Below are 62743 nucleotides of genomic sequence, written 5' to 3'. Positions count from 1 at the left end.
TACATGTTTAATGCTTTTTGACCTGTCCCCAAATTAATGTCATTGGTTCAGAGTTTGTTTTGATATTTTAACCTGCGTGTCGTGATCGCGTTTGGTGTGGGGGGACAAAATAAATGTATGTACGATGGCGCACGCATGCAGACGGTTTGGGTTCCGTGTAAAGAAGGCCAGTTGTATTGCTTCTTTAATCAGGACAACAGTTTTCAGCTGTGCTAAGATAATTTAAAAAGGGTTTTCTAATGATCAATTAGCCTTTTAAAATGATAAACTTGGATTAGCTAACACAACGTGCCATTGGAACACAGGAGTGATGGTTGCTGGTAATGGGCCTCTGTACACCTATGTAGATATTCCATAAAAAAATCTGCCGTTTCCAGCTACAATAGTAATTTACAACATGAACAATGTCTACACTGTATTTCTGATCAATTTGATGTTATTTTAATGGACAAAAAATGTTGCTTTTCTTTCAAAAAGAAGGACTTGTCTAAGTGACCCCAAACTTTTGAACGGCAGTCTGTATAGCCTCATCATTGTTATTTTATTGTGTTCATTAAAAAAATATATACATTTTCATGTTTTACTTTCTATTGTCTTAACTCTGTTTTCTTAAAACTGCATTGTTGGTTAAGGCCTTGTAAGTAAACATTTCAAGGTAAGGTCTGCACCTGTTGTATTCGCTGCATGTGACAAATACAATGTGATTTGATTTGAAAGAGGTCCACTCCTCTGGCACCACACTGGTCCCCTACACAAGCGTACTCTGTTGCAGGCCATCCATGCAAGTACATGACTTGAAATACGTTTCCCCGTCTTCTCTAAGGTGTAATGATTATGGAGAGGGATAGAACATTGAGAAACAAACATTCTGAGCCAGAGCTAGAGGTAGATTTGTAAGTGTTGCAAAAACGCAACATTGGTCTTAACGGGTTGCAAACTGAGACATTGGGCCCCATTCATATATTGAGAGACAAGTTAGAGAGATTGTTTCCCCTCCAAATTCTACAAATAAGGGCAATCAAATGCCCCCTCTACACATTAAAAGGACAAAAATGTATGTACAGTATGGTTTATGAGGTCAGAACAATGCCATTGACGATCATTCATTTCATGGTAAGAGGAGGTTATCCCTCCAAATTAAGCCAGAAACAACCATATAAACAACCAGATGTTTCACAAAGTAAGTTAGCTGTTCTTTTTATTTTTATTTATTTAACCTTGATTTAACCAGGTAGGCAAGATGAGAACAAGTTCTCACTTACAATTGCGACCTTCTCCGTACATACAAAATGTTATCCTTTGAAAAATATATGTTGGATTGATCAAGTTGATCAATTTGTCTATTTCAGACAAAATATGACTTAATTGCAGATGTTTTATACTATATATATATATATATATATAATATACCATTAGACAATATTTTCCATCACGTCATGCTTTTCATCAATTTTGATGTCATTGTAGTAACATATCACAGTTTTCTTACCACAAATTGTTCATGCCATTGAAGTCCAATATTGCATTACATTGGCATTACGCACGAGAGACATACTATATGCATAGTCCCACAGCAGCATATTACAGTACAGTTCAACACAGTAGCCTACCTACTACAGCACAATACAGTGCAGTAATACCAAACATCACTTAAACATATCCAAGACTTTCAGTTCAGAAAACATTGAAAAAACATTGGTCCTTGTGCTACTGTCTGACTTCACTTGACTAGCAAGTGAGCTCCTTAGGGAAACACTCTGTTCTCAACACCACCACCAACACACACACTTCACTCTTCAGAAACCGCATATCTTCTCCGAGCCCCTTTCATCTCAACACACTCCAAACCAAGACCACAAGCTAAGTAGAGACACAAGTTGAACATAAACACAAACACAGAGTTTTTTCTATCTTTCTGAGCCCATGCAGCATCCCTGATAACACACACACACACACACGGACACACAGACACACACACACTCCTCGCTTATCCTTACCTCATTCTGAGTCAGAGCTCTCCCGTCTAATAAGGGGATCACTCGATTCCATCAGCAGCCTGATCTCCCAGAAGCATCCGGGATCCCATAGGATAACACCAACTAACACCACAGATACGACGACACTAATACACAAATACTTCAGCTGGGAGTAAGTCTCATTAAAGGGATTATTTTGGGGCAATAAAGTGAACCCTAATTACTCCAAACAAACAGACAGATGAAGTAGATCAGCCGGAATTTGATTTCAATCACAAACACACACATATAAGTGCACACACACACAGGGATATTAACATACACACACACGCACATCCACTACACCCCCGTTACCAAACCCCTCTTCCATCCAAAATCCGGAGAAGCAGATGTCATGGTAACTTAATGGGATTGGGACAGTCTGTCATCCTCACAATGTGCGTCCCAAGTGGCACCCTATTCACTATGTACTGCACTACCTTTTACCAGGGCCCATAAGGCTCTGGTCAAAAGTAGTGCACTATGTAGGGGATAGGGTGCCATTTGGGACGCCGACGGGGAAGAGGTCAGAGGTAAAAGGAAATGGAGCTTGGGTTAGGAAGTGACCTCGTCCTACGGTTACACAATGGGCAGAGTCCCTATGGGGTGAAGCAGCTTCCTGACCAATGGTCAAGTTACTACGGACCCTGTCTGATCTGATGGGACAAGGCTTAGTTACTACGGACCCTGTCTGATCTGATGGGACAAGGTCTAGTTACTAATGACCCAGTCTGATCTGATGGGACAAGGTCTAGTCACTAATGGCCCTGTCTGATCTGATGGGACAAGGTCTAGTTACTAATGACCCTGTCTGTTCTGATGGGACAAGGTCTAGTTACTAATGACCATGTCTGATCTGATGGGACAAGGTCTAGTTACTAATGACCCAGTCTGATCTAATGGGACAAGGTCTAGTTACTAATGACCCAGTCTGATCTGATGGGACAAGGTCTAGTTACTAATGACCCAGTCTGTTCTGATGGGACAAGGTCTAGTTACTAATGACCATGTCTGATCTGATGGGACAAGGTCTAGTTACTAATGGCCCTGTCTATTCTGATGGGACAAGGTCTAGTTACTAATGGCCCTGTCTGATCTGATGGGACAAGGTCTAGTTACTAATGACCCTGTCTGATCTGATGGGACAAGGTCTAGTTACTAATGACCCAGTCTGATCTGATGGGACAAGTTCTAGTTACTAATGACCCAGTCTGATCTGATGGGACAAGGTCTAGTTACTAATGACCCAGTCTGATCTGATGGGACAAGGTCTAGTTACTAATGGCCCTGTCTGTTCTGATGGGACAAGGTCTAGTTACTAATGACCATGTCTGATCTGATGGGACAAGGTCTAGTTACTAATGACCATGTCTGATCTGATGGGACAAGGTCTAGTTACTAATGACCCAGTCTGATCTGATGGGACAAGGTCTAGTTACTAATGACCCTGTCTGATCTGATGGGACAAGGTCTAGTTACTAATGACCCAGTCTGTTCTGATGGGACAAGGTCTAGTTACTAATGACCCAGTCTGATCTGATGGGACAAGGTCTAGTTACTAATGACCCAGTCTGTTCTGATGGGACAAGGTCTAGTTACTAATGACCCAGTCTGATCTGATGGGACAAGGTCTAGTTACTAATGACCATGTCTGATCTGATGGGACAAGGTCTAGTTACTAATGACCATGTCTGATCTGATGGGTCAAGGTCTAGTTACTAATGACCCAGTCTGTTCTGATGGGACAAGGTCTAGTTACTAATGACCCAGTCTGATCTGATGGGACAATGTCTAGTTACTAATGACCATGTCTGATCTGATGGGACAAGGTCTAGTCACTAATGACCATGTCTGATCTGATGGGTCAAGGGGAGTTGATGGTGGTGAGCGACACCATAACCTACTATTGTTAGACTTTCAGACTGTTGAGATCAAGTTCATCTAAATCACCATAGAGAAGTCCTGTTTGTGTACTTACTATATATCAAAGTGGAACCTTTGACTAATTCATACAAATACACATTAATATTATAGTCGTCTATATACAACGTAGAACATACAGTATCTTTGCATAAAATAAGGTAAGGCCGGGATTCAAACCGATCGGGTGGTGTAGGCAATGTTCCAGTGTTCGCAGAGATTGCATTCCCAGTAAACATGGCACATGTCGGCCCATTCAGAAATTGTCGCATTGCCTACAACCCGCGATCGGATTGAATCCCAGCCTTAATTACATGTATAGTTGTAGTAGAATCATGCAAAATAAGTTTTCCAAAAAACAAAGTTTACATAAAGAAGAATCTTTATTATTTTGTATACATAGATATCTTCATATAATTGTTCTAATACCAGTCAAAAATAATAATCATTATATATATTTTATATAGAAAACTAATCCCAATAAACTACTATGTACTTTGACTTTACCTTTCTTGTATAAAACAACATGGAGAATGTATACTCACCTCCCTAGCTGGAAATATAGGTGCTCGGAAGGGAGCAAGATTTGACAAAAAAGAAAACTAGGCTAACACCGTAACACTGCATCTGGTTAGAACTACAACGTTACCCAACAAGCTAACATTGGCGGCCATTTTGTAGTTTTGTAATAAGACACAGCATGTTGGTGGTGGAGGGTAATTGCCTAGGAACTTCTAAAAAAGGGATAGTTCAGGAAAATTTGATATTTGAGAAACTGTTTTCAAGGTGAGGAAACAAATATCTAAATATGCAATTTCGCTGAACTTTCCCTTTAACACAAACGTCAGCTTTTTCACTCTGTTTAATGAAATTGGTCAACAAAAGTTTGAGATGACGACTGGGCGAGGATAGGATAATCTTATCATCTAGATTTGTGGCTGCAGACGAGAGGAGGAACATTAGATTACTAATGTCTCAGTACACAGAGGAAGAAGATGAATATCTGTGGAGGCTGCTGGAGATGGGGGGGAAGGAGGAGGGAGAGGGGGAGAAGGGGGGATGGAAGGAGAAAGGGGGTGGTGGGAGAGAGCGAGAAAGCAGGGGAGAGAGGAAAGAGAAGAAGAAAGTAGAAGTGAATGGGAAGATATAGAGATTAAGAGAGAGAGGGAAGTGGCTGAGTGAGAAAGAGGAACAGGAGAGAGAGAGAGAGAGGGAAGAGGCTGAGGGAGAAAGAGGAACAGGAGAGAGAGAGAGAGAGAGAGAGAGAGAGAGGGGGAGAGGCAGAGGGAGAAAGAGGAATAGGAGAGAGAGATAAAGAGATAATAAGAGAGAAAGGGTAGAGGCAGAGGGAGGAATAGGAGAGAGGGAGCGAGAGAGAGAGAGAGAACCCCAGACTGATGAGCTGAGAGGAGTGGTCCTCTTCTTCTCTCCTTCTTTTCACTTCTTCCCCTGCTTCTTTCACTCTCTGGGAGGTAGGCCATGTCTTGGTGGTTGGCAGGGAGCTCATATGCGGCATCCAGTCTCACTCTCATCCATTTAGCTGTGGCAGTCTTTGGGAATGCCATCCATCCGTCCTAGTAGCATTCCCAAGTTTTCCCCCAAATTGTCCCAAACTCTAGATATGAAGAAATGAAAACATAGTAGTATATGAGGACGGATGGGACAGACCATCAGGATCTTGGAGAGGGGTGTCCAGTTGTCCCATTGTCTGTTTGGGCCAGGGCAGCAGGAGTGTTGGACCCTCCTTATCCCACCGTTGAGGAGGTACGTCTCACCCCAAACGTGCCAGCTGGGGTGCAGTGTTGTCAAGAAGAGGCATCGAAGCTATAAGCGAGAAGAAGACATGTTTAAGGCATACTTTGAATGCATCAATGATATACTTACTGTTATGATGTGACTAAAGAAGCAGAGAGAACGAGAACAAGAAAGAGAAAGGGGGGAATACGAGAAAGAGGGTGAGAGGAATTCTGAGAAAGTAAAGAACAGGAAACGAGTATGTTCCATCTTTGGGCAGAATGAAACATCAAGAAGTGATTGTGTGTATGTAAGGTGGTGTGCAATCCCCCAGGAGAGAGGGGATGTCCTGTCACTAAATCATTCAATATTAAAACTGCCACCTACACACACACACACACACACACACACACACACACACACACACACACACACACACACACACACACACACACACACACACACACACACACACACACACAGAGTCATCTGCTCCCTCCCCTCTGGGCCAAGATTTAAGATGGCAAGGTCACCTCTATCTCTTCATTACTATAAACCCACTACAGTCTCACTGTCTGCCACACAGCTTGATTATTATACATCCAGATTGGCCAACTGATGTGATGTACACCTTAGTTACCACACTGGTAGCCTTGTTCCACATCTGTTTGTGGTCTCTTGTCAACTTCTGGTCATTGGCATTCCAGAGAGCACAAACAGATCTGGGACCAGGCTACCACACTGGGCGGGTGCGTTCTCTTTGACTCATAGGATGACACAGCTAGAGTTACAATTCTTCTATTCCCTCTGGCTCAGGTCTGCTTATACAGGCTTTGTAAAGTTTTGCTGAGGGCTACGTTTAAGGAAGGGATATTTTTTGAAATATTTGTATTCATTTAACTGGGCAAGTTTAAGAACTAATTCTTATTTACAATGACGGTCTACACCAGCCAAACCCGGACAATGCTTGGCCAATTGTGCGCCGCCTTATGATACAGCCTGGATTCGAACAAGGGACTGTAGTGACGCCTCTTGCACTGAGATGCAGTGCCTTGCGCCACTCGGGAGCAAAGTTGGTAGAGCATGGCACTCGCAAAGCCAGGGTTGTGGGTTCGATTCCCACGGGGGACCAGTACAGGGGTCAAAAGTATGAAAATGCATGTACTCACTACTGTAAATCGCTCTGGATTAAAGCATCTGCTAAGTTACAAAAAAGTTCAAATGTGTCTTATTGAATGATTCTTACCTGTCCCATAGTTTCACATTTCTACAGTTGGTGGTACAGCATCCAGCTGACATCAAAGCTGAGAGAGCGAGAGAGAGAGAAACAGAAGAGATGTAGCTCAGTGACAGATCATTTAGTTCTACAGTTTGGGTGTTAAATGAAACAACGTCCCTTTTGACAATGAAACAGCTGTGTCGGGGAGTAAAACAGGAGAGGGGAGGGACAATACCGCACGTGACTGTTTAGTTAATGGTGATAGATGGTACATCACAACGTTCCATTTGATCGCTCTATCGTGTGTTTGGTGTGATAACTCCACTCCAGACTGTGTGGGCACAGGCTTTGAGGCGTCCCCCCCCTCGACTGTTTCAACCCTCTGCTGCAGCGCTGCAGTTGACAGCCACCAGACAGGCCACTCTCCTGTAACGTCAGCCAGACTTCACAGGCTCAGCTAAGTAACTGTCAATTTGGATAAGTTCTGCTATAGTTTTCCACCCTATTCCCCCTGTGTGGGCGTGCACAAATGTAAAAAAGGCTTACACAATCTGATAGCCACACAGCAGTATGAAACACACGGAGAAGGCGAGGACAGTCAAATAGTAAGGAAGATGAGAGGAGAGAATGAGAGAGATATGGGGGAAAGAGGAGAGAGGTACCAATGGGTTAAGGTGTGAAAACAAACAAGGCCCTGTGGGGTTCAGTCCATTTCCTCTTGTACTCCTTCTGACAGGATGTGAGATATCTACAATACATGACATTAACACAAGGACACATCATTGTAATGTGACACGGATTCTGACAGCACACCGTAGTTCTGTCAAACACAGATGTCTCAAAACAATACAGAACTATCCCTCTTAGTTTACTCTCTCTCTCTGCTCCACTGTTGTCCTCCCCATGCGACTATAATAATGTTTGCAGCACATTCTCTCCCCCAGCTCTCTGGGCTGGCTTCTATTGCCTATTAACTATTCATAAGATCTTGTGACTGTAGACTTCTACAAAAAAAAATCCCACTGTAAGCCTCCACTACGCTAGTCCACACATTAACATCAAAGGTGCGCGCACGCACGCCTCAATTTATCTACGGGAGGGAGAAAATAGCAAAAACTGTTTGTGTGTGTGTCTGTCTGTGTGTGCGTGTGTGAGGATAGAGATCATGTATGAAAACTCCCTTCAAGTTTTGGAGGTCAGGGTGTGTGGAATGGAATTTATTTCACGACTAAGGAGCCTCGGGGCGTTATGAGTGAAGAAGGTTAGACGCTCACACACACACACACACACACGCGCACACACACACACACACATGAACACACTTCGTTTTAAGTGTATAAGCAGCTGACAGTAGTCTGACCCAGACGCTAATAGTGACATTAGAAAGGTGAGGGAGGGTAGGCAGACTGCTGATGACATTGTGTTCTGTGATAGGTGGGTCATTCTATTTGTAAGCTGACAGCTTAATGTGGAGGAGAGTGGGAACAATTAGCCTTAAACGGATTAGCCAATCCCAAGCTCCCAAGCAGAAATGCGACACAGGTCATGTGATCGTACGGTTTTAATCACGGGCTTGTGATAGGGTGATGATGTAACGTTTGGATAACGTTTGGCATCAACTGAACTGATACTGACAACATGCTGAAACCCCTTCCAGTATGAACTGACTAGAACTGATGTAATGGATTCAACTGATCACGAACTGATAGAATCACTCTCCCAATATTCACAATGACATTGGAGATATATTCAAACCTGACCGGAACAATAAGGCGAGGAACAGTTCCTCAGAACATTTAGATATTCAGAGGGTTGGGTTTTATACCGCTGACCGGAATTGGATTTGGGGTCACAGAAAGAATAGTTGACGTGATTATTCAAGAATAAAGTGGAGCTTAACTTCCCCAGAGTTTCACCTCTGTGCTCAGCGGAACGGCTCTTCATTTTTCTTTTCCTCAAAAAGATTTGTGTGATTTGCTGTGCAGAAAATCTGGTCCCACTAATACATCGCGGTTCCCGGATCTAACACTTTCCATGCAGCTCAGGACTAAGACTAATTATGACTTTACATAACTGATCGTTCTTCTAAAGTACAAAGAGAGAAAGGGCAAAACACCCTTTTGTAAAACCGAATTAGCAATAGCCAATGTGACCTTTTTTTTGAAGGAAAAACTTTGATGCTCAGGACAAGGATAGTTTCCCAGACCCAGATTAAGCCTTTAGTCGTTGACTCAAAGCATTGAAGTACACTATATTAAAAGTGTTTTTTTTATTTATTTAGGCTTAATCTGTGTTTAGAAAACTGTCCCTCAGTGTTTAGGAACTCAAGGAAGTTATCACATGTATAGATTGACCAATCCTACCCTTGGCTGCAAACTACCTGTGTATTATCAAAATGTGTAATCGAGATATAATTTATGTCTAAATCAAAGCAGAAAACACATCAACTCTTCCATGTGGACCCAGTCAACCTCTTCGGTCCTTTCTATCGCTCCAGAAATGATGCACAAGAGGCGGCAAACAAGTCAGGCTGCTCAGCCGATTGATTGGTTGACATACTGTCAATTGAGATTTTTTGGGACTAAACTATATAGGAAAGAAAATACAATACCAAATGACATAAAACACAACGGGAAAAGCCTCTGAATCTGAATGGGTGATTAATAATAAACTGGTCTTAAATACATTGTATTTCAAAACATTCTCTAAGACCTAAAACTCAACTGGAGTCGTGTATAAAGGGTGTGGCCACTGAGCAAGTAGAGGGAGTTAAACTCCTAGGTATGACACTGGACAGTCAGATATCATAGTCAAGTTGAGGGAGTTAAACTCCTAGGTATAACACTGGATGGTCAGTTATCATGGTCAAGTTGAGGAAGTTATTCTCCTAGGTATAACACCAGACAGTCAGTTATCATGGTCAAGTTGAGGAAGTTATTCTCCTAGGTATAACACCAGACAGTCAGTTATCATGGTCAAGTTGAGGAAGTTAAACTCCTTGGTATAACACCAGACAGTCAGTTATCATGGTCACGTTGAGGAAGTTAAACTCCTCTGTATAACACCAGACAGTCAGTTATCATGGTCAAGTTGAGGAAGTTAAACTCCTAGGTATGACACTGGACGGTCAGTTATCATGGTCAAGTTGAGGAAGTTAAACTCCTAGGTATAACACTGGATGGTCAGTTATCATGGTCAAGTTGAGGAAGTTAAACTCCTAGGTATAACACTGGACGGTCAGTTATCATGGTCACGTTGAGGAAGTTAAACTCCTCGGTATAACACCAGACAGTCAGTTATCATGGTCAAGTTGAGGAAGTTAAACTCCTAGGTATGACACTGGACGGTCAGTTATCATGGTCAAGTTGAGGAAGTTAAACTCCTATGTATGACACTGGACGGTCAGTTATCATGGTCAAGTTGAGGAAGTTAAACTCCTAGGTATAACACTGGATGGTCAGTTATCATGGTCAAGTTGAGGAAGTTAAACTCCTAGGTATAACACTGGACGGTCAGTTATCATGGTCACGTTGAGGAAGTTAAACTCCTAAGTATAACACCAGACAGTCAGTTGTCATGGTCAAGTTGAGGAAGTTAAACTCCTAGGTATAACACTGGACGGTCAGTTATCATGGTCACGTTGAGGAAGTTAAACTCCTCGTAAAACTGACTATCCTACCGATCCTCGACTTCTGCGATGTCATTTACAAAATAGCCCCCAACACTCTACTCAACAAAGTGGATGCAGTCTATCACAGTGCCATCCGTTTTGTCACCAAAGCCCCATATACTACCCACCACTGCAACCTGTACGCTACAAGTCGCACATGCTCCAGCAGGTATTTCTCACTGGTCATCCCCAAAGCCAACACCTCCTTTGGCCTCCTTTCCTTACAGTTCTCTGCTGCCAGTGACTGGAACGAATTACAAAAATCGCTGAAGCTGAAGACTTACATTTCCCTCACTAACTTTAAACATCAGCTATCTGAGCAGCTAACCGATCGATGCCGCTGTACATAGTCCATCTGTAAATAGCCCAATCTACCTACCTCATCCCCATAGTGTTTTTATTTACTTTGCTGCTCTTTTGCACACCAGTATCACTACTTACACACCATCATCTGCTCATTATCATCTGCTCATCTATCACTCCAGTGTTAATCTTCTAAATAGTAATTACTTTGCTACTATGGCCTATTTATTTCCATACCTCCCCAAGCCATTTGTACACACAGTATATAGACTTTATTTTTTTTCCTATTGTTTATTGACTGTACGCTTGTTTATTACATGTGTAACTCTGTGTTGTTGTTTCTGTCACACTGCTTTGCTTTACCTTGGTCAGGTCGCAGTTGTAAATGAGAACTTGTTCTCAACTAGCCTACCTGGTTAAATAAAGGTTCAATATTTTTTTTTTTTTAAAGACATGCCACCAGGGGTCTCTTCACAGTCCCTAAATCCAAAACGAATTCACGGCACATTTTATACAGAGCCATGATCACATGGAACTCCCTTCCATCTCCAACTACTCACCGGTGTGTCAATCTAAGTAACATAATACAAAAAATCTCCATCAAAATCCTTCAGTTTAAACTAGAGATATCACTTTTGCACGGGCCGCATCTCGAATACGTCTGTAGCGTCCATTCTGCTCAACGGCCCCCCACACGTGTCACGGGACTGAAGTCAGTACTGTCGATGTGCCAACTTATGTTTGTAACATCCGAAACCGATTCTCACGAACATGACAGTGTTCTCCGTTTTGCTCTACGACCCCCACAGTGTCACAGGACTGGTCTGAATGTAACCCATACCATTTGGAAGTATAGAGGTAGCTTTGTGCCTACCCCCCCCCCAAAAAAGAGGTTAAATCCCAAGCTTTCTTACATCTCCTAGATACAGGACAGACACTTCAGAATGTTGTTTCTTGTCATTCATTTTTTGACTGTCTTTTTCTGCCATTTCTGAATGTGTTAATCAATGCGTTTCTATGGGCTACAGTAGTAAAGGCCAAATTCGACATTTGATCAAATAATAATTGTATATATTTGAGTGATACCTAACAGGGTCCTAAAATTCGAAATCAAATAGCTAAATGATCCATGGTATGACCTTATTAAAACAATTCCATATGTCAGCTCAGAACTCCCCCTCCCCCCAGCGGCTTAGAATTACAGGGGTTAAACAACATCTCATGGAACTACTGGGGACCGTGAAACTGTAACGGTTTTCTGTATGTGAAGGAGAGTCGGACCAAAATGCGGCGTGTCTATTGCAATCCATGTTTAATGAAGTAACACACTAAACACAAACACTATCAAAACAATAAACTTAACGAAAACCGAAACAGCCTATACTTGTGTAACCTAACACAGACCAATGACATCAGGACACAAAGGACAATCACCCACGACAAACTCAAAGAATATGGCTGCCTAAATATGGTTCCCAATCAGAGACAACGATAAACACCTGCCTCTGATTGAGAACCACTTCAGACAGCCATAGACTTAGCTAGAACACCCCACTAGCTACAATCCCCATACATACACACCACATACAAAAACCCATGCCACACCCTGGCCTGACCAAATAAATAAAGATAAACACAAAATACTTCGACCAGGGTGTGACAGAACCCCCCCCCTAAGGTGCGGACTCCCGAACGCACCTCAAAACAATAGGGAGGGTCCGGGTGGGCGTCTGTCCATGGTGGCGGCTCCGGCGCGGGACGTGGACTCCACTCAATCAATGTCTTAGTCCCCTCTCCTCGCGTCCCTGGGTAGTCCACCCTCGCCGCCGACCATGGCCTAGTAGTCCTCACCCAGAACCCCACTGGACTGAGGAGCAGCTCGGGACTGAGGGGCAGCTCGGGACTGAGGCAGCTCGGGACTGAGGGGAAGCTCAGGAGTGAGAGGAAGCTCAGGAGTGAGAGGAAGCTCAGGAGTGAGAGGAAGCTCAGGCAGGTTGATGAATCTACCAGATCCTGGCTGACTGGCAGATCTGGAAGAGTCTGGTCGACTGGCAGATCTGGAAGAGTCTGGTCGACTGGCAGATCTGGAAGAGTCTGGTCGACTGGCAGATCTGGAAGAGTCTGGTCGACTGGCAGATCTGGAAGAGTCTGGTCGACTGGCAGATCTGGAAGAGTCTGGTCGACTGGCAGATCTGGAAGAGTCTGGTCGACTGGCAGCTCTGGCTGCTCCATGCTGACTGGCTGCTCCATGCTGACTGACAGCTCTGGCTGCTCCATGCTGACTGGCAGCTCTGGCTGCTCCATGCTGACTGGCAGCTCTGGCTGCTCCATGCTGACTGGCTGCTCCATGCTGACAGACAGCTCTGGCTGCTCCATGCTGACTGGCAGCTCCCTGCAGACTGGCAGCTCCTTGCAGACTGGCAGCTCTATGCTAACTGGCAGCTCCTTGCAAACTGGCAGCTCCTTGCAAACTGGCAGCTCCTTGCAAACTGGCAGCTCCTTGCAAACTGGCAGCTCCTTGCAAACTGGCAGCTCCTTGCAAACTGGCAGCTCCTTGCAAACTGGCAGCTCCTTGCAAACTGGCAGCTCCTTGCAAACTGGCAGTTCTGAACAGGCGAGAGACTCCGGCAGCGCTGTAGAGAAGGAAGGCTCCGACAGCGCTGGACAGGCGAGGCGCACTGTAGGCCTGATGCGTGGTGCTGGCACTGGTGGTACTGGGCCGAGGACACGCACAGGAAGCCTGGTGCGGGGAGCTGCTACCGGAGGGCTGGGGTGTGGAGGTGGCACAGGATGGGTTAGACCGTGAAGGCGTACTGGAGATCTTGAGAGCGGTGCTGGCACAGGACGTGCAAGGCTAGGGAGGTGCACAGGAGGCCTGGTACGTGAGACTGGCACCATCTTCACCAGCCGACTAACACGCACCTCAGGACGAGTATGGAGCGCTGACCCAGGTGCCATCAAATCCCCGACACGCTCCGTCGGGCGAATTCCATGTTTAAAACACCAACACAGCAACTCCCTCATTTCTCTCTCCTCCAATTTCCCCATTAACTCCTTCACAGTCTCTGTTTCGCTCACCTCCAACACCGGCTCTGGTTCTGGTCTCCTCCTTGGCTCCTCACGATAAACAGGGAGAGTTGGCTCAGGTCTGGCTCCTGACTCTGCCACACTCTCCCTGAGCCCCCCCCCAAGAAATTTTTGGGGCTGACTATGGGGCCTCCGTCCGCGCCGCCTTGCTTGCTTCGCAAACTCCATTCTCCTATATCCTTCCGCGCACTGCTCCATCGAATCCCAGGCGGGCTCCGGCACTCTCCCTGGGTCGACCGCCCACCTGTCTATCTCCTCCCAAGAAGTATAGTCCATACTGTACTCCACTTTGGGCTGTTCTTGCCTGTTGACACGCTGCTTGGTCCCTTTGTGGTGGGTGATTCTGTAACGGTTTTCTGTATGTGAAGGAGAGTCGGACCAAAATGCGGCGTGTCTATTGCAATCCATGTTTAATGAAGTAACACACTAAACACAAACACTATCAAAACAATAAACTTAACGAAAACCGAAACAGCCTATACTTGTGTAACCTAACACAGACCAATGACATCAGGACACAAAGGACAATCACCCACGACAAACTCAAAGAATATGGCTGCCTAAATATGGTTCCCAATCAGAGACAACGATAAACACCTGCCTCTGATTGAGAACCACTTCAGACAGCCATAGACTTAGCTAGAACACCCCACTAGCTACAATCCCCATACATACACACCACATACAAAAACCCATGCCACACCCTGGCCTGACCAAATAAATAAAGATAAACACAAAATACTTCGACCAGGGTGTGACAGAAACACTCTAACACACACATTGGCTGCTTCGTTATATTGACTGTAATATTTTTTGTTGTTGTATTGTTTGTATATCATTGTCTTTTAAAATCAGTGTATCAGTGTTCTGCTACTTGTCCTGTTTTGTGTTTCTTTGTGGACCCTGGGAGAGTAGCATCTGTTTCTGCAAGAGCCAATGGGGATCCAAATAAACAAGTGAACCAGATCAACGCAAGGTCATTTCTGAACCTCAGATCTCCTAAAAATTGGCTTTATTAATTATTTAGGGGCGCGGCTGAGAGGAAGGCATGTTGAGATGCACTGTAGATCAGTGACCTTCCGCTTAGCTAGCGGTCAGTCTGTCTGTCTGTCTGTCAGTCTGCCCCTTAGGCAGACACAGTTACATATAATATATAATATATATGCCAATTACTAGACGATTTAGTCATGCCTGGATACATTTTAAGTATGGGTGTTCCGGGAATCGAACCCACTACCCTGGCGCTACAAGGGTCACGCTCTACCAACTGCTGAACATTTACCATGACTAAAATGTCACTACAGCATCACTAGGCTGAATATAGGTTATAATGTAACCTTTACAGTACATGAACTGTCCAGCTACATTACCAGGGGAAAAGGAGTACGAGCTGAAAAAGAACACCGATGCCTTGGGGCATTGTATAGGAGAAATGCATCTGCAACTATGCACTCACTGCACTGCATCTATGTACTGTACTGTAGGGTACTGTATGTATTGTTCAGGGCATCCAAATGTGTTACATTTGCAGATGAGAATGAGAGAGTGATTCCAGGAAGCTAGAATTATCTCCTTTACATAACGTTGTGGAATAGCAATCCAACCCTCTCTCTCTGTCTGTCTGTCTGCCTGTCTCTCTCTCTCCCCCTCTGTCTCTGTCTCTCTCTCTCTCTCCCCCCTCTCTCTGTCTCTCTCCCCCTCTGTCTCTCTCTCTCTCTCCCCCCTCTCTGTCTCTCTCGCTCTCTCCCCTCTCTCTGTCTCTCTCCCCCTCTGTCTCTGTCTCTCTCTCTCTCTCTCCCCCCTCTCTCTGTCTCTCTCCCCCTCTGTCTCTCTCTCTCTCTCTCCCCCCTCTCTGTCTCTCTCGCTCTCTCCCCTCTCTCTGTCTCTCTCCCCCTCTGTCTCTCTGTCTCTCTCCCCCTCTGTCTCTCTCTCTCTCTCTCCCCCCTCTCTGTCTCTCTCGCTCTCTCCCCTCTCTCTGTCTCTCCCCTCTCTCTGTCTCTCTCTCTCTCCCCCCTCTCTCTATCTCTCTCCCCCTCTGTCTCTCTCTCTCTCTCTCTCCCCTCTCTCTGTCTCTCTCTCTCCCCCTCTGTCTCTGTCTCTCTCTCTCTCTCCCCCCTCTCTCTATCTCTCTCCCCCTCTGTCTCTCTCTCTCTCCCCCCTCTCTGTCTCTCTCGCTCTCTCCCCTCTCTCTGTCTCTCTCTCTCTCTCTCCCCCCTCTCTCTGTCTCTCTCTCTCTCTCTCCCCCTCTCTCTATCTCTCTCCCCTTCTGTCTCTCTCTCTCCCCCCTCTCTGTCTCTCTCTCTCTCTCCCCCCTCTCTGTCTCTCTCGCTCTCTCCCCTCTCTCTGTCTCTCTCTCTCTCTCTCCCCCCTCTCTGTCTCTCTCTCTCTCTCCCCCCTCTCTGTCTCTCTCTCTCTCTCTCCCCCCTCTCTGTCTCTCTCTCTCTCTCCCCCCTCTCTGTCTCTCTCTCTCTCTCCCCCCTCTCTGTCTCTCTCGCTCTCTCCCCCCTCTCTGTCTCTCTCTCTCTCTCCCCCTCTCTGTCTCTCTCTCTCTCTCTCCCCCCTCTCTGTCTCTCTCTCTCTCTCTCCCCCCTCTCTGTCTCTCTCTCTCTCTCCCCCCTCTCTGTCTCTCTCTCTCTCTCTCCCCTCTCTCTCTCTCCCCCTCTGTCTCTGTCTCTCTCTCTCTCTCTCCCCCCTCTCTCTGTCTCTCTCCCCCTCTGTCTCTCTCTCTCTCTCTCCCCCCTCTCTGTCTCTCTCGCTCTCTCCCCTCTCTCTGTCTCTCTCCCCCTCTGTCTCTGTCTCTCTCTCTCTCTCTCCCCCCTCTCTCTGTCTCTCTCCCCCTCTGTCTCTCTCTCTCTCTCTCCCCCCTCTCTGTCTCTCTCGCTCTCTCCCCTCTCTCTGTCTCTCTCCCCCTCTGTCTCTCTGTCTCTCTCCCCCTCTGTCTCTCTCTCTCTCTCTCCCCCCTCTCTGTCTCTCTCGCTCTCTCCCCTCTCTCTGTCTCTCTCTCTCTCTCCCCCCTCTCTGTCTCTCTCGCTCTCTCCCCTCTCTCTGTCTCTCTCTCTCTCTCCCCCCTCTCTCTATCTCTCTCCCCCTCTGTCTCTCTCTCTCTCCCCCCTCTCTGTCTCTCTCGCTCTCTCCCCTCTCTCTGTCTCTCTCTCTCTCTCTCCCCCCTCTCTCTGTCTCTCTCTCTCTCTCTCCCCCTCTCTCTATCTCTCTCCCCTTCTGTCTCTCTCTCTCCCCCCTCTCTGTCTCTCTCTCTCTCTCCCCCCTCTCTGTCTCTCTCGCTCTCTCCCCTCTCTCTGTCTCTCTCTCTCTCTCTCCCCCCTCTCTGTCTCTCTCTCTCTCTCCCCCCTCTCTGTCTCTCTCTCTCTCTCTCCCCCCTCTCTGTCTCTCTCTCTCTCTCCCCCCTCTCTGTCTCTCTCTCTCTCTCCCCCCTCTCTGTCTCTCTCTCTCTCTCTCCCCTCTCTCTCTCTCCCCCTCTGTCTCTGTCTCTCTCTCTCTCTCTCCCCCCTCTCTCTGTCTCTCTCCCCCTCTGTCTCTCTCTCTCTCTCTCCCCCCTCTCTGTCTCTCTCGCTCTCTCCCCTCTCTCTGTCTCTCTCCCCCTCTGTCTCTGTCTCTCTCTCTCTCTCTCCCCCCTCTCTCTGTCTCTCTCCCCCTCTGTCTCTCTCTCTCTCTCTCCCCCCTCTCTGTCTCTCTCGCTCTCTCCCCTCTCTCTGTCTCTCTCCCCCTCTGTCTCTCTGTCTCTCTCCCCCTCTGTCTCTCTCTCTCTCTCTCCCCCCTCTCTGTCTCTCTCGCTCTCTCCCCTCTCTCTGTCTCTCTCTCTCTCTCTCCCCCCTCTCTGTCTCTCTCGCTCTCTCCCCTCTCTCTGTCTCTCTCTCTCTCTCCCCCCTCTCTCTATCTCTCTCCCCCTCTGTCTCTCTCTCTCTCTCTCTCCCCTCTCTCTGTCTCTCTCTCTCCCCCTCTGTCTCTGTCTCTCTCTCTCTCTCCCCCCTCTCTCTATCTCTCTCCCCCTCTGTCTCTCTCTCTCCCCCCTCTCTGTCTCTCTCGCTCTCTCCCCTCTCTCTGTCTCTCTCTCTCTCTCTCCCCCCTCTCTCTATCTCTCTCCCCCTCTGTCTCTCTCTCTCTCCCCCCTCTCTGTCTCTCTCTCTCTCTCCCCCCTCTCTGTCTCTCTCGCTCTCTCCCCTCTCTCTGTCTCTCTCTCTCTCTCTCCCCCTCTCTGTCTCTCTCTCTCTCTCTCTCCCCTCTCTGTCTCTCTCTCTCTCCCCCCTCTCTGTCTCTCTCTCTCTCTCCCCCCTCTCTGTCTCTCTCTCTCTCTCCCCCCTCTCTGTCTCTCTCGCTCTCTCCCCCCTCTCTGTCTCTCTCTCTCTCTCTCCCCCTCTCTGTCTCTCTCTCTCTCTCTCCCCCCTCTCTGTCTCTCTCTCTCTCTCTCTCCCCCCTCTCTGTCTCTCTCTCTCTCCCCCCTCTCTGTCTCTCTCTCTCTCTCTCCCCCCTCTCTGTCTCTCTCTCTCTCTCCCCCCTCTCTGTCTCTCTCTATCTCTCTCCCCCCTCTCTGTCTCTCTCTCTCTCTCCCCCCTCTCTGTCTCTCTCTCTCTCTCTCCCCCCTCTCTGTCTCTCTCTCTCTCTCCCCCCTCTCTGTCTCTCTCTCTCTCTCCCCCCTCTCTGTCTCTCTCGCTCTCTCCCCCCTCTCTGTCTCTCTCTCTCTCTCCCCCTCTCTGTCTCTCTCTCTCTCTCTCCCCCCTCTCTGTCTCTCTCTCTCTCTCCCCCCTCTCTGTCTCTCTCTCTCTCTCCCCCTCTCTGTCTCTCTCTCTCTCTCTCCCCCCTCTCTGTCTCTCTCTCTCTCTCTCCCCCCTCTCTGTCTCTCTCTCTGTCTCTCTCTCTCTCTCCCCCCTCTCTGTCTCTCTCTCTCTCTCCCCCCTCTCTGTCTCTCTCGCTCTCTCCCCCCTCTGTCTCTCTCGCTCTCTCCCCCCTCTCTGTCTCTCTCTCTCTCTCTCCCCCTCTCTGTCTCTCTCTCTCTCTCTCCCCCCTCTCTGTCTCTCTCTCTCCCCCCTCTCTGTCTCTCTCTCTCTCCCCCCTCTCTGTCTCTCTCTCTCTCTCTCCCCCCTCTCTGTCTCTCTCTCTCTCTCCCCCCTCTCTGTCTCTCTCTCTCTCTCTCTCCCCCCTCTCTGTCTCTCTCTATCTCTCTCCCCCCTCTCTGTCTCTCTCTCTCTCTCCCCCCTCTCTGTCTCTCTCTCTCTCTCCCCCCTCTCTGTCTCTCTCGCTCTCTCCCCCCTCTCTGTCTCTCTCTCTCTCTCCCCCTCTCTGTCTCTCTCTCTCTCTCTCCCCCCTCTCTGTCTCTCTCTCTCTCTCTCCCCCCTCTCTGTCTCTCTCTCTCTCTCCCCCTCTCTGTCTCTCTCTCTCTCTCTCCCCCCTCTCTGTCTCTCTCTCTCTCTCTCCCCCCTCTCTGTCTCTCTCTCTCTCTCCCCCCTCTCTGTCTCTCTCTCTCTCCCCTCTCTCTGTCTCTCTCTCTCTCTCGCTCTCCAGCAGTGGTGTTGTTTCAGGTTAGTACTCATAGGATGAGGATGAGAATGCTAAACATGACATCTACTGTTCTGTATGTAATGTATATGTTAGTAATGTAAGATACTCTATTGTGTTACAGCATACAGTAAAGATGTTATCTTTACACCGTAGCACAGTTCAGTTGTGTGACAGAAGAGCTGAATGATAGTGAATTCCACAGTTTGGTTTCTTAAGGACCTGTCGGCTGTCTGCTGCTAAGCCCAGGACTCAGTATCCGACTGTACGTACACACACACACACACACACACACACACACACACACACACACACACACACACACACACACACACACACACACACACACACACAGTCTGTGCTGCGGAAGCTTGACTGTGGGTGATTGGAGCGTGGAACTCACCAGAGTGGAGCTGGCTAATGAGGTTGACCATGCCTGGAACTGTGTGTGTGTGTGTGTGTGTGTGTGTGTGTGTGTGTGTGTGTGTGTGTGTGTGTGTGTGTGTGTGTGTGTGTGTGTGTGTGTGTGTGTGTGTGTATGGTACCTGCCTCTCTTCAGTTCTGCTGCTCCTCTGATCTCAGTTCTACTTATCACTGCCTCCAATCAAGAGACAGACTGAGACACAGAGACATCAATAGACACACACACACTGACACACACACTCATGGTGCAGACGCCATATCGTGCGGATTACAGTTTAGGACCTATTTTTACAGTGATCATATGAATGTTGAATCTTTGCAGTATGCTGGGGGGGGGGGGGGGGGGGTAGTAGGGGGAAATAAACACACACAGTAAACAGTACTCTTTTCACTCCACTCGGGTGGAGAAGAACCTCTAATTTATTTGGAATAAATGAAATTGTTAAAAATATAACTAAGTGTCGGGTGTCAGAGGGAGCTCACAGATTCCAATGTAGTTGTATTACTGTCTCAGCATCAACTAATTGTGCTAATCTGTTGCCTCATTTCATGGCTTAATATAGGCTATAACCCTGTGCATTCAAAGATGGTCACTTCATGGTCACTCTGGGTTGTATTCATTAGGCACCACACGGACGAAAACAGACTAACACGGGGAGGGTCTGCTTGGACTTATAAGTAATGCTCATTAAGAATGCTCGTTAAGAATCCAATAAGAAATGCTCTTTTTTGTTTTCCGTCTCAGAACGTTTTCGTTGAGTGCCGTAAGGAATACGACCCTGTATTCAAAAATGGTCACTTCCTTCTTAGTTGTACAGGAGGCATGTTTCAGAAATGACTCTCAAAAGGCAAATTAAATATTGAAGCGTACATTTGTAAGATAAACTGCTGTTGTCCTAGTTTCGGAGACAAACACAGTAGCCCACGGTAACCTCTCATTGGTGATAAATTATAAACAAGGAAGGGACCACGTTATTGGCAACCTCTCCCCACTGTTGACGACAGTGTTACCCCAACGTTAGCCTCCGAGCATCCCACAATGCACCACTCTACCACTGTTTATTCTAGTGCCCAGGGTCTAAATTTAATGAGTTTCTCTCCACAAATCACGCACACACACACACACACACACACACACACACGCTGTAACGGTCGTCGTATGAAGAAGGATGAGACCAAGGCGCAGCGTTCCTTGAGTTCCACATAATATTTATTACTGAAGTGAAACTTTAGACAAAACAAAACAATAACGAAAACAACGACCGAACTGCTTCCTTGTGCAAACTATCTGCACACAAACGAAGAACAAGTTCCCACACAGAAAAAACAAGTTCCCACACAGGGAAAAAAAGCTACCTAAGTATGATTCCCAATTAGAGACAACGATAGACAGCTGTCCCTGATTGAGAACCATACCTGGCCGAACACAAAGAAATAGAAAACATAGAAACATGAACATAGAATGCCCACCCAAATCACACCCTGACCAAACCAAAAATAGAGACATAAAAAGCTCTCTACGGTCAGGGCGTGACACACGCAGTCTCAACTCAATACCTTGGTTATCCACTTCCTAAGGAGTTAAATTGTTTACACTCTTATTTTGCCCTCTCTATCTCATGCAGTTCTTCAGTAGCTGTTGCATCGCTGTATTTCCCTTCAATCTAAAGCTTTTGTTCTATTTCATATGGGAATAGTAGGCAATCACAGCTAGACCGATAATGATTTTTCAACGCCGATACTGATACCGATTATTGGAGGACCAAAAAAAAAAAACCCGACACCGATTAATCGTCCGATTTTAAAAAATTTGTTTGTAATAATGACAATTACAACAATACTGAATGAACACTTATTTTAGCTTAATATAATACATCAATAAAATCAATGTAGCCTCAAATAAATAATGAAACATGTTCAATTTGGTTTAAATAATGCAAAAACAAAGTGTTGGAGAAGAAAGTAAAAGTGCAATATGTGCCATGTAAGAAAGCTAACGTTTAAGTTCCTTGCTCAGAACATGAGAACATATGAAAGCTGGTGGTTCCTTTTAACATGAATCTTCAATATTCCCAGGTAAGACGTTTTAGGTTGTAGTTAATATAGGAATTATAGGAATATTTCTCTCTATACCATTTGTATTTCGTTAACCTTTGACTATTGGATGTTCTTATAGGCACTTTAGTATTGCCAGTGTAACAGTATAGCTTCCGTACCTCTCCTCGCGGGGCTCGAACCAGGAACACAACGACAACAGCCACCCTCGAAGCAGCGTTAACCATGCAGAGCAAGGGGAAGAACCACTCCAAGTCTCAGAGCGAGTGACGTTTGAAACGCTATTAGTGCGCACCCCACTAACTAGCTAACCATTTCACATCGGTTACACCAGCCTCATCTCGGGAGTTGATAGGCTTGAAGTCATAAATAGCGCAATGCTTGACGCACAACGAAGAGCTGCTGGCAAAACGCACGATAGTGCTGTTTGAATGAATGCTTACGAGCCTGCTGCTGCCTACCACCGCTCAGTCAGATACTTGTATGCTTGAACGCTCAGTCAGATTATATGCAACGCAGGACACGCTAGATAAACTAGTAATATCATCAACCACGTGTAGTTAACTAGTGATTATGATTGATTGATTGTTTTTTACAAGATAAGTTTAATGCTAGCTAGCAACTTACCTTGGCTTACTGCATTCGCATAACAGGCAGTCTCCTTGTGGAGTGCAATAAGAGACAGGTGGTTATAGCGTTGGACTAGTTAACTGTAAGGTTGCAATATTGGATCCCCCGAGCTGACAAGGTGAAAATCTGTCGTTCTGCCCCTGAACGAGGCAGTTAAGCCACCATTCCTGTGTTCTTGAATGTGTTCTTAACTGATTTGCATAGTTAAACAAAGATTAAATAAAGGTGTAAAAAAAATATATATATATATTTTTTTAAATCGGCCAAATCGGTGTCCAAAAATACAGATTTCCGATTGTTATGGAAACTTGAAATCGTCCCTAATTAATCGGCCATTCCGATTAATCAGGCGACCTCTAATCACAGCAATGGTCTAAAGCTGGGGTCTAAAGGGCCAGTTTTGTGTAATCTACCAAAGAAACGCTTTAAAGACAGAAAACACTTACCGTAATTGCTGGACTATAAGCCGCTACTTTATTCCCACTCTTTGAACCTGGCGGTTTATACAATGACGCGGCTAATTTATGGATTTTTCCCGCTTTCACAAGATTCATGCCGCCAAAAAACTGAGCACCGTCACATAATGTGACGTAAATCGAGCGCGCTCAAACTTCCCATCATTCTGAATACAGTAGTCATTTTGTCACCCTCATCATGGCAAAGACACGGAGAAATGCATATGATGCAGCTTTCAAGTTGAAGGCGATCGATCTGGCTGTTGGAAAAGGAAATAGAGCTGCTGCATGGGAGCTTGGCCTTAATGAGTCGATGATAAGACGTTGGAAACAGCAGCGTGAGGAACTGACTCAGTGCAGAAAGACAACAAAAGCTTTCAGAGGGAAGAAAAGCAGATGGCCCAAAGTATTTGCAGCCACTCGACATCAGTGTAAATCGTGCATTTAAGGTGGCGCTCCGTGTTCAGTGGGAGGCTTGGATGACAAGTGGGGACAAATCCTTCACTAAAACGGTCCGCATGCGAAGAGCAACTTATGGTCAAGTCTGCCAGTGGGTCGACAGCGTGGAGCATTGTCAAAAAATCCACTATCATCAACGGGTTTCGAAAGGCTGGACTGCTGCGTGTTGAAGGGGCAGCATGAGCATGAATTTGCCTCTGGATGAAAGTGACGAGAGCGACAATGAAAACGATCCAACATCGGATGAAGCAATTCTGAGGCTATTCAACTCCGACACCGAAGGAGATGACTTCAGTGGTTTCAGTGCACAGGAGGAGGCAGATATTGACCAATGACTTTCTTGGTAGGCTACTGTTTACTGCTATTTTTTTAATTTTTGTTACAAGCCGTGTTTCGTTAAAGCCTATTTATTTTTGTTACAAGCCGTGTTTCGTTTAAAGGCTGTGTAAAGTTAATTTGTTTCAATGTACCGGTGCGGCTTATAGACATGTGCGGCTTATTTATGTATAAAATACATATGTTTTAATAATTCAGTGGGTGCGGTTTATATTCAGGTGTGCTTAATAGTCCAGAAATTACAGTAATTGAAAAAAAAACTAAGACATTCTTCTGATGAACACAATGCAGACAGATGTGGTGATGATGTCATAACGGCAACATCTATACCGTTAGTAGATACAGAAGATATCTCCTTCCCGTATAACATCTATGTCTTTCAGAGATAGCACCTCGTCTCTGTCTTTCCCATAGCATCTCATTCTCACTGTGATCAACGAGGGCTCTTCTAACACGGTGCAGCCGAGGTGAGATTCACACTCCTATCTCAGCGCTTGGAGAAGAGGCAGGAGGGGGATTACACAACTCAACTAGGGAGTACTCTTGATGAATGCCAGTTCAACACACATGGACAGACGAAGACACACACACTTGCATGTGCACATGCGCACACGCTTCTTGACAAACGCCAGTTGAACAACAGCACTGCAGCAAATCCCTCAACCTCAGCACCAAGGTCATGTATCCATGACCTCCCCTTGGAAAGACAGACCAATCAGAGCCTCAGAAGTCACGCCAGCATTTTCTTGACTAAAAGTCGAGCAAGAAACACTCACAATTATATGTTTCACCTGCAGCGAACGTTCCTCTTAGAGCCAAGACCAAAACCGTAATGAAATGTTATTTGGCTGTAACTGTGCAGAGGAGAGGAAAATAGCGAGTTGGACTCTAGCAATCGGGGGTAATGAGATACCGTAGCCATTATCTGCAGGCTGCTGCTCGTAATGGTGTCCTATCAAGAGGAAGAAATCTCTCTACAGTACAGAGAAGCAGACAGTATGCTACAGCTAGACACGGGAAATCAGGCGTATGACCTTGATGCAAATCATTCCGATGTCAAGTTTAAATAAAAAAACGTGATTTTCCAGTGAAAATGTACATAATTATTATGCTTACAGGCATTTGGCTCAGACACATCACAGATCCATCCCGATCAAATGATGAGCACATACAGTTGAAGTCGGAAGTTTACATACACTTACGTTGGACTCATTAAAACTTGTTTTTCAACCACTCCACAAATTTCTTGTTAACAAACTATAGTTTTGGCAAGTCGGTTAGGACATCTACTTTGTGCATGACACAATTAATTTTCCCAACAATTGTTTACAGACAGATTATTTAATTTATAATTCACTGTATCACAATTCCAGTGGGTCAGAAGTTCACATACACTAAGTTGACTGTGCCTTTAAACAGCTTGGAAAATTCCAGAAAATTATGTCTTGGCTTTAGAAGCTTCTGATAGGCTAATTGACACCATTTGAGTCAATTGGAGGTGTACCTGTGGATGTATTTCAAGGCCTACCTTCAAACTCAGTGCCTCTTTGCCTGACATCATGGAAAATCAAAAGAAATCAGACAAGAAATCCGAAAAAAATTGTAGACCTCCACAAGTCTGGTTCATACAGTGCCTTGCGAAAGTATTCGGCCCCCTTGAACTTTGCGACCTTTTGCCACATTTCAGGCTTCAAACATAAAGATATAAAACTGTATTTTTTTGTGAAGAATCAACAGCAAGTGGGACACAATCATGAAGTGGAACGACATTTATTGGATATTTCAAACTTTTTTAACAAATCAAAAACTGTAAAATTGGGCGTGCAAAATTATTCAGCCCCCTTAAGTTAATACTTTGTAGCGCCACCTTTTGCTGCGATTACAGCTGTAAGTCGCTTGGGGTATGTCTCTATCAGTTTTGCACATTGAGAGACTGACATTTCTTCCCATTCCTCCTTGCAAAACAGCTCGAGCTCAGTGAGGTTGGATGGAGAGCATTTGTGAACAGCAGTTTTCAGTTCTTTCCACAGATTCTCGATTGGATTCAGGTCTGGACTTTGACTTGGCCATTCTAACACCTGGATATGTTTATTTTTGAACCATTCCATTGTAGATTTTGCTTTATGTTTTGGATCATTGTCTTGTTGGAAGACAAATCTCCGTCCCAGTCTCAGGTCTTTTGCAGACTCCATCAGGTTTTCTTCCAGAATGGTCCTGTATTTGGCTCCATCCATCTTCCCCATCAATTTTAACCATCTTCCCTGTCCCTGCTGAAGAAAAGCAGGCCCAAACCATGATGCTGCCACCACCATGTTTGACAGTGGGGATGGTGTGTTCAGCTGTGTTGCTTTTACGCCAAACATAACGTTTTGCATTGTTGCCAAAAAGTTCAATTTTGGTTTCATCTGACCAGAGCACCTTCTTCCACATGTTTGGTGTGTCTCCCAGGTGGCTTGTGGCAAACTTTAAACGACACTTTTTATGGATATCTTTAAGAAATGGCTTTCTTCTTGCCACTCTTCCATAAAGGCCAGATTTGTGCAATATACGACTGATTGTTGTCCTATGGACAGAGTCTCCCACCTCAGCTGTAGATCTCTGTAGTTCATCCAGAGTGATCATGGGCCTCTTGGCTGCATCTCTGATCAGTCTTCTCCTTGTATGAGCTGAAAGTTTAGAGGGACGGCCAGGTCTTGGTAGATTTGCAGTGGTCTGATACTCCTTCCATTTCAATATTATCGCTTGCACAGTGCACCTTGGGATGTTTAAAGCTTGGGAAATCTTTTTGTATCCAAATCCGGCTTTAAACTTCTTCACAACAGTATCTCGGACCTGCCTGGTGTGTTCCTTGTTCTTCATGATGCTCTCTGCGCTTTTGACGGACCTCTGAGACTATCACAGTGCAGGTGCATTTATACGGAGACTTGATTACACACAGGCTGATTGTATTTATCATCATTAGTCATTTAGGCCAACATTGGATCATTCAGAGATCCTCACTGAACTTCTAGAGAGAGTTTGCTGCACTGAAAGTAAAGGGGCTGAATAATTTTGCACGCACAGTTTTTCAGTTTTTGATTTGTTAAAAAAGTTTGAAATATCCAATAAATGTCGTTCCACTTCATGATTGTGTCCCACTTGTTGTTGATTCTTCACAAAAAAATACAGTTTTATATCTTTATGTTTGAAGCCTGAAATGTGGCAAAAGGTCGCAAAGTTCAAGGGGGCCGAATACTTTCGCAAGGCACTGTACTTGGGAGCAATTTCCAAATGCCTGAAGGTACCACGTTCATCTGTACAAACAATAGTACGCAAGTATAAACACCATGGGACCACACAGCCATCATACCGCTCAGGAAGGTGACGTGTTCTGTCTCCTAGAGATGAACGTACTTTGGTGTGGAAAGTGCAAATCAATCCCAGAACAACAGCAAAGGACCTTGTGAAGATGCTGGAGGAAACAGGTACAAAAGTATCTATATCCACAGTAAAACAAGTCCTATATCGACATAACCTGAAAGGCCGCTCAGGAAGGAAGAAACCACTGCTCCAAAACCTCCATAAAAAAGCCAGACTATGGTTTGCAACTGCACATGGGGACAAAGATTGTACTTGTTGGAGAAATGTCCTCTGTAGTATCCATGCTAACCATGTGTACCATGTGTATGTGACAAATAAAATTTGATTTGATTTGATTTGGTCTGATGAAACAACAATAGAACTGTTTGGCCATAATGACCATCGTTATGTTTGGAGGAAAAAGAGGGAGGCTTGCAAGCCGAAGAACACCATCCCAACCGTGAAGCACGACGGTGGCAGCCTCATGTTGTGGGGATGCTTTGCTGCAGGAGGGACTGGTGCACTTCACAAAATAGAGGGCATCATGTGGGAGGGAAATTATGTGGATATATTGAAGAAACATCTCAAGACATCAGTCAGGAAGTTAAATGGACAATTGGACAATGATACAAGCATACTTCCAAAGTTGTGACAAAATGGCTTAAGGATAACAAAGTCAAGGTATTGGAGTGGCCATCACAAAGCCCTGACCTCAATCCCATAGAACATTTGTGGGCAGAACTGAAAAAGCGTGTGCGAGCAAAGAGGCCAACAAACCTGACTCAGTTACACCAGCTCTGTCAAGAGGAATGGGTCAAAATTCACCAAACTTAAGCTTGTGGAAGGCTACCTGAAATGTTTGACCCAAGATAAACAATTTAAAGGCAATGCTACCAAATACTAATTGAGTGAATGTAAACTTTTGACCCACTGGGAATGTGATGAAAGAAATAAAAGCTGAAATAAATCATTCTCTCTACTATTATTCTGAAATTTCACAATCTTAAAGTGGTGATCCTAACTGACCTAAGACAGGGAATTGTTAGTAGGATTAAATGTCAGGAATTGTGAAAAACTGAGTTTAAGTGTATTTGGCTAAAGTGGATGTAAACTTCCGACATCAACTGTACATACCATCTTGTCTGAAACATAGAACGCATTAAAACAAACAGATAATGAACGCCCCAGGCACTGAAAAGATTAGAAACTACATTGAGGGGATGTGATAAAAATGTATAATAATGTGGTCGGTGCTTAGCTTTGACATCCTACGTTATCTTAAAGCTACATTCTGGGATTTTAAAAAACAACAAAACGGCAGCCCTTAATTGAACTGAGGAACAGATTCCCAGATCCCATTCTGTACCTTTAATGATGTGTTATCTCTCTTCCCGTCCCTGTTATGTTGTGATAGGTGGTATCTGACTTTGGTGAGACCAGATAGATGTTGTTACTGGAGACAATATAACTCTGGGAGGTGTCCCTTGATCATTGATCAAACTGTTAGATAACATACTGATGCTCGTCAAGATAGCATTGTTAACAGCAGCGGAAGCCAGTTGGCAAGCAACAGAGAATGTGAAAGCAAGGTGAGTTCAGACACTCGTTGTGAACGTCTCTTCCAAGATGAATGACATTCAGGTTGACATTAATTCAACTACTTCTTGCCCACCAGGAATGACACAAACTGTCACAACCTGGTAATAACATCCAAGATGAGCAATGCTGAAGAAAAAACTACTTCTCTAAAACATCAAGTCAAGGGCCTCCCGGGTGGCGCAGTGGTTAAGGGCGCTGTACTGCAGCGCCAGCTGTGCCATCAGAGTCCTGGGTTCGCGCCCAGGCTCTGTCGTAACCGGCCGCGACCGGGAGGTCCGTGGGGCGACGCACAATTGGCCTAGCGTCGCCCGGGTTAGGGAGGGTTTGGTCGGTACGGGTGTCCTTGACTCATCGCGGGCTGGGCGCAGTGTACGCTAGCCAAGGTGGCCAGGTGCACGGTGTTTCCTCCGCATTGGTGCGGCTGGCTTCCGGGTTGGATGTGCGCTGTGTTAAAGAAGCAGCGGCTTGGTTGGTTGTGTATCGGAGGACGCATGACTTTCAACCTTCGTCTCTCCCGAGCCCGTACGGGAGTTGTAGCGATGAGACAAGATAGTAGCTACTACAACAATTGGATACTACGAAATTGGGGAGAAAAAGGGGTAAAAATTCAAAAAAATAAAAATAAATAAAAAATAAACATAAACAAACAAGTCAAGGTCACCTCCAGGTCTTCAAATTATGAAAAAATTGAAAAATTCCTCCAGGTTATTTCTCCCCTCTCTTCAACCTCTCTCCCCTCTCTCTTCAACCTCTCTCCCCTCTCTCTTCAACCTCTCTCCCCTCTCTCAACCCCCCCTCCCCTGTCTCCCTCCTCTCTCCCCTCTCTCCATCCTCTCTCCCCTATCTCCATCCTCTCTCCCCTCTCTCCATCCTCTCTCCCCTATCTCCATCCTCTCTCCCCTATCTCCATCTTCTCTCTCCCTCCTCTATCCACTCTCTCCCTCCTCTCTTCCCTCTCTCCCTCTTCTCTCCCTCATCTCTCCCCTCTCTCCCTCTTCTCTCACCTCTCTTCAGCCTCTCTCCCCTTTCTCCCTCCTCTCTCCCCTCTCTCCCTCCTCTCTACCCTTTCTTCAACTTCTCTCCCCTCTCTCAACCCCCCCCCTCTCCCCTCTCTCCCTCCTCTCTCCACTCTCTCCCTCCTCTCTACCCTCTCTTCAACCTCTCTCCCCTCTCTCAACCCCCCCTCTCCTCTCTCCCTCCTCTCTCCCCTGTCCCTGCTCTCTCCCCTCTCTTCAACCTCTCTCCCCTCTCTCCCTCCTCTCTACCCTCTCTTATACCTCTCTCCCCTTTCTCAACCCCCTCTATCCCTCCTCTCTCCATCCTCTCTCCCCTTTCTCCCTCCTCTCCCTCCTCTCTCCCCTCTCTCCTCTTTCTCCCTCCTCTCCCTCCTCTCTCCCCTCTCTCTTCAACCTCTCTTCTATCTCTCTACCCTCTCTTCAACCTCTCTCCCCTCTCTCAACCCCCCCCTCCCCTCTCTCCATCCTCTCTCCCCTCTCTCCATCCTCTCTCCCTCCCCACTCCCCTCTCTTCAACCTCTCTCCCCTCGCTCCATCCTCTCTCCCCTCTCTTCAACCTCTCTTCCTCCTCTCTCCCCTCTCTCCCTCCTCTCTCCCCTCTCTTCAACCTCTCTCCCCTCTCTCAAACCCCCCCCCCCTCTCTGTCATGTCTGCCGGTTTAGATCTGATTTGTCTCTGCCCACTGGTCCATCTCTCATTGGCACGCCACACCGGGGGAGAGAGAAGACCAGGGGGGGACACTGACAGTCTATTCTCTCTGTTGCTGGAATGAGATTGCGTGTCAACGGCCCAGGCCTGACTCTGGAACAGTTATCACATATCTCAGGAGCTTGCGATGAGATCTGGGAGCAAATGCTTGGAGTTGGTCCCCTCCACTACTGACCACAGGGCAGGGGTGTAAAGGTGACAGTTGAGGCCTTTAACTAAGAAAAGCCTGGTTTTAATCTGTAAAGATCACGATATCTGGACTTACTCTTCAATATAGTTTAGCTACAATTCAACTCTCCATGTCATTTTCACACTGAAGTGCCGTAATAAAATGTTTATGAAGTGCCTCAACTCAAAAAGTGGAAACCTTTTATCTGTGAGAACGACACCTAAAATCTTTTTTTTTAGTTTGACATTAATAGTCATCTGCTAAACATCTCTGTGTTAAACACACACACACACATTGCCATGAACGCATGCATGCGCGCACACACAGTTGTCCAAAAGGGAGCAGACATTAAGGTATTGAGGGTTATCAGCAAAATGTTTAATAACACTCTTGCTATAATGTGTGCTCCGAAGGTTGTTGTTATAAGGTGTCCTCGACGTGAACGCAAACAAATAGAAAATGAAAGACCGTAATTCAAACCCGGTCTCCTGGGTACCATGAGATTATGTTGGTCCTCTGATGTTAGCCTTCTGAGTCTTCAGGTCTTAGGCAAGGTTACTCAGCACACGAGTGTGCGTAGTTCCAAACCAGCTCTGTTAAATAGCTACATCTCCGAAGTGCAAGAGGTAAGGTAAGGTATATGTTAAGAAAATCTAATACTTTCTGATTATACTAATCCATGTGACAAATGTCTGCCAAACACTCCCATATCTCCAAACAAATAATCAGTGACTAAATGTTGGATTTCCTGTAGCTTAAACTATCAGCTACGAATTTGTTCACACATGAACGTAGCTTGTGAGTGTGACATCTTTTGGCAGACTTGTGAGGAAGAAGAGGAGAGAGGAAGAGTGACAACACACTCTCTCTCTCTAATCCACTCTGTGTGTGTGTGTGTGTGTGTGTGTGTGTGTGTGTGTGTGTGTGTGTGTGTGTGTGTGTGTGTGTGTGTGTGTGTGTGTGTGTGTGTGTGTTCTGAAACAAGGCTTTGTGATGGTGCTACTCCTCAGACAGGTGATTCAACACTTTCGACCAATTAGGAAGAGGGAGAAACATCCTGGTACTTTTCCCTGACAGACTGAGCGTGGAGACTAGAGAGAGAGGAGCACACAGACGCACGCACACACACACACACACACACACACACACACACACACACACACACACACACACACACACACACACATACATCAGAGCAGAGGCCAGACTACAGTAATTGTTCTGTCACTATAGACATTCTAGGGCAGCAATATGACTTCAATCTAATGGATGCTTTCTCTACAACCAATACAGTATTGTACAGATTGTAAAATAGTTGTCTCAATATGCACAAAAAAATAGGTTCCATCAGCCAGTCAGTCAGTACTGTATATCTTTTCAATAAAGTAGAAGCTCACCTTGGACCCCCAAAATACAATAAGAGCATCCATAAATAAAGCAATACTCTAGAGAAAGTAATATCATGGGAAAAATTGATCAGAAACTAAAATCTCAATTTAGATCAATTCAATTTCAGAGAGACAATTCAGCATTCAACAATGATTGACAGCTAGATGGGACGTTGAAATTAGTTTATTTCTGGAATGCGTGTGTGTGCGCAGATGTGTGTGCGTGTAGGTGTGTGTGTGTTTGAACGCTTGCACACAGGTGTGAGGGTGGCAGGTAGCCTAGCGGTTAAGAGCGTTGGGCCAGTAACCGAAAGGTCACTGGTTTCGAATCCCAGAGCCGACTAGGTGAAAAATCTGTTGATGTTCCCTTGAGCAAGGCACTTAACCCTAATTTCTCCTGTAAGTCACTCTGGATAAGAGCATCTGCTAAATGAATGAAATGTGTGTGTGTCTGAATGCAGGGGAAAGGTATCGGGGTAAACAGGAGGGAAGGTATTGGTCTGCTGCTATATTTAGAGCTCAAGTCAAAGGGGAGTATATCCCAAGGTCACAAAGAGAGAGAGAGAGAGGCTGTTGAACCACAGGCTTCCCCTTTGCACGGGAGGGTGAAGGAAGAGAGAGGGAGAGAGGGAAAGAGAGGAGACGGAAGTGAAAAATGCTTTTCACACTTAGAGTATTGTCAGAAAACCTCCACTCAACCTAATAAACCCTGTCCCTCTGTGACTACTGCCAGACAGTCTGCATTACCACTGAGGCTTCACGCACTCGCTGTGTCCCAAATGGCACACTATTCCCTTTGTAGTGCATCCACTGACAAGCAAGATGGCGCCGGAGGGTAGGGCTGCCGTCTTATCAGCTCTTAACCAACCATGCTTATTTTGTTTGTTTTTTCGCGTTCGTAAGTTGTTCGGTACATACTGTTTCTGCTACCGTCTCTTACGACCAAAAAGAGCTTCTGGACATCAGAACTGAGATTACTCACCTCAAATTGGATGAGGAGTTCTTCAATTAGTTGGACACGAGGGATATACTAGAGACACCCGACCAGATCCCCGTGATTCGCTGGAAAAGGAAAAGTACACTACCGTTCAAAAGTTTGGGGTCACTTAGAAATGTCCTTATTTTTGAAAGAAAAGCACATTTTTTTGTCCATTAAAATAACATCAAATTGATCAGAAATACAGTGTAGACATTGTTAATGTTGTAAATAACTATTGTAGCTGGAAACGGCACATTTTTTTATGGAATATCTACATACAGGCCCAGTATCAGCAACCATCACTCCTGTGTTCATCCCGGAGTCGCCGGAGTTGCATCTTCACTGTTGACGTTGAGACTGGTGTTTTGCGGGTACTATTTAATGAAGCTGCCAGTTGAGGACTTGTGAGGTGTCTGTTTCTCAAACTAGACACTCTAATGTACTTGTCCCCTTGATCAGTTGTGCACCGGGGCCTCCCACTCCTCTTTCTATTCTGGTTAGAGACAGTTTGCGCTGTTCTGTGAAGGGAGTAGTGCACAGCGTTGTACGAGATCTTCAGTTTCTTGGCAATTTCTCGCATGAAATTGCCTTCATTTCTCAAAACAAGAAAAAACTGACGAGTTTCAGAAGAAAGTTCTTTGTTTCTGGCCATTTTGAGCCTGTAATCGAACCCACAAATACTGATGCTCCAGATACTCAACTTGTCTAAAGAAGGCCAGTTTTATTGCTTCTTTAATCAGCACAACAGTTTTCAGCTGTGCTAACATAATTGCAAAAGGGCTTTCTAATGATCAATTAGCATTTTAAAATGATAAACTTGGATTAGCTAACACAGTGTGCCATTGGAACACAGGAGTGATGGTTGCTGATAATGGGCCTCTGTACGCCTATATAGATATTCCATAAAAATCTGCCGTTTCCAGCTACAATAGTCATTTACAACATTAACAATGTCTACACTGTATTTCTGATCAATTTTATTTTATTTTAATGAACAAAATTGTTTTTGTTTTTTCTAAAACAAGGACATTTCTAAGTAACCCCAAACTTTTAAACGGTAGTGTAGGTTTCGCGGCAAGAGATCAGGATGCCTTGTGAGGAACAGGAGACGAGTGGCTAATCTGCCCTTGCCATCCATTCGGCTAGCTAACGTTCATTCGCTGGAAAATAAATGGGACAAAGTGAAAGCACGTATATCCTACCAACCATCCTACCAAACTGCAATATCTTATGTTTCACCGAGTCTTGGCTCAACGATGACAATAAGAACATACAGCTGGCGGGTTATACACTCTATCGGCAGGACAAAACAGCAGCCTCTGGTAAGACATGGGGTAGGGGCCTATGCATATTTGTTAACAATAGCTGGTGCACAATATCTAAGGAAGTCTCAGGGTTTTGCTCGCATGAGGTAGAGTATCTCATGATAAGCTGTAGACCACACTATCTATCTAGAGTGTTTTCATCTGTATTTTTCATAGCTGTCTACATACCACCACAGACCGAGGCTGGCACTAAAACCTCACTCAATGAGCTGTATTCCGCCATAAGCAAACAGGAAAATGCTCATCCGGAGGCGAAGCTCCTAGTGGCCGGGGACTTGAATGCGGGGAAACTTAAATCAGTTTTACCTAATTTCTATCAGTATGTGAAATATGCAACCTGAGGGAAAATAATTCTAGACCACCTTTATTCCACACACAGAGACACGTACAAAGCTCTCCCTTGCCCTCCATTTGGAAAATCTGACCATAACTCTTTCCTCCTGATTCCTGCTTACAAGCAAAAATTAAAGCAGGTAGCACCAGTTACTCGGTCTATAACAAAGTGGTCAGATGAAGCAAATGCTAAGCTACAGGACTGTTTTGCTAGCACAGATTGGAATATGTTCCGGGATTCTTCCGATGGCATTGAGGAGTACACCACATAAGTCACTGGCTTTATCAATAAGTGCATCGAGGATGTCGTCCCCACAGTGACTGTACGTACATATCCCAACCAGAAGCCATGGATTACAGGCAACATTTGCACTGAGCTAAAGTATAGAGCTGCTGCTTTCAAGGAGCGGGACTCTAACTCGGAAGCTAATAAGAAATCCCGCTATGCCCTCTGACGAACCATCAAACAGGCAAAGCATCAATACAGGACTAAGATCGAATCGTACAACACCGGCTCCGGCGCTCATCAGATGTGGCAGGGCTTGCAAACTATTACAGACTACAAAGGGAAGCACAGCCGAGAGCTGCCCAGTGACACGAGCCTACCAGACAAGCTAAATAACTTCTATGCTCGCTTCGAGGCAAGTAAAACTGAAACATGCATTAGAGCATCAGCTGATCCGGACGACTGTGTGATCACGCTCTCCGCAGCCGATGTGAGTAAGACCTTTAAACAGGTCAACATTCACAAGGCCGGCTGGCCAGACTTGTCGTGTACTCTGAGCATGCACTGACCAACTGGCAAGTGTCTTCACTGACATTTTCAACCTCTCCCTGTCTGAGTCTGTAATACCAACATGTTTCAAGCAGACCACCATAGTCCCTGTGCCCAGGACATTAAGGTAACTTGCCTAAATGACATTGATGGCATTGGCATTGACACATTGACTCTGTACCGGTTCACCCTGTATAGAGCCCCGCTATTGTTATTTACTGCTGCTCTTTAATTATTTGTTATTCTTATCTCTTACTTTATGGGGGATTTTCTTAAAACTGCATTGTTGGTTAAAGGGCTTGTAAGTAAGCATTTCACTTTAAGGTCTACATCTACTCAGGGCCCATTGGGCACTAGATAGGGAAGAGGGTGCTATTTTTGATGCATCCACTGTAACCCTTTTCTCCCACAGCCTTTCTCTCCTGATCATCTGAGCAGCTTAAGCCAATATCCAGAACATGTGATTACCAAGGCAGAAAACACGATTTAGCCGCAGACTTATCTGTCCTTAAATGGATGGAGAAGTCCCGCCAGCACTATCCTATGCTGCATGTCAATCCACATACTGAATGTGATACTGCAAAGTCATTCTGTCTGAGATGTCTGGTGGTAGGCTACATCAGGGTCATAATTCATGAGGATACACCGTAACAAAAGGTTTTGCAACAGAAAACAAAACCAAGCTTCCTATTGGACAAATTCAGGTTGTCCCTCCCTTTTTCACCCATTTTTCGCCCGGTTGGTGAGTAGCAAATACAACCCAGGTTGATGATTGACTACTATATCACTGAATTGAATTATCATTCCAATGCTCTGATCTATAAATAATATTCACCCCTTGGTTGTGAGAAGGTTGTTTATAATGACACTACCATGTGACAATGTTGTGACAACACAAATAAAGGAAGGTTGGGGCATCAATCTCATTTTAATAGGCACTAGTAAGAACCTGCTTGTTTTTGTGAGGATTTATTTTTTTGACACTGTAAACACACACACACACACATGCACACACACATGCCCACACACACATATGCGCACACACACACACACACACACACATATACACACACACAACAGCGGCTGGCTGTGATTTAGACATTTCCTAAAATAAGCAACAACAGATGACAGCATTAAAAGAGCTGTCTAGGTCAACGCCTGTTGTGTTTTCATTTGAGATTTCACCCAGCCCAGATTCCACAATTTAAATGGGATTGCAGTTAGACTTTTACCGTTTGTTTGCATGGCCGGTTGGCTTGTTGTAACGTGTGTGTGTGTGCGTGTCTACATGGGTGTGTGTGTTTGCCCACGCACATGCGTGAGTGTGTGGATTGTGGCAGCGGAGGCCGGGTACACACACACACACACACACACACACAGTTTTAAAAAAAGAAAAGAAATAATGTTGTGGAAACCGCTTAGAGGATAATCCCATGGCGACGAGACAGGCTGGAGTACACCACTCAATCGTCACAAAACCGCACACACACACACACACACTCAGGCTGGAGGACACCACATCATCACAGAACACACACACATTAACACATACACACGATTAATTCTATCCTCCAAAAAGGTTTGTTCTGTGTTTTTAGGCAGCGGGAAGAGACTGACGTACATGAACATAATGAGGCTCTAACTCTGCTCCCAATCCTCTGCTATCTCTAAAGCCAGCCGTTACTATCTAGACCTTTCAAACCCATCCTTTGTAGTGTTGTAACAAAGGTGTTTCAGAAAGCCTTCCATTACAGATAGATTTTCAGAGGTAATATCGTGAGTGGCATTTAAAGAGCACCGTAAAAACAGCAGGTTAACGTTTTTCGTCATGAATAGTGTTCTGGGGGCAGTTCTGCAGAGTGGTCACTAGCTGGCACAGCCATGAAGTCATAAAATCTGATTTTAAGCATAACCATAACCGTAACCACACTGCTAACCCTAATGCATAACCATAACCTTAAAATGACGACCAAAAAGCACATTTGTTTTCATAACTTTTCACAATATAGCCAATATTGACTTTGCAGCTGGCCTATTTAAGGGGAAATCTCATGACAATACTCATGACAAGACTCATGACAATAAACATCATCATGTGTAAAAACACAAGAGATCTTAGTTATAGTTCATTCCCAGGCCCGTATAACCTGGCACAGAGTGTGTCCTGACCAGATCACATGGTCAGGAGGAACTAGTCATAGACCACCTCAGGGTTGAGTTTCAGAGTAACCATCGTGTATATATATATATACACATTTCGTTTTCTGAATGTGGAGTGAATATAGAGCCTAGGCTACTGTTCATTATGAAGAGAAGAGGTGACATGCAGAAAATGACTGTCCCTCAGGAGCAACACAAAACTCTTGATTGTATGACTATGGTAAAGTCTCCATGATGTACAGAGAACAGGAGGTGAAAAAACGATGGACAGAAACAAACATTATTATATAGGAGTCACTGTGGCCCTCAGGTCAGTGGGTATACTGTGGTCCTCAGGTTAGTGGGTATACTGTGGTCCTCAGGTTAGTCGGGTATACTGTGGTCCTCAGGTTAGTGGGTATACTGTGGTCCTCAGGTCAGTGGGTACACTGTGGCCCCCAGGTCAGTGGCCCCCAGGTCAGTGGGTATACTATGACCCTCGGGTCAGTGGTTATACTGTGGCCCTCAGACAATGACCTGGGGACAGACAGTGACAAATGACCGGACTCTCGCTGTCACTAAGACTGGTGGTGGTAATATTCTGTACACAGCTACCGCATCTGTCCATACAAAGACACAGACACACACAGAAACACACAGACACACACACAGAGCATACTGTACTACTGAGTGCCCAACTGCAATCAGCTAATACTATCCAAACACATAATCCAATTCAAAGTTGTGCTTTAAACCTAATCCTTCAAAATCCATGGGGGATTCTAAATGAGTAGAAAACATTCTACACTACTATTAGCTAGCCTGCCTAAAATGCCTATTGGGGAAGTAATATGAATCTAATCTAGACAGTATTGTTCTAGGTTCTTGCTCCACATTACAAAGTAAGACAAATGACAGTTCAAAACCAGTGGAGGATGTGTAGAACAGTGGAGGCTGCTGATGGGAGGACAGCTCATAATAATGGCTGGAATGGAGAGAATTAAATGGAAACCATGTGTATGTGTTTGATACCATTACACTGATAGTCCTCCACAATTAAGGTGCCACCAACCTCCTGGGGTCGTCTACTACTACTACTACTACTACTACTACTACTACTGCTACTGCTACTGCTACTGCTACTACTACTACTACTACTACTACTACTACTACTACTACTACTACTACTACTACTACTACTACTACCCCTCGCTTCATACTCGTCGCCAAACCCACTGGCTCCAGGTCATCTACAAGACCCTGCTAGGTAAAGTCCCCCCTTATCTCAGCTCGCTGGTCACCATAGCATCACCCACCTGTAGCACGCGCTCCAGCAGGTATATCTCTCTAGTCACCCCCAAAACAAATGATTTCTTTGGCCGCCTCTCCTTCCAGTTCTCTGCTGCCAATAACTGGAACAAACTACAAAAATCTCTGAAACTGGAAACACTTATCTCCCTCACTAGCTTTAAGCACCAACTGTCAGAGCAGCTCACAGATTACTGCACCTGTACATAGCCCACCTATAATTTAGCCCAAACAACTACCTCTTTCCCTACTGTATTTATTTGATTTATTAATTTATTTTGCTCCTTTGCACCCCATTATTTTTATTTCTACTTTGCACATTCTTCCACTGCAAATCTACCATTCCAGTGTTTTACTTGCTATATTGTATTTACTTTGCCACCATGGCCTTTTTTTTTGCCTTTACCTCCCTTCTCACCTCATTTGCTCACATCGTATATCGACTTGTTTATACTGTATTATTGACTGTATGTTTGTTTTACTCCATGTGTAACTCTGTGTCGTTGTATGTGTCGAACTGCTTTGCTTTATCTTGGCCAGGTCGCAATTGTAAATGAGAACTTGTTCTCAACTTGCCTAGCTGGTTAAATAAAGGTAAATAAAAAAATAATAAAAAAAATATTGTAAAGTAAGGTAAAAATTTGTAGGAAACTACTACTAGCTATTAGCCTATTCTGGGGACAGTGGTTAGTTGTACTAAAATGTAGATAATACGTATGCTACGGTTCTATATGTTTTGCTCTATATTGCAAAGTAAGGCAAATATTTCACCTTGCGGAAAATGTCCTGTGGCTTCTCTCTATCCCCTTTCTCTCTCTCTCGCTACCGCTCTCTGTCCTCTTCATCCCTACCTTCCTCTCTCCGTCAAGCAGAGCCACTCAGCACTTTTACCTCAGCTAGAGAAATCATCATCATCAGCCACCGTGGGGTATCCAAACACCAGCCAAGGGGGTACTTTGATATTCTCTCCCTGACACTATAAGACCTGCGGCTCTCCCAACGAGATGGGTGGAAACGCCCCGCAGATTTGGAAGAACGAGGAAGTATATTAGTGGAACGGTTGAAGTGGAGGCGGCAAAGGAGGTGGGAGGGGAAGTTAGGGGAATCACTTATTACGAGAACGTCTTACTACCCTATACCCTGCACCTCAGTGTGCACTTTAAGTGCAGTTGATTTGGAGCCGCCTTGGATTCCATTAGAAACATCCAAGCTTCATTCAACCTCATTCTTATCAAGCCTCTATTCCCAGCACCCTTCAGTTCCCATCCAATACCTCCAGAGATGTGGTGATACACATCTAATGGACTCTAATCACGGCAACGGAGAGTTCTTGTCAGTTTTTCTCATTTAATTACATCAGTTCCCTACATCTCTCAATCTCTTTCTTGTTCTCTGTCTCTATTTCTCTGAGCAAACTTTATTTTTTCTATTACTTTTATGTGCCACATAGCTAATGAAAAATGTAGATGTCTTTGGTATTGACTGTCCACAGAGGTAAATGTGGTGTGAAATGTACACTGAGTATAATAAACATTAGGAACACCTTCGTAACATTGTGTCTGCAAAGGGGGTCCCCTTTTCAAACAGAACAGTCTCAATTTGTCAGGCCATGGACTCTACGAGGTATTGAAAGTGTTCCATTAGGATGCAGCGTTCCATTAGGATGCAGCGTTGCAGGTCTTGACACAAACCGGTGTGTCTGGCATCTTTTACCGTACCCTGTTCAAATGCATTTAAATATTTTGTGTTTCCCATTCATCCTCTGAATGACACACATACAGTACACAATCCATGTCTCAACTGTCTCAAGGTTTAAAAATCCTTATTTAACCTGTCTCCTCTCCTTCATCTACACCGATGAATCCACTGTTAAAGTGGATTTAACAAGTGACATCAATAAGGGATCATATCATTCAACTGGATTCACCTGGTCAGTCTACTGTATGTAACGGAAAGAGCAGGTGTTCTTAATGTTTTGTACAGTCAACGTATAAGGGTCTGGATGTGTCAGGGTTGAATCCATTTAAATTGAAACCAGTCGGTTCAGGAAGTGATTTCAATTTAAAATTCAGAAATGTATAACCTTGTGAAATATATATCTTTCTAGTTTTTCATTTATTGAAAAGTCATTGAAAATAAATGCCCTTTATTCAATTATTTAATTGGAATTTCAGTTTACTTCCTGAATTTCAGATTACAGTACTTCCCTGGTATGTGTTTGGGGGGACTGTAGTCTGTCTGTCTGTCTGTCTGTCTGTCTGTCTGTCTGTCTGTCTGTCTGTCTGTCTGTCTGTCTGTCTGTCTGTCTGTCTGTCTGTCTGTCTGTGTGTCTGTGTGTGTGTGTGTGTGTGTGTGTGTGTGTACTGTTTGTATGTGAATGAGTACTTCTTTGAAATCTCAATTAACCCCTGTATTCTTATACTCGCCTTATAACAGTCTTATATCAGTCTCATACCAGTCTTATAACAGTCTTATAACACCTACCGTTCATGCCGTTATAGATGCTCCTGTGATGCGGTGACAGCTCTTCAGCAGTGGCCGGTCTCTTCTGTACCTCTCTCCCAGGGCTGCCGAACTTCATGTGGTCTGGACTCCCACTATACTGGTGCCTGTGAGTCTCTGGACTGCCCCCGGCTGACATCACACAGCCCTTCTCATGGTGCTGGTGCTCTGGCGTCCCCAACCCTAGATGTGCCTGTCTGGGCTCGGGGCTTCCACAGCAGCTACCGCCCCCGATGCTCCCCCTGTGGTGCCTCTGGTAGAGCTCCCCGGCGCTGCCGCCCTGACCCGACCCCAGGAGGTGCTGCTGTTTCTGGGAGAGAAGCAGGTCGGAGCTGTGGAGGTGGTGGTGCTTGGTGGATGGGTGCTGGGACTCGGGGCTCCGGCGTCCCACGTTGCGGCCGTACTTCTCTGGGCTGAGCCCCCGCATGGAACGGGCGCTATGGGTGTGGTCGGGCACCGAGATGGAGCCGCAGCGGGGTCGGCAGAGCTGGGGCATGGCGTAGGGATACTCCAGGCTGGTGCTACGGTGCCTGCCCTGGGGGTGAGGAGGTTCAGGGCTGGAGGGGATCTCACGTTCTCCACTCACACTGCCAGCCCGGGGCTTTTGGAGATGCTCCGGGCTCCCAGTTCCACCGCCCCCGAGGCTACCGGCGTGTGTAACCAGGTGGAGCTGCTTGTGGTGGGGGTGATCGGAGCTGTCGGCGCTCCCCGCGCTAGACGTACTACTACCATCCCCCACGTCCCTCATCAACAACCCTGTCCCGGGGACCAGCAACAAACTACTCTGGCTATCGATAGAATTCCTACACCCTCCTGCCACCCCCACCACACAACCTCCCCCTCCTACACCACCAACCCCCACCCCTCCACCACCTCCTCCTCCTCCTCCTCCACCTTTCTCCTCGTCGAGTAACAAACAGAGTTCTTTGAGATCCAGGTTCTCCCGGACCACCTCGTCCTGCCGCACCTCCAGCTCCTTGAGCTTCTGAAGGTACAACGTCACCTCCTTCCTCATGATGGAGGCGCTGTAGCGCCCCAGTCGCTGCCACTCCCTGGACACCCGCTTGCCCTTCTGACGGTCGTCATCCAGGAAGCAACACAGGTCCCTCAGCTCCCGGTTGTCCTCCTGCAGTTTCTGGTTGATGTCCTGAGGAGAGGAGAGGGGATGAGAGGAGTGGAGTGGAGAAAGAGAGGTGAGAAGTGTTCATTAGTGCTATTTTATTAATTCCCTCTTATCTAGGTCCTACTGGGGTCGAAATCTCTTATTCGAGGAAACCTCACTTTAATATCATGTCAATCAAAGACAGAGTCAAATAAAAATGAAAATCAGCTGCTCATAAACCTCTGTATCACATAAATATGGATGTGAAAATGTTGGATGTAAGAGTGGTAGAGGGCAAATAGTCCGTGAGTGATCTGAGAGACGAAGCCAGGGAGGGAGGGCAAGCAAAGCACCAGGCCAGAACATACCGCTCTCTCTCTCATTTGCAACATGACGGCATATTTGCCCAAAGTTCTCCACCTCCCCTAATTATCCATGATAACATACACCTCAGACCCTCCAGCACGTGTAGTTTAATTAGGTACCATGGTGCTTCGGGCTGGGCTTTTGGGCCTGCTCTCTGAAGCAGCCAAGGATCCTTCATCCATCCCCATGTGCTTCGTCTCAGTCGCTCCTATCTCATTTTAATGAATCCCAGAGTATCGGAGTAGGATGTTAAATCAAGTTTATGTAGCTTGGAGAAATAATAAGAGTATGCCAGGATTATTATTGCTAGTTACACTGCACCAAATATGATTTGGGAGAGAGAAGTCATATATTTGGGGAGTTTAATGAGTATTCTGGGTTAAATAGCTTTACTCTTGTAGGCTAGTAGAATTTTGTTGATGATATTCCAAGAGCAAGCATCAAGGTTGTGCCACAGGCCTACACACCCCAGCTCTTGCAGAGGAGATGAAGACTAAAGACAACAGGTGAGTGAGTGAGAAAGAGAGAAGAATGATGATGCCCTCTCACTCTGCTTTCTGATGGAAGATGATGGATGCACACACAAGTAGGCTCATGCACGCTCACAGATACATGCACAGGGAGGGGGAGAGAGATCTTGTCAAATGAAATGAACTTATATACATCCTGCCTCCATTTCATCATGTGGACAGCGGCGCCCTTTAAAGAACGCGCAAACTCAACCCCGAACACCCTCTCATGCTGTGCGCGCTCAGGTGCGCCAGTGTGGCCTCACCGCCGTTAACTATGATCTCATCTTTTTAGAAATGCCATGCGCGCCCATTCCTCACCTTCAGCCCTCTTATTTCGTTCAAGTGTAGCTGGAGGCTGCGATTGACCTCGCGGATCAGATTGCTGTGGTCCAGTATCACGCTAATTTTATCGGTTTCAGACCGCCGGAGCCGCCGCACCAAATCCTCTTTGGTCCACTTGAGAAGGTCCTCGTCCTGTATATTTGAGATGTCCTCCGCTGGACTTTCACTCTTTGTTATGGACAGCGAAAGCTGTGGCTGACTAGCTTTTTCCATCCCTACGGTTCCGTTGTCGGGAATACCGGCGACAACAGGCTTGAAATACAACTCAGAGGGCACTGACAGTCAACCTCCGCTCGCATCAGCCGCACAAGTCAAACTGATCCGGAATTACCGTTCGAAATCAAATCGCATAGTTAGTTGCCTGACACTTCAGCCCCCAAATGCAACAGCTGAGGACGCCGCCGACTCCCTCGTCCAACAGTGAAATATAGCCCTAGAAAAGGCTACGTGCAGCTATCTAACATCCCGAAACCCCGGCATGGACTATTTTTTAGTTCATGCAAGTTTGCACCTGAATGCATCCACATTTAGTCTCTTCCGTTCTGAAATGAAGGGAGCTTCGGCGGGTAGCGGGTTGCTGATGCGCATCTCCCGCCTCTTGTAGCTGTACAGTCCAATACATAAGTGAGGAGGAACCGCTGTAGCATCGCCAGGCAAGTGCACTGCGCGTGAATAGAGGGAGAGAGCGTGACTGCAGTGATTAGCAGAACCTCCTCTCTCTCTCTCTCTCTCTCTCTCTCTCTCTCTCTCTCTCTCTCTCTCTCTCTCCATCCAAGTGTCTCCATCAAATGATGCGAGGGTGATGGGTATGCTTTGGTACCCAGCGCCATCTACAGATCAAAAGCCATGGGCCTATCATAAATTCAGGACATCATTTCCCATGATCCTCGTGTGCGTGCTTGTATCCCACGTCATGGACACGAGGGCCAGAATATATAGTAACACGTCATTCTACTGAAGTAGAGGACCACCGGCCGGGAGTTGCCCCCTCAGGTTCTTCGCTCTCTCATTCTGTTTGCGCATCGGTATTTATCACCTAAATGCTGATCCGATTTATTACAGTATAATATTTATTTACCTTCGTCTGGATTTCCAACCGGATCTGTATAAAAGGTATGGTTCTCCGTCTGATCTGCCTGCATCAATTTGATGAAAAGTGTCTAGCGAGGCCATTCTGTTTGCCATTCTATTCTGTTAGTCCGTTAGCAAGGCTAGCCTAGTTAACATGTATCGTTAATATAACTTGCATGATCGTGTTTTATATCAAGTTTACATTAGAAACACTCCCGGAATTTGATAAAATGCTAACTAACGTTACCTAAGATTTCGATTTTTCTAGCTAACGTCAACTAGAACCTGTCGCTAACTAGCTTGTTGTTGCTACTAGCATCCGCCTCCTTTCAGGAAGGCATCTCTACCAGGGACGAGATCCTAAAATGTGATTTGTGATACCTGTCTAACCATTTAACTACTACAACATGCTTGTAGTTAAATGTTGCCAAGATGATCATCATTTGGTTCCTAGTAATGGCCAGTAATAGCTAAGATGGGCCAGTATATTGCATAGCTAGAAGACACAGCTAGTCTGTCCATGTAAGCACTCTGTTCTGTAATCAATGGATCGATGCTACTTCGAGTGAAGGGTCCTGTAGGCCAGCTGTCAATCACCTGGTAGAGCTGTTTGACGCAGAGGGTTCCCCTGAATGAGAGAGTGGAGAGGTGCGCGTTCATTTTGGTTCATATCTGAATTAGATAGCTGAAGTGAACTATGGTTTGGAACAGACAGTTCTGTCTTGATAAGTGTGTCAGAAGACCTTCAAGTGGTGGTGGTCTGTTCCATAACATTACATGGAATTGCATTACAAGGAAACGTTCCATAACATTCCATAACCCTGTGTTTTGTGCAATCATGTGACATGCCTGTATTTTTACCAAATTGCAGCTTTAATGCTTTTCCATTGAACTCAAAATGTCCCCTTTTCTTTTCATGTCAGACGTTCCAATGTCATCATCAGACAATTTATTAAATGTTTTGTGTATTTCTCATTTCTAGATAAGATCAGATTTTAAAAAATGTACAGGACTTCCAAAGCTATAGACATCTGGTTACTGCCGTTCATACCTACCGAGGCATATTAGCCCAAGTCTCACTCGTCACTGAAATGTTACGTAGTTGAAATAGGTGTGACCAACATTTATGTAGGATTCAAAATTAGCCCAGGTATTCTTAAGTATCAAAACGTGCCAAGCAGGTTTTGATGACGAACATCATCGTCATCCATATTCCGCATAGGCCTCCACCTATGAACTTGGAACAAAGCCATGGAAAGATTGAAAAGTGAGCGTAGTTCACACCGAACTCCAGACTCAAACAGCTCTCGGAGAAGCTAAGACAGACTACCTGCCCTTTGCTAGAGCTAGTTTAGCTATCGGACTAACTTCTCTCCATATTTATTTAACCTTTTATTTAACCAGACAAGTTTATTAAGAATCTCTTCACTTTCTTTCCCATTGAAGTTGCCATGGCGACATACCAGGAGTTTATCCAACAGAATGAGGATCGGGACGGCGTGCGTTTTAGCTGGAACCTGTGGCCCTCGAGCAGGCTGGAAGCTACCCGGCTGGTAGTGCCTGTCTCCTGCCTCTTCACCCCACTCAAGGAGAGGCCAGACCTGCCACCGGTGCAGTACGAACCGGTCCTCTGTAGCAGGGCCAACTGCAAGGCCGTACTAAACCCGCTATGGTGAGTATTTGAGGAGTTGAGGTGAATGTTGCTGTTTTAGGCTGAGCGAGTGTTTTTTAATTGTTGCTTGTTGATGTTTTTACAAGCACTTAGCTAAAAGCTAAGCTATGTCCAACGACTTACATGGCATCTCTTTGTTTTCAACTTCAGCATTTTATTCTTCTGAGAACTTACGTCTCGGGTGAAGGGAAGAGTAGGAGAAGAAAGGGATCATCAACTAAGTTTTTAATATCTTTAGGAATGCTTAGGTGTAGCTACAATCACTCAGGGAACGCCTCAGGCTAGGTGACAGGTTTGTTTGACTGCTGCTGTACACTGTATCCAAGTAGCTCTGTCTTTCCCCCCCCTTTGTAGCCAAGTTGACTACAGAGCCAAAATATGGGCGTGCAACTTCTGCTTCCAAAGAAACCCAGTGAGTACACCACAATGGACTAAACTGAGCTGTCGGACCAAACACTATTCCACCATAGAATATTCGAGGCGCATAATGTACCATTTAGACTTATAATAATAGTCATATCTGTAGGCAGACTACATACATTCCTGTGTTTATGCTAGTCATATTCCACAAAGGAACACAGCTGGTGGTAATTGGAATATCTTTAAAGTGGCCTGTCTACATTTCTTTAGCAGGTGAAGCTAACCACTTTTGTCTTCTCGTTCTCTCCTTCACAGTTCCCCCCGTCATACGCCGGCATATCGGACGTAAACCAGCCGGCTGAGCTCATGCCACAGTTCTCAACCATTGAGTACATAGTGCAGGTAAACGCGTACAGTTCTACATGGAGATCACTGAACTCTGAACTTTGCACATAGACACTATGTTCTGTACACGCGCCTGGCTTTGTAGTTGTACGTCTCAACCCACAGAATTGCTTCATCAAATATGGATGTTTCTTTAATCCTCAAGTTGAGTTACCAGCCACAAAGAATGTACTGGAAAATGTGCACACCACATGACATTATCACTTTTAAGTTGATCATTTCTTTAGACATTCTTTGTCTTTGCTGTTAATTGTAATGGACGTTGTCAATTTACAAAGTGACATCGGGTTACAAAAGTCACCTGACCTCAAAGTGTATCACATGTCATGTGACACCATCCCAAGAACTCAAAACACTGCAACATAGAAAAACCAAAATCACCAAAACTAAAGACCTCAGCACTTTGTTTCTGTGAAATAACATCTCCAATCCCGTCTCTGCCACCAATGTAGCGCGGCCCCCCGAACCCCCTCATCTTCCTGTACGTGGTGGACACGTGTCTGGAGGAGGAGGACCTGCAGGCCCTGAAGGAGTCCCTGCAGATGTCCCTGTCTCTGCTGCCCCCCAACGCCCTGGTAGGCCTCATCACCTTCGGACGTATGGTGCAGGTCCACGAGCTGAGCTGCGAGGGCATTGCAAAGAGCTACGTGTTCAGAGGAACCAAGGAGCTTTCCTCCAAACAGATCCAGGTCAGTCAGTAACTGTTACATACGGGAAGGCAAGTAGTCTTGAAAATGTTTTCATTAGTTTTGGGAAAAGATCTGGATTTAGTTGTACTAAGATGACTGTAATATGACGACAACCGCGGGCCGCATTAAATCTTTCACGGACCGCATTTGGCCCGAGGGCCGTATGTTTGAGACCTCTGATCTAGGTCAAAGTCTGCTTTGTCCATAGAAATAGAATAGGATCTTTGTGGTCGTTTGTCATATGATCATGTCTAGGTGTCCTTGTATCAATTGGAAATTAAATGACAATAAAACAGTCAAATGGGGACAGGATACAGGTCAAAGACAGCCATTTGTCACAAGATAGGATAAGAAGATATGATTGGCTCTTTGGGATGGTTCTGAATGACAAATAATGGGTCTATGCCACTGCAGGGGTAGTGTTTCATACAGATTAAAAGCCCTAGGGTCCTACCACCCAGAAACAGAGCGTTAGTCCTATACAGCCGACAGGGAACATTCCCTTAGTCTGTCATGTGATATTCAAAAACATTGTCAGAGGTACTTTGAAATACAGTATTGTATATGATATTGTGTACAGTCAGAGCGTTAGGTCTATATAGAATATAGTCAAGAGACTTGTCAGGCCAAGATAAACTCTTAGGCTGCCATGCAATATTCCACAATACCATTGTTGAAAGTCCATGAGAACTCATAGCTCTCTTTCTCTCTTTCAGGAGATGCTAGGCCTGACGAACCCATCGGCATCTGGGCCTCAGGGTCGTCCCGCGGCCCCTCAGGATCCAGCCGTCACCTGTCGGTTCCTGCAGCCAGTCCATAAGGTAGACATGAACCTGACAGACCTGTTGGGAGAGCTGCAGAGAGATCCCTGGCCTGTACCACAGGGGAAGAGACCACTGCGGTCTACTGGAATAGCACTGTCCATCGCCGTGGGCCTGCTGGAGGTAATAACAGTTACATAAGCGTGCATACACACACACATACACAAACACACTATGTACACATTTTGTGCGGTGTACCAATAACCTGATTCTATGTCGTCAACATAGACAACTGCCCTTCAAAACTAAATTGAACCTTACCCTCTCTGACATGTCACAGGTTTCCACTAAACTTTGACAAACTTTCTCTCTCACACACACACACACACACACACAGACATTATCTCTTCAGTTAGGTCTGCCAATAGTACCACTCGTACTTTCTGAGGTCAAAGGTCAGCTTCTTTCTTTTTGCCTTATTGCTCCCTCTCTCTCTCCACTATCCTCTCTTCCTCTTTCTGGTAACACAACTAACATGCTGTAGGTACATGTTAGAACAGCTGTGTTCCCTGCTGTCCGGTCCTCTGGTGCTGATGTCTACTGATAATGTCATGATTAGAGAAAAACATCTGAAGTCTGACTTCACCCATTCTGATGGTTCTAACGGTGAACTTCCCCTTAAGGTGCTTTTGGGAAACCGGCCTCTGGTCTGTATGGTAACTTAATAGGAATGAGTTTCTTGAAGGAATATCGGTAGTTTGGTGAATCCTTACGGTGCCTGAGGGTGCATTTGCATACAATGTCACAGTCAAGTCACTTGGGATGTCACTGTAATGGGGAAATGATTCAGTTTAGAGTAATTAACATGAGGCTTAGCGTATGTTTTCCCTTCATGTAATACACAGTATATCCCGTGTTCTGTTTGGGACGGTCATTTGTGTACGGGTTGGCGGTCACTAGACTTGATAGTGAATGTTCTGGATCGTTGTCATATCTGATGGTGATGCCAGACTGGAGGTAGAAGGACACAGGACACTGATTGTTAATGTGTTCTGTGACACTGTGATTCCGTAGCGGCTGAGGTTGTGACTTCCTACAAGGGGGTGGGTTTTTCCAGAGCATTGGTGCTGTGAGATTAGAATGTAGGGGTTACAGAAGACATTTTCTCTGCTTCTGTTCTGGAGGTGTCTCCCTGTTCCAACTTCTTAAAACCGACGGGATTTAGATTGCTGTTTTCAACGATTGCTGTCATTATTGTTCACCTGGAGATTCCCAATACATTCAGTTATATCATACTACAGTTAAATCAGACTACAGTTATATCATACTACAGGTAAATCATACTACAGTTATATCAGACTACAGTTATATCATACTACAGTTATATCATACTACAGTTATATCATACTACAGTTATATCATACTACAGGTAAATCATACTACAGTTATATCAGACTACAGTTATATCATACTACAGTTATATCATACTACAGTTATATCAGACTACAATTATATCAGACTACAGTTATATCAGACTACAGTTACAGTGCCTTGCGAAAGTATTCGGCCCCCTTGAACTTTGCGACCTTTTGCCACATTTCAGGCTTCAAACATAAAGATATAAAACTGTATTTTTTTGAAGAATCAACAACAAGTGGGACACAATCATGAAGTGGAAAGACATTTATTGGATATTTCAAACTTTTTTAATAAATCAAAAACTGAAAAATTGGGCGTGCAAAATTATTCAGCCCCCTTAAGTTAATACTTTGTAGCGCCACCTTTTGCTGCGATTACAGCTGTAAGTCGCTTGGGGTATGTCTCTATCAGTTTTGCACATCGAGAGACTGAAATGTTTTCCCATTCCTCCTTGCAAAACAGCTCGAGCTCAGTGAGGTTGGATGGAGAGCATTTGTGAACAGCAGTTTTCAGTTCTTTCCACAGATTCTCGATTGGATTCAGGTCTGGACTTTGACTTGGCCATTCTAACACCTGGATATGTTAATTTTTGAACCATTCCATTGTAGATTTTGCTTTATGTTTTGGATCATTGTCTTGTTGGAAGACAAATCTCCGTCCCAGTCTCAGGTCTTTTGCAGACTCCATCAGGTTTTCTTCCAGAATGGTCCTGTATTTGGCTCCATCCAACTTCCCATCAATTTTAACCATCTTCCCTGTCCCTGCTGAAGAAAAGCAGGCCCAAACCATGATGCTGCCACCACCATGTTTGACAGTGGGGATGGTGTGTTCAGCTGTGTTGCTTTTACGCCAAACATAACGTTTTGCATTGTTGCCAAAAAGTTCAATTTTGGTTTCATCTGACCAGAGCACCTTCTTCCACATGTTTGGTGTGCCTCCCAGGTGGCTTGTGGCAAACTTTAAACTACACTTTTTATGGATATCTTTAAGAAATGGCTTTCTGCTTGCCACTCTTCCATAAAGGCCAGATTTGTGCAATATACGACTGATTGTTGTCCTATGGACAGAGTCTCCCACCTCAGCTGTAGATCTCTGCAGTTCATCCAGAGTGATCATGGGCCTCTTGGCTGAATCTCTGATCAGTCTTCTCCTTGTATGAGCTGAAAGTTTAGAGGGACGGCCAGGTCTTGGTAGATTTGCAGTGGTCTGATACTCCTTCCATTTCAATATTATCGCTTGCACAGTGCTCCTTGGGATGTTTAAAGCTTGGGAAATCTTGTTGTATCCAAATCCGGCTTTAAACTTCTTCACAACAGTATCTCGGACCTGCCTGGTGTGTTCCTTGTTCTTCATGATGCTCTCTGCGCTTTTAACGGACCTATGAGACTATCACAGTGCAGGTGCATTTATACGGAGACTTGATTACACACAGGTGGATTGTATTTATCATCATTAGTCATTTAGGCCAACATTGGATCATTCAGAGATCCTCACTGAACTTCTAGAGAGAGTTTGCTGCACTGAAAGTAAAGGGGCTGAATAATTTTGCACGCACAGTTTTTCAGTTTTTGATTTGTTAAAAAAGTTTGAAATATCCAATAAATGTCGTTCCACTTCATGATTGTGTCCCACTTGTTGTTGATTCTTCACAAAAAAATACAGTTTTATATCTTTATGTTTGAAGCCTGAAATGTGGCAAAAGGTCGCAAAGTTCAAGGGGGCCGAATACTTTCGCAAGGCACTGTATATCAGACTACAGTTATATCAGACTACAGTTATATCAGACCACAGTTATATCAGACTACAGTTATATCAGACTACAGTTATATCAGACTACAGTTATATCAGACTACAGTTATATCAGACTACAGTTATATCATACTACAGTTATATCATACTACAGTTATATCATACTACAGTTCAATCAGACTACAGTTCAATCAGACTACAGTTCAATCAGACTACAGTTCAATCAGACTACAGTTCAATCAGACTACAGTTATATCAGACTACAGTTATATCAGACTACAGTTCAATCAGACTACAGTTATATCAGACTAGTTATATCAGACTACAGTTCAATCAGACTACAGTTATATCAGACTAGTTATATCAGACTACAGTTATATCAGACTACAGTTAAATCAGACTATAGTTATATCAGACTACAGTTAAATCATACTACAGTTAAATCATACTAGTTATATCATACTACAGTTAAATCATACTACAGTTATATCAGACTAGTTATATCATACTACAGTTAAATCAGACTACAGTTAAATCATACTACAGTTATATCATACTACAGTTAAATCATACTACAGTTAAATCATACTACAGTTATATCATACTACAGTTAAATCATACTACAGTTATATCATACTACAGTTAAATCAGACTACAGTTAAATCATACTACAGTTATATCATACTACAGTTAAATCATACTACAGTTAAATCATACTACAGTTAAATCAGACTAGTTATATCAGACTACAGTTATATCAGACTACAGTTATATCATACTACAGTTATATCAGACTACAGTTAAATCAGACTACAGTTAAATCATACTACAGTTATATCATACTACAGTTCAATCATACTACAGTTAAATCATACTACAGTTAAATCATACTACAGTTAAATCATACTACAGTTATATCATACTACAGTTAAATCATACTACAGTTATATCATACTACAGTTAAATCATACTACAGTTATATCATACTACAGTTATATCATACTACAGTTAAATCATACTACAGTTAAATCAGACTAGTTATATCAGACTACAGTTATATCAGACTACAGTTATATCAGACTACAGTTATATCAGACTACAGTTATATCATACTACAGTTATATCAGACTACAGTTAAATCAGACTAGTTATATCATACTACAGTTAAATCATACTACAGTTAAATCAGACTAGTTATATCAGACTACAGTTATATCATACTACAGTTATATCATACTACAGTTAAATCAGACTACAGTTAAATCATACTACAGTTAAATCATACTACAGTTAAATCATACTACAGTTAAATCAGACTAGTTATATCAGACTACAGTTAAATCAGACTAGTTATATCAGACTACAGTTATATCAGACTACAGTTATATCATACTACAGTTATATCATACTACAGTTATATCAGACTACAGTTAAATCAGACTACAGTTAAATCAGACTACAGTTATATCATACTACAGTTAAATCATACTACAGTTAAATCATACTACAGTTAAATCATACTACAGTTAAATCATACTACAGTTAAATCATACTACAGTTAAATCATACTACAGTTAAATCATACTACAGTTAAATCATACTACAGTTATATCAGACTACAGTTAAATCATACTACAGTTATATCATACTACAGTTATATCATACTATAGTTATATAATACTACAGTTAAATCATACTACAGTTAAATCATACTACAGTTAAATCAGACTAGTTATATCAGACTACAGTTATATCAGACTAGTTATATCATACTACAGTTAAATCATACTACAGTTAAATCATACTACAGTTAAATCAGACTAGTTATATCAGACTACAGTTAAATCAGACTAGTTATATCAGACTACAGTTATATCAGACTAGTTATATCATACTACAGTTATATCATACTACAGTTAAATCAGACTACAGTTAAATCATACTACAGTTAAATCATACTACAGTTAAATCATACTACAGTTATATCAGACTACAGTTATATCATACTACAGTTATATCATACTACAGTTATATCATACTACAGTTATATCATACTACAGTTAAATCATACTACAGTTATATCATACTACAGTTATATCATACTACAGTTATATCAGACTACAGTTATATCATACTACAGGTAAATCATACTACAGTTATATCAGACTACAGTTATATCATACTACAGTTAAATCATACTACAGTTATATCATACTACAGTTAAATCAGACTACAGTTAAATCATACTACAGTTATATCAGACTACAGTTATATCATACTACAGTTAAATCATACTACAGTTAAATCATACTACAGTTCAATCAGACTACAGTTAAATCATACTACAGTTATATCAGACTACAGTTATATCAGACTACAGTTATATCAGACTACAGTTATATCAGACTACAGTTAAATCATACTACAGTTCAATCATACTACAGTTATATCATACTACAGTTAAATCAGACTACAGTTAAATCATACTACAGTTATATCAGACTACAGTTATATCATACTACAGTTAAATCATACTACAGTTAAATCATACTACAGTTATATCATACTACAGTTATATCATACTACAGTTAAATCAGACTACAGTTAAATCAGACTAGTTATATCAGACTACAGTTATATCATACTACAGTTCAATCAGACTACAGTTAAATCATACTACAGTTCAATCAGACTACAGTTAAATCATACTACAGTTAAATCATACTACAGTTAAATCATACTACAGTTCAATCAGACTACAGTTAAATCATACTACAGTTCAATCAGACTACAGTTAAATCATACTACAGTTAAATCATACTACAGTTATATCATACTACAGTTATATCAGACTAGTTATATCATACTACTGTTATATCAGACTACAGTTCAATCAGACTAGTTATATCATACTACAGTTATATCAGACTACAGTTATATCATACTACAGTTAAATCATACTACAGTTATATCATACTACAGTTAAATCAGACTAGTTATATCATACTACAGTTATATCAGACTACAGTTATATCAGACTAGTTATATCATACTACAGTTATATCAGACTACAGTTCAATCAGACTAGTTATATCATACTACAGTTATATCAGACTACAGTTATATCATACTACAGTTAAATCAGACTATAGTTAAATCAGACTACAGTTAAATCATACTACAGTTAAATCAGACTACAGTTAAATCATACTACAGTTATATCATACTACAGTTAAATCATACTACAGTTCAATCAGACTACAGTTAAATCATACTACAGTTAAATCATACTACAGTTCAATCAGACTACAGTTATATCAGACTAGTTATATCAGACTACAGTTAAATCATACTACAGTTATATCAGACTAGTTATATCAGACTACAGTTCAATCAGACTACAGTTATATCAGACTAGTTATATCATACTACAGTTAAATCATACTACAGTTATATCAGACTAGTTATATCAGACTACAGTTCAATCAGACTACAGTTAAATCAGACTACAGTTAAATCAGACTATAGTTATATCATACTACAGTTAAATCATACTACAGTTATATCATACTACAGTTAAATCAGACTACAGTTAAATCAGACTACAGTTATATCAGACTACAGTTATATCATACTACAGTTAAATCATACTACAGTTATATCAGACTACAGTTATATCAGACTACAGTTATATCAGACTACAGTTATATCAGACTACAGTTATATCAGACTACAGTTATATCAGACTACAGTTATATCATACTACAGTTATATCATACTACAGTTATATCATACTACAGTTATATCATACTACAGTTAAATCATACTACAGTTAAATCATACTACAGTTAAATCATACTACAGTTATATCATACTACAGTTATATCAGACTACAATAACCTAATGGCAGCTTCTGTGTTGGCAGTCACGTCTCAGTCAGAAATGCCATGTTTATGGTTGAATTAATCAAATAAATAAATCACATCTTGACCATACTGACCATAGCCACTGTCTTTCCACCCCCAGGGTACGTTTCCCAACACAGGGGCCCGTGTGATGATGTTCATGGGCGGACCCCCCACCCAGGGCCCCGGGATGGTGGTGGGAGACGAACTCAAGACCCCCATCCGCTCCTGGCATGACATCACCAAGGACAACGCACGGCATCTGAAGAAAGCCACCAAGGTAAGTCCAAGACTAACAGTATGGATAGCGTAGAATGGATAGCGTAGAATTCACAGAAGGTTGGTGGCACCTTAATTGGGGAGGACGGGCTCGTGGTAATGGCTGGAACTTTATAGGTAGAATGGTATCAAATACATCAACAAATGGTTTCCATGTGTTTGATGCCATTCCCTTCTCTCTATTCCAGACATTATTATGAGCCGTCCTCCCCTTTGCAGCCTCCACAATTTTGTTTTACCATGCTGCGCGACACTCCTTAACACGGCAACAAAAACTAATAACAATGGTGTTGGGGCGGCTAGTGGCACTGTTTCCCTCTACTCCGGATTCTATCTTTAAGACTACGCTAGTTTTTAGAGCTAAGATGGATGAAACAACTTAAGCGATTTTTGTCTTAATGTAGTTTAGCTTAATTATTTTTCTTTCACTCACGTCAAGCTCTCGCGATGTCAAATATTTTGCTCAAGTTTGCGCTCTCTTCTCTCTCCATACTTCTTCTGTTGAGGTATGTTCATGGAAACCGATGCTCCAAAGAGTTCTCAAGGTGCTACCCAGCACTGTTTGTATATGTTGCAAACGCTTCCCTTGTTTTGTTTTATTCAGTACTACGACGCCTTGGCGAACCGTGCGGCAGTGAACGGCCACAGTATTGACATCTACGCCTGTGCCTTGGATCAGACCGGACTTCTAGAGATGAAATGTTTATCCAACCTCACTGGGTTAGTACCAGTCTCAGACGACCTACGACTGACCTGTATCCTGTCTTCACCTGATTTCCCCTAGTTGTGCTGAATCCCTCATGTCCCTGGTGATTTGAGAACTGTCTACAGAAGCTTTTATTTTATCTGAATAAGAAATACCTTTTGTACAATTCCTCTACATTCGATAGAATGACTTTTCCAGAGACTTCATCCTCACTCGCTCATTGACTTTTCATTTTTGTATTTATATTCGAATTATGCTGCTGAATATTCATGTTTTTTTCCCTCCCGGTTTCCGTCCTCTCAGAGGTCACATAGCGATGGGCGACTCCTTCAACACCTCTCTGTTCAAGCAGACCTTCCAGAGGGTGTTCAGTAAGGACCACAACGGAGAGTTCCGCATGGCCTTCGGAGGCACGCTGGAAGTCAGTACGTCCAGGGAGCTGAAGGTATCGGGGGCCATCGGGCCCTGTGTCTCCCTCAAAGCTAAGGGACCGTGTATATCAGAGAACGTGAGTCTTTCAGGCCCACACAGAATCCAAATAGGGTTTTAAAAATATTTTAAAAATCCAGAAACGGTCCCAAAATTCCCAGCTTTTCCAGAATTTCAGGAATGTTTTGCGGGAATTGGTCAACCTTATATTCTAATGGCATTTTCCCCACTGGAAGTGAATTGGGAAGCTGTTTTTCATTGACTTCAATGGCCCTTTGTCTCTGTTACAGGAGGTCGGTGTTGGAGGAACAACCCAGTGGAAAATCTGCAGTCTCAGTCCCTCCACGACGTTGGCCTTGTACTTCGAGGTTGTCAATCAGGTGAACACACTTCCCTTTGATCAAACACCTCAGTGATTCCTTAGGACGTGGTTTTTAGTATTCAAACAACAGGATGTTTAGCGATATTAAATGTCGTCCTATCCTAACTTTTGTAGTTATATTTTCTCTGTGCAGCACAATGCCCCAATCCCTCAGGGTGGTAGAGGAGCGGTCCAGTTTGTCACCCAGTACCAACACTCCAACACCCAGAGGAGGATCAGGGTTACCACCGTCGCCAGGAAGTAAGTCTTCTCTCTCGCTTTGGAACAGTAAACAGGAAGTGGATTTGCAGAACTGCTACATCGTTCTTGACTGAAGTGTGACTGAACTGACAGCCCGTACAATATATATATGCAAGACTCTGCATTTTGTACACGTTGCATTTCTCACATTGTCTTTAAGCAGTGAGTTACCACAAAGTCAATATTGGCTGTACAAATGAGGATGTTGACATTCGCCCTATCCTGTTAAATGACTGGAAGTGGACGTGCAGCCTAGACACGTGCGTCAGTCTCGCCCTGCCCCTAACCTGTCCACTCCCTCTTTCTCCCTCCATCCAGTTGGGCCGACGCCCAGTCCCAGATCCAGCACATCGAGTCGTCCTTCGACCAGGAGGCGTCGGCGGTCATCATGGCCAGGCTGGGCGTGTTCAGGGCCGAGTCGGAAGAGGGGCCGGACGTCCTGCGCTGGCTGGACAGACAGCTCATTCGCCTGGTGAGTGACAACTAGGCTGACCAATGTGTGACAGGCTTTGTAATCTCATTGGGCATTGGTCCCACCTTGGCTATTCCAAGAGACTCGCCTGTTGTTCTTCACATAGCTGAATGTATGTAGGACTTGTGGGTGATTGTGGATAGAAGAATCCTTGGTATTCTTGTGTCTCCTTGTTCTTATTCATTGTAGAAAGGAGTTGTCTGGAATGTGAAGCAGTATGACGCGAATACTAATTCGTTGACAGTTTAAATCCCTCTATGATGTTTCGGAAGTTGTGTTGTATACCTAAACTAAAGTAACAGCACTTGAATGAAGTCCTAAGGTATGTGTTGATGCCTTAGTTCAAGACGCTGACGTTTGTCTTGTCTCCTTGGTTACAGTGTCAGAAATTCGGTCAGTTCAACAAAGATGACCCCACCTCCTTCAAGCTCTCGGAGTCCCTCTCACTCTACCCACAGGTAAGACTGACACCTAGTGGTACACTCTGGAACTATATGAGCTATTTAATGAGAGCCCTTCAATTACAAGTCCTTCTAATAGAGTAGATCTGGAATAGATTTGATTAGCTTGTCGAGATCTGAATTATTACTTGAGTAATAATGCTTACCTCTAACATTAGCAAAAAATAATATTTATGTCAAATGGGATGTATGTACATGAAAAAGTGGTCAATGGCTGTGTCCTAACACCACCCAGCCCAGAAGCAGAGAACTGTGTAATTGGCCTTGTCTGACAACTTAACCCCAGCCAGAGGCTTGTATGACATTGAAACAAAAGGCAGTGACTTTGTCAGTTGCTACAGAATCACAAAATAGTGTGTCCTTGTACCTCCTGTCTAGAGTCAATCACTGTCAACAGACAGGAGTTTAATCCATAACACACAGCACTGTGTCTAGTGGCCATCAACCCGAGTGTCACAAACAGAACACTGAAAAATCATGTTTATTACAGAAATAGAAAATATATAAATCTAAACATTGTGTTAATCACTCTAAACTAAACGTTAACTTTATTCATCTGAAATATTCCCATTGCACAGATAATCACAACTCATAACTTCCACTTAGTTTAGTTGACCTCGGTGGGATATGTACAGGAACATTTGATGATGCAAGAAGCAATATCCCAAATATAAAAAATATATATAATTCGCTAATATTTTTAATAATATATATATATATTTTTTTTTAAATCCTATTTGATTATAATCGTTAGAATAATGTCTCTGTTCTCCCTCTAGTTTATGTTCCACTTGCGGCGGTCGCCGTTCCTGCAGGTGTTCAACAACAGCCCAGATGAGTGTTCCTACTACAGACACCACTTTGTCCGCCAGGACCTGACCCAGTCTCTCATCATGATCCAGCCCATCCTGTACTCTTACTCGTTCCACGGACCACCAGAGGTCAGACTCCTACCAAATACTATGGACACGCACTCTTTCTATATAGTGTACTAGATGGCGCCGAAAGACATGGTCGACCAGTTTCTAGCTCCTAGGAAACTTTGCGGTATTTAAAAAATATATATTTAAAAAAAAGTTCTTTCTTAATTTTAATTTTCAGCATTTGTATGTATTGTTAGATATTACTGCACTGTTGGAGCTAGAAACATAAGCATTTCGCTACACCTGCAGTAACATCTGCAAAATGTGTATGCGGCCAATCAAATATTGAATTTAATTATAATCAACTTTCTTAGTTATTTGTTTTCCAATCTACTCTGATGTTATGAAACCAGTCTATATATTAGATAATTAGGTCACATTTCCCTAAGGGCAAATTAGTTTAGTCAAATATTCACATGCTCAATGAGTTCCACACTACATTTCTCTGTAAAATAAAAAAAAAAATGGATGTGAGACTTATCTTGTTGTGTCTGTCTGTTCTACAGCCTGTTCTCCTGGACAGTGGCAGTATTCTCCCAGACAGGATCCTCCTCATGGACACCTTCTTCCAGCTGGTCATCTACCATGGAGAGGTGAGAGGTCACGCTGTAAAACAACGGCGCTGGTGATCTAATGCTAGTTATTAGTAGCTGGAACACCAATACTGTGCTATAATAATAATAATAATAATAATAATAATAATAATAATAATAATAATAATAATAATAATAATAATAATAATAATAATAATTTATTATTATTATTTCCTAGCATCTCAAACTGAACATCATCATGTAGAGCATAAACAACAATGTAAATCACTATCAATTTTACAACAAGAAACAAGACGTGTGTGTGTGTGTACCTGCCTGATGTGATGGGTTTGAAGAAATGGGATACATATTTGTAGATTCACTATGTCCTATCATTTTCTATTCTCAACATGTTAGAAATTTCTCACAAACGACAAAAAAGAGATTAGCTGGTACAACTAACACCAACACACAACATCCTACCATGACAATAACCCTGGCCTATACAACTAACACCAACACACAACATCCTACCATGACAATAACCCTGTTGTATCTCTCTCTCCACCAGACCATCGCCCAGTGGCGTAAGGCGGGTTACCAGGAGCAGCCGGAGTACGAGAACTTCAAGCATCTACTGGTAGCACCTGTGGATGACGCCCAGGAGATCCTGCAGACCCGGTTCCCCATGCCCCGGTACATCGACACAGAGCACGGAGGCTCCCAGGCTCGCTTCCTCCTGTCCAAGGTCAACCCCTCCCAGACACACAACAACCTCTACTCCTGGGGACAGGTAATACAATGTTCATTCATTCTTCAAAACGGAAACTGAGAACCAGTTTTTATGTACAATAACAGCTGTGGACCTGATTTGGAAATAGGTTTCATCATGGGGAGTCAATTGTATTTTTCTTAAAATAATTCTAGTCTTACAAGTGGTAGAGCTTCATGTACCACCGTCTCTCTCTATTCTGCTGGCCATTTTGAATCTGATCCAACTGACGGCAGCTTTACTCTAGTGTTTTCACCATACTCATCACATTTGTGTCTCTTTTCATTCTCTAGGAGACCGGAGCCCCCATCCTCACAGACGACGTCAGTCTACAGGTCTTCATGGACCACTTGAAGAAGCTGGCCGTGTCGAGCGCCGCTTAATGTCCCAGTCCTGGGACCAAAGTGATCGCCTCGTAACCAGACCGATATGCCCACCGTTCTATTTCCCTTCACGATACGTCTGGTTTACGAGGCGACCAAAGTGAAGGACGTGAAAGGAGAGCGGGATGAGAAGGAAAGAGAGAGACATTCCTGTATTAATACAGGGACCTAGTAACATTTCCTTTCCTCACGTATGACCTATGACGGTTTCAAATCCTCTAAGTTATTATCATTCCTGCTTTAAGTTTCCGGAATTTTGCTTCCCTAAAATTGTGATTGACATGAACTTCTCCCCCACACTGGAAAAGCCTTACTGCACCTCAGTTGTAGCCTGGTCCCAGATCAGTTTTTCATGCCTTGACAATGACCGTAGGAGTTGGCTTATACAGCACAAACAGATCTGGGACCAGGCATCCTCAGATATTTATCACAGTTCTTACATTCCATCTCACCTTTTATAATAATAATTTGGCTAATGATTAGAATTGGTTTCCTTGTTTGTCTGTCTGTGGTAAGGCATGTAGCTACTGTAGTAGTTTGGTCAATGATTACTGCTCGAGACACTTTAAATATTTTTATGTGCTTGATAACGTCCTATAGTTTATTTTTTTTCCATTAAATTTCCCCTAAATAATGATTAATTTAAATAATGTTCTGATTAAACTGTCAATCTATCCTCGTAGTGCTACTGTTTTCCTTTTGAATACAGAAAGACTGGAAGTTCAATGAAAAATGTTGTTATTGTATTAAACAAAACCTCTTTCTTTTCTAACACATCTTTTACATAGTCTAGTCAACTGACTATATTTTCCATATATCTGTTTTCACACCATCTGGCATTTTGTACTACTTACCCCGAAACCCCTCATCACTGTTCTTTCACTCGCCTACTCTAGTCTTCCTGATGTCAACACTTGTACTTACTGTAAAAAAAGGGAACGTAATTGATTGATTTAGTCTGACTGATTTGTTTCTTAATGCTATGCATATAAAGTGTCAAGACAACCTTATTCACCAGCTATGTATTTTATGTTTCCCTCATTATTGTTTTTGTATGGGTTTCTATGTCATATAAATGTGTCAAATAGATCAGCAATACCAGAGATTCATTCATCCTTCCATTTCAAAAAATGTTATGACTTTAGTGGAAGTGTGAACCATATAATTAGAATAGTAGCATTCTGGAACTCCGAGGGTTTATGACATGGCCCCTCTATGGTGAGAACATCCTCATTCACACAGATAAGCTAGGGGTCAAAGGGCAGCTGTCTGGTTCATGGTGTAGCTGACCCCTGATTCCTGTATCGACTGTGTTTCCTGGTATCTAGTCTTAATGGTCTGGCTAGTTAGTCTCATCCTCATTTTGTATTTATTTATTTTATATTTTTTTATTTAACCAGGCAAGTTAAGTTA

At 43.8% G+C, this 62743-nt stretch overlaps 2 protein-coding genes across 2 annotated transcripts; one reads left to right on the top strand and one right to left on the bottom strand.

Moving 5' to 3' along the window:
- Positions 1-5208: 5208 nt before the first annotated feature.
- On the bottom strand, positions 5209-44399 carry LOC110493484 (coiled-coil domain-containing protein 85A). Its single transcript, XM_036949413.1, has 4 exons — positions 43696-44399; positions 41380-42544; positions 6916-6973; positions 5209-5759 (listed from the first exon to the last, which is right to left on the bottom strand). The coding sequence occupies exons 1-4, from the start codon at positions 43930-43932 to the stop codon at positions 5741-5743; spliced, it is 1479 nt and encodes a 492-aa protein (XP_036805308.1). The 5' UTR covers positions 43933-44399; the 3' UTR covers positions 5209-5740.
- A 257-nt stretch (positions 44400-44656) lies between these two features.
- Positions 44657-62347, top strand: LOC110493485 (protein transport protein Sec23A). Its single transcript, XM_021567785.2, has 17 exons — positions 44657-44832; positions 46237-46462; positions 46817-46874; positions 47138-47224; positions 47680-47916; positions 48633-48860; positions 55872-56030; positions 56634-56749; positions 57039-57243; positions 57455-57544; positions 57680-57786; positions 58105-58258; positions 58639-58716; positions 59499-59660; positions 60149-60235; positions 60747-60968; positions 61241-62347. The coding sequence occupies exons 2-17, from the start codon at positions 46242-46244 to the stop codon at positions 61328-61330; spliced, it is 2301 nt and encodes a 766-aa protein (XP_021423460.2). The 5' UTR covers positions 44657-44832; positions 46237-46241; the 3' UTR covers positions 61331-62347.
- The last annotated feature ends 396 nt before the right edge of the window (positions 62348-62743 follow it).

The sequence above is a fragment of the Oncorhynchus mykiss genome, chromosome 17 (assembly GCF_013265735.2).
Source record: "Oncorhynchus mykiss isolate Arlee chromosome 17, USDA_OmykA_1.1, whole genome shotgun sequence".
Lineage (NCBI taxonomy): Eukaryota > Metazoa > Chordata > Actinopteri > Salmoniformes > Salmonidae > Oncorhynchus > Oncorhynchus mykiss.
The sequence above is the reverse complement of the archived record's forward strand: the minus strand, read 5'-3'. Positions and strand labels throughout refer to the sequence as shown.

Coding starts and splice junctions, on each gene's coding strand:
- LOC110493484 (XM_036949413.1), bottom strand. CDS start 43,932: ATGGAAAAAGCTAGTCAGCCACAGCTTTCGCTGTCCATAACAAAGAGT. Junction 42,545..43,695: donor ACGAAATAAGAGGGCTGAAG/GTGAGGAATGGG, acceptor TCCTCTCCTCAG/GACATCAACCAGAAACTGCA. Junction 6,974..41,379: donor CATCTATAACGGCATGAACG/GTAGGTGTTATA, acceptor TCGCTCTCTCAG/CTTTGATGTCAGCTGGATGC.
- LOC110493485 (XM_021567785.2), top strand. CDS start 46,242: ATGGCGACATACCAGGAGTTTATCCAACAGAATGAGGATCGGGACGGC. Junction 46,463..46,816: donor GCCGTACTAAACCCGCTATG/GTGAGTATTTGA, acceptor CCCCCTTTGTAG/CCAAGTTGACTACAGAGCCA. Junction 57,545..57,679: donor ACTTCGAGGTTGTCAATCAG/GTGAACACACTT, acceptor TTCTCTGTGCAG/CACAATGCCCCAATCCCTCA.